Raw genomic sequence first — 72089 nt, forward strand, 5'->3', positions numbered from 1 at the left:
ATAGCCCCACCGGTTAGATTGACCCCAGAGAACCACCAGACCCCCTAAGACATCCGTGGTGTTGAGCGTGGGGTGACTTGATTTACATACCCTATTGGGGTTAACTCTCAGGTCATGTGTTGGGGGTAGAGGCATAACACACTGGGCCTCTGTGTTGCCACTCGCACCCCCTCCTGACATTCACTTCACGTCTCTACATGACTTGAATACCTTCTCTACATCCTGCGTGGCTTGAAAGCTCGTTACAAACTATTTTTCGGGAAAACATCGTGAAGTTACGTATAAAGAAATGAAAAGTATAAAAACTTTGTAGAATGGCTTGTTACTTTTAATTTTTTTATGTGATTTATCTCTTATGGTTTGTTTTATATGGTGTATTGTTAGAATGGTAGAGTCAATGGCACTGATGGTAGTAAGGGCACAGGAGCGATCAACACAACGTAAGATAAAGCATGTCAAAGACTTACTGGGGATAATAATGATGATCATAATGTGTTTATCGAGTTTGTTTGTGGAGCCATAGATAGTACGCGTTCTCGTGTGTGTGTGTGTGTGTGTGTGTGTGTGTGTGCGTGTTCGCCTCTGTGATTATCGTTTGTATGTCTTGGGGGGAGAGTTTGACGAAGAAAATTAGAAAGATAAACAGACGCAGATACAGCATTGGATAAACAGTGAGACACGGTACGGATGCTAGTTCTTATCAGCTGATATACAGGCTTATTAACACCCAGATACACAGATACCGCTGCTGTGTGTGTGTGTGTGTGTGTGTGTGTGTGTGTGTGTGTGTGTGTAGTCTTAACGAGGGGCACAGAGGATAGGCCACGTAGATGGTAGCCAATGGTTGAAGCAAATCCCGTACAGGATTGCCGTGATGATGGCCCTCAAGTTACTTATGAAAGCGTGTGGAAGTGACAGTGGAAAAGATAAAGCATAACAATTTCCTCTTGTTGGGGGAGTCTTATCTGTTGTTAAGACGTTTACGTGGCATTTCTATCTCTCTCTCTCTCTCTCTCTCTCTCTCTCTCTCTCTCTCTCTCTCTCTCTCTCTCTCTCTCTCTCTCTCTCTCTCTCTCTCTCGGTATGAGTTATATCATAAAAAAATAATTTTCCTCTCATTATCTCTCGATGAGACTCGACACCGTCGTCCACCATCGCAGCCCTGACGATAGAGGGCTGTCCGACCCCAGATTAATGGACTTGTTCCCAAACCCCCGACGATCTAATAACCCAGAGAAAATGGGATGCCTTCTCACCGCCTGGAAGACTACGTTGTAAGCAACTGGTGATCATCCCGTAGCTCTTGCCTCCTACAAGACAGCGTGAAGCTTCACCGTACAAAACCTTTCGTTGTAACTTTGTCTGTGAAGAAAAACTGATCCACCTTGAGGAACCAGCGCCTCTGTGTGGTGAAATTTTCGGGGGCCCCGTATTTAACGTGTCGGCGCAAATGAGCAACTCCATCTCGTCGTGAATTTCACTGCGATGAAAATCAGTACTGTTATGAATGGTATCTCTGACGAAATCAAGATAACTGGCGCAAAAACAACAAAGTTAGATAACGAGTCCTTCCTTCCTGTGACACTTCCTTGATCACTGCGATATTATGAATGATATCTCTGACGAAATCAAGATAACTGGCGCCAAAAACAACAAAGTTAGATAACGAGTCCTTCCTTCCTGTGACACTTCCTTGATCACTGCGATATTATGAATGATATCTCTGACGAAATCAAGATAACTGGCGCCAAAAACAACAAAGTTAGATAACGAGTCATTCCCTCCAGTGACACTTCCTTGATCAGTGCGATATTATGAACCGTTCAGCTAATAGGGTCCTCTAGTGACCGATCAGGCGCGGAACGCTCAGGAGGCGAGCCAATATATAAAAAAAAAAAGCCAAACCTGTTTTACCATCTCATCGCCGACACCATCCGCGTCAGGGAAGGTGAAGGATTATTACAGATTAGTCAGGCGAGACTTAATCTTTTAAGGAAATTATAATTATAACCTTGAGCGTAGAGGCGACGAGGTAATCCACGTCGTGATTGCTCTCTCCGCATCTTGTTTTATCATCTCATTGACCTCTCACGTGAAGAGCTCGGGGTTATGATATGCTGGTATATATAGGACTTGGTAACACCTGCAGGAACATTGCTATAGCGGTTCGTACGCTCACCTTGCGGTAACTTACCAACGAACTCTCATCATTATTGTGTTGTTGTATGATATTTCGAAGCATCTGTGAAAAAAATGTCAGTGTTCAGAAGGAACAATGTATTTCATCCTCACAGAAAATTTGGGTTTCTTATTTTTTTTATCAAGAATTGTTCCTCTCCGTCCTTGGGCGGGCGCTTCGCCGCCTGCTCAGGGCTGCTCCTCCTCGTCCTCAAAGGATCCAGTCGCCGCCTGTGATCAGTCTTGCCATAATTCCTCAGGAGGTGAAAGAGTTATGACACGTTTCAGGCCGTCGCTTCCCCCTCTCCCCCTGTGCCAGAGTTTGAGACTAAAGCGCCAGCCATAAAGATCACCAGTCATCGCTTACTTTAGTCCTCAAATGAAAATAAAAAACTTGTATTTTCTCTTCCATATCTTCTGGTTACGTTTCTCTCGATACCTCGGAGGTTCTGTTGTCTTGGTTATTGTACGAGCTTCCAAGGCACAGGGGCCGCGTGACTGAGACATGAGTACATAAGATAAAGATGGTATGATTTAGCTCGGCTATTTTCCCATCCGTTGAAGAAGAGCTACTTCGGTCCAGTCACCACACATCAATAGCCAGAGTACAGTGTAATTTTCTCAGGAACGTGTGAAAATCAGTGCCATTATCGTCGGTATTTCATGATGGAAGCGTAGAAGATGCTGGACCTTTTTTTTGTTGGGTGGATTTTGAGTGCTCTCGCCGAAGGAAGAATACGAACGACAGTAATATAAGGGGAGGAACCCCAGGTGTCGTCTGCCTTAAGATCAGTGGGGTTAAGTGGCGCCACTTAGGACTGGGTTTCTTTGATCGTAATGCTCTTTTGTCTTCCGTCGTGTATGGGGAGCCGATGTTACGCTCCGTTATAAAGCTGTCTGTACCTAAGTCCGGCTTTGGGGTACTTCAGAATTCCTCTCTCTCTCTCTCTCTCTCTCTCTCTCTCTCTCTCTCTCTCTCTCTCTCTCTCTCTCTCTCTCTCTCTCTCTCTCTCTCTCTCTCTCTCAGCTTTACCGTATTCATTCGTATAGCTGCAAGATCAGTATAGAAGTATATATATATATATATATATATATATATATATATATATATATATATATATATATATATATATATATATATATATACATATATATCTTTTCATTATGTAAGCTGGTGGTGGTGGTGGTGTGGTGCGTGCACGACAGAGCAAGATATAGCGTCGTTAGCCATAACCAGCTGTTCGGCGGTGCTTTATAAGAAGCCGTAAGCTGGAGTTTGTTTACATTGCTCTGGTGTAGGAAAGTGAGACATTTGTTTTCCCAGAAGCACGCATGTAGGAGAGACCTCAAGGAATGGCCAATGGATTAACTCTTCCCCCTCGCTCTAGGTTTATCCCAGCATGCGTTTCGTCGTCGGGCCGGAAATGAGGAGCTGGTCTGATTATATTATTTCTTCCTGAACGAATGTAGAGTAGCGAGATGCCAGAGACAGACACACGGGGTCGCCCGTAACATCAGCTTTCCTGAAGCAATCCAGTCATATGTGTCACCATTTGGCCTCCTCCTCCTCCTCTCCCTCACTTACCGACCGTAAGTCAAGAGATCGGGACAAAATTGAAAAGTAAATTTCTTTATCCTACCGAACATCTGAATCATAAATCTTTAAAGAAAAGACCTTTTGGGAGAAGGATTATTTGCGCTGCTCTACGAAGCTCTGCGTTATAGGACGACGATGATTTACGTCAGGATACGAAGGTTTACGTTATATGACGAAGATTCTACCACATAGGACTATGGTTATACGTTAGAGTGCGGAGCTTTGCGCTAGAGAACGATGATTTACGCAAGACTGCGAACGTCTGCGTCGTTTTACGAAGCTTTCGTCTGCTGTATTATGAAGCTTTCGTTCGTTCCTCCCTTCAGTTGGTTTAATGGACGGCAGGAGGCAGTTCTCCTGGCGGGGGTCTAGTGTGTGCTTGGTTTTGTTCGCGCGACAGATGGAGACGGATCACCACGCCACTTAGTCTTGACCTTCACAACCCAGGGTGGTAAGAGTGCCAGGCACCAGGGTGGTAACAGTGCCAGGCACCAGGGTGGTAACAGTGCCAGGCACCAGGGTGGTAACAGTGCCAGGCACCAGGGTGGTAACAGTGCCAGGCACCAGGGTGGTAACAGTGCCAGGCACCAGGATGGTAACAGTGCCAGGCACCAGGGTGGTAACAGTGCCAGGCACCAGGATGGTAACAGTGCCAGGCACCGGGGTGGTAACAGTGCCAGGCACCAGGGTGGTAACAGTGCCAGGCACCAGGATGATTACAGTGTCAGGCACCAGGATGGTAACAGTGCCATGCACCAGGATGGTTACAGTGCCAGGCAGTAGGATGGGAACAGTGCCAACATCATTAATGCTGTTGCAGACTACCTTAGTCGCTCTGATGGAAGTTCGATTTCATCCCAGTTTCTATATACATGCACAGGAATACTCCAAAATTATGGTTTTCTTGTAAGAAAAAAAAAAGAAAAAGATTATCACATTTTCTAGAATATTCATTTACATTGATTACATTTGATTACATTTTGATTATTTTTCACTGCAAATATCATTCATTATTATTATCATTCCTTCCAGTACTCGCTCACGCTGGGTCATCTGGTTGCATTTTCAGTTCACTGCTCGTGAGTCGTACATAAAATGTGATTCCTAGGTGGTGGCTCAGGCCGCAAGAACTTTCGAGTTATTGTTTTATATCCATGTTTAGATCCATGTAGGACACACACACACACACACACACACACACACACACACACACACATAATGCTTGGTAACCTTATTGTTAGGGCTATTTCTATGCTGAATACGGATCTGGGGTTAAAATGGTTTTTAGGGGGTCATTAAGGGCTGTAATAAAGCATTTAATGATTATTGTGATAATTTACCTCGTATTTAATAGGTATCTCTTCGCTTGGGGAGATATTTTCATACGCTCGGTGAATCACTGGAGCCAGGTTCAGTAAGGGGGTTCGAAGTGGTTTCGGAAGGACTATGAGTCATAAGAGCCAGCTCGAGTCACTTGCGTCGAAGCAGTTTCGAAAGGTCTCTTGTCTGATAGGTCTGAGGTAATGCGTAAGTAACCTTAGGGTTGTATTTCCTAGGATCATTGATGGCCAGTGATTGACATGAAATGAAAGTTATCGCTTAAGAATATGTCCAACAGGTGTGCTGAGCAACGAACAGAGAAATAGAGGGTAATCAAGCAGAGAAGTAGGAGATAATCGACCCGTTTGCAACGCACGATAATCTATTCAACAAACGATTCCAGCACTTCACAAACAACATAACAATACACAAACAGTTCTGGTACATTACTAAATTGAAATACACTATTGCGCAAACAATTTTACATCTACAGAGACAACGCACTGTTGAACAAACAACACAAACATTTCGCAAACAACTTAGTGGCTACACAGACCCCACCATCATTACGAAACAACACCCACACTACACAAACAACCCCAGCATTACACACGCAACACCCACACTACACAAACAACACCCACATTATACAAACAACACCAGCATTACACAAACAACACCCACATTACACAAACAACACCAGCATTACACAAACAACACCCACATTACACAAACAACACCAGCATTACACAAACAACACCCACATTACACAAACAACACCAGCATTACACAAACAACACCATCGTTACACAGGCAACACTTATGTCGTACAAGGAACACTAGCAGTGTATAAGCAACATGGGCTTTACACAAGCAACAACAGCTTTGCACTTATAACAAGATCATCTCCATTTGAGGCAGAACAACTGCACGATGATGATCACAATTTTTCTAGTCGTCTTTCTGAAGGAGACCAAAACACTGTTTACCAGAAGGCTTGACCTCCTGTCGCATAGCTCTGTATCGTCGCTTCCTCTCTAACAGGAGATTTAGGGATGAGGGGGTGAGGATGAAGCCACGGGAGACGACAAAATGGAGAAGGATGTTTGATGGGGGTAAAGACCAAGGGATGGGTTGGCAGGCGTGGAGGGATCGAAACACAACATCCCCATCCACACCACCACCTCCCGTTCCCCAGCGGACCTCCCTCGACACCCTCCCCTCTCTCATGACACTCTCTTCCCACCCACCCTCCTGGCTGACCCCTTGGCCCGCGGCACCTCTCATATCATCTCCCGTTGCGCAGTATATCTTGGACACTGACACCCAAGGTGACACTACCCCCTCCCAGCTTTACTCCCTCCTACACCCAGCACGCACCAGTGGCATTATATGTGATGCTAGTAGCACTGAATGTGATTCTGGTGGCACTGATTGTGATTCTGGTGGCACTTGGGTACTGAGTGTGGTGTATGCACTGCAATGAGACCGCATGCGGGGGTGGCACCGACTCTGACAGCGGCACTGGGGCTTTCCCAGAGCCGTTGGCACTGCCCAAGTTCGTGACAGAGAGACTGACGACTGGCGGTGGCACTGGGACTCCAAGCGGCGTTGCCACCGCGCATGATCGTGATGCTGAGACTGCAAGTTGAGACGGCAATGACACTGCAAGTGGCGGTGGCACTGCGCATGATCGTGACATTGAGACCGCTGGTGGCGGTGGCACTGAGACACACGACCCTAATGAGCCGGACCAACCACACAGTCTCCCATCCCTGTAGCAACGTAACATAACTCCTACTTAAGTAGCTTCTAAGTGACGTGTTACTTCCGTAAGTCTTCAACAGCTACTACGAAAGAGAGAAAAGAATGGTCACATGTATTCTTTGTGTTTACGACACGTCTCAAAATGTGTTGCAAGAATGTGTAATATGAGATAACATACGCGTTCATTTCTGTTTTCCTTCGCCGTTTTGATAATGCACGACATGTCCCACGCAGTCCTGAAGGAATACGGACTGGTGCAGACCAATGAGTTAATTCGAGGCTGCTTTACGACAGAGGAAGAGATGAAGAATACAAAACATCATTGTGAGGAGAGAGAAGAGAAACATTATAAGAAGAAAGTCTTGCATACGTTACACCTGTTGCTAAGGTTCGACACCCTGCCAAAGAAAATAGAAGACATCTACACTTCAGGGAAAACGTTGTGTGCAGGTTAATAGATGAATTCTATGTAGGAAAGGTGATAATGGAGAAGGAGGCTTCTATTTGCGTTTGACTGACACAACCGTAAACTAAGAATGAGAGAGGTTTTGCTGATCAGGCATCCAGGGAGGTTAAAGAAGACAGTGAAACTTTAAAAAAGATAACTTTCATTCCGCTACAGGAGAGAGAGAGAGAGAGAGAGAGAGAGAGAGAGAGAGAGAGAGAGAGAGAGAGAGAGAGAGAGAGAGAGGTGAGTCTCATCGTAGATTTTAACAGATTGATATCATATATGCCACGATGAAGACTCTTGTAATACAAATGATTCATAAGGTGCCACAACCAAGTGTTCGGTTGTAAATTGTATACGCAAAAGAATCAGTAAACCGTTGACGTTGTACAGCAGATGAACTTTCTGATATCAGTTCGGTCTGTTCTTTGATTTACATATTCTGTTTACAAATTTAAACGTAAGAATATTTCTTACAATAAGATTATATATAACTGTGACCTTTAGATATTTTCACAGAGTCTGAACCAACACATATGAAGCTCCCAGACATCCTCCATATTTTTTAGTACGATTTCGTCCACGCCTTGAAATCCTATGCTTAGTTGTCTTAGAGAGAGAGAGAGAGTAAGTAGGTTTACTGGCGAGAATGATGTTGTGGACAAGAAGTTCTCTGAAAGACGTGGCAGCCATCAGGAGAAGTTTGCAGGAACCATGTGAGAATAATGTGTGTATTGAGGGAGGGCGTCGCCGCGCGTAGCATCCATGCCTCATACCAGCTGCTGGGTCGGGTTTGGTTGACTCTCTTAACACCACCAGCTTTTGTCCCGTTGCCCGCCAGGCGTGCTGCGTAAGACGTTTTTACACCGTCCTGGCCAGAGTAATGTCCTCCGTGCAACGTAAGGCTCCTCACAGGGCCCTAGGGAGATAAAGATCACCATGTTGGAACTCTAAATATGATGAGACAGCCTAGACAAGTCCTGTGGGATCGTGGTAAAAGTCCTGCTGTCTCCCAAGGGATAATGATGTTCAGGTTAAATCCTTCATGATTTCGAAGGAATCTACAGTATGAAAAAAAAAACCTCCCACATTAGGATCTATTGTCTCTCTCTCTTTTTCTTTCTCTCCCTGGCTGTCCTTCTTTGTCCCGGCTGCTGGCGGGACCGCTCAAGATTTCACGGGTGCCAGGACGCGTCAACATAAACACCCGTGGTACTGCTGAGTGTCACCCACACCCTGGGTAAGAAATGCTCCCCTGTTGTGTGCGTCAAAGGCACCCGGTCGTCTCCATTACTAACCCCTACCCAACCCCAGCGTCGTCCAAGGGAAAAAAAATGAGTCGTCTTCGAAACTCAGCTCTAAGTGGATGCTACCATTGGAATATTTTTTTTCCAAGTGTAGTCAGAAGAATACGAGAGACATTTAAGACTAAGAGCAAGGAGTTTCTGGTCTGATCTCCATATCCTTGACTGAGCCCCATGGGATGAAGTTCTGATCCCAATAAGGTGTGGAGATAGTTACCTGCGTCTCGCACAGGGCGAAATGATTCAGTGCAAGAAGAAGATCCGGGAGAAGAGGGTCAGTTCAACCCGAATATTCTTTGTACCGCAGACTTGACGTGCATGAAAACAATTTTGGAGACGACGCAAGAGACTCGTTGAAAGTCATGCTGATCAGCTCCATGGCTAGTCTACAGTCAGAGACAGGGAAATGATGGACTCCTTTGCAGCGAAGTTTTCCTCGACGAGACTGTACTCCCTTTCGCCCTCAGACGATGACTCGACGAAGGTGACCTTTTCCACTTGCGGTGAAACCACAAGCGGGAGGAGTCCCGTAAAGCCTACATGTACGTATAGACACGGATGCCAACTTCCTCCATTCTAATGTCATGTAAGAACCCCATACATATGGTTCCACTTAAAGGATCAGCAGACATCTTAATGTTGCTGTTGCCCGACTCAGGTTGAGCTATTGATACCCGTGGGAGTTCGCCCCTCCAGCTGATGATGAGGAGATAAGATGCAAACATTCCCTGCAAGAATACTCGCATCCTGCAACACAAGAGTTCTTGATTCTTGTAATACCTGTGGATTGAGAGATGATTTCTACCGCAATTTTCTAGATATGTGTAATTCATCCACGGACCATGTTTTACCCAAGACAATGGAGAAGTATCTATACTTTGCCTGTTGAAAATAGTTAACGTATCATGCTGTATAATTCAGTCACTAAAGCCTCGGCTCTGTATTGTGTGTGTGTGTGCGGACTCTATCCTCTTTTGAGCCGCCGCCCACACGATAGGTAGTAGGACACAATAGATTCGTCGCTTTAGCGGTAAAATATATATATATATATATATATATATATATATATATATATATATATATATATATATATATATATATATATATATATATATATATATATATTTTGAATGGATATGTTCCAAGCAGTCCAGAGGCGTAAACCACAAGCGGCTTCTCTAGGTCCTTGACTCTGGCGCCGGGAGCAGCACAAACCAGTCACTGTGTGGCATTCCTCCCCAGGCGAGACTTTCTCGCGTCCTGAGCACCGGTTGTGGTTCCTCCTGCGGCGTCTCGTCCCCGGTGAGACACCTTCACCCGGCCCAGGGCTATTCGTGAGCCACCTTCACCTGGGCCAGGGATTGCTCACGAGACACCTTCCCCCAGGGCTGGGCTTCGTAATGGGTCACCTCCACAAGGGTTAAGATTACCCATGACCACTTACTGGAATCAAGTCATGAGAGAAGGTGTCCTCACATGGACATCTGCTTCAGCTGTCTCAGAGTATTGTTTCAGAGAAGTGAATCATAAAGCTTCGAACATATTGCTTCAGCTGTGTTAGAGTATCATTTTACGGTGTATCAATCCATTATCCTTCGACCCGATTGCTTCAGGGGAGTCAGCGTATTGTTTTGCAGTGTACCTTTCACTTATCCCTCAAATCTATTTCTTAAACTGTGTCAGAGGAATGTTTTACGGAGTTTCAAATAAATATGCCTCGAACTTACTGCCTCAGCATTTCTGAACTATAGTTTCACGAAGACTGTCAATGTACTTCGAACGTATTGCTTCAATTGTGTCGAGCTCTTCTCTGTCTCCCCGAAACCTCCCTCTCCCTTACTTTCTAACATGGTAGATGATCTATTCACTGTTACCCCGTTCTTGTTTACATTTTACTATTACGCATCTCGTATCTCAGCCGCTTTGTCCCAGTCCCTGAACCTTTTGTGTGCTTTTACGACACCGCCCACAAGGTGGGTAGGCGCGCACGATGAACCTCGCTGTTCACGCCGTAAATATGAAAATCGGTGCCTTTCTCTTCCACCCTGTTATTCTAATGAACCACAACACCCATCAGCTTCTGCCACCATTTGTTCCTTTTTTTTTTTTTCCCTTCCCACCCATTATGCATGACGCATCCCCATAATCCCTCTGCACCCTCACCCAGGGATAACTAACCTCTCATAGGGGGAATGGGCTATAGGGGAAGGACCAGGAGGAGGAGCTGAGATAACAGTAATTTGAGCAAAGTGTTCTGGTAGGCAGGGCTCAGGGAGAGAGAGAGGCCACAGCTGGAGGTAATATCATGATATCTTACGACCCATCTGATGGGAGATGATCATTTTGGCCATATATATTTTCTTATGGAACGTTGATATCTTCTTTGGTCTATTGATATCTTTGCCGGCTATCAAAGCCTATTTTTTTGGCACGTCATGGGTTTGTGATGATAGATTTCCTTCAATATTAAGGATTCAAATTTCTTTCCAGTCCACTATTATCTTTACCTGGCAATGAAAAGCATTGTTTTATATACATTTTAAGCCTCTGATGTAAGGTGTACTAATCTTGGTCATACACTTATAAGTGCTAGCATTTACGTGTCTGTCAGGTATACCTTAGAGTCGCACTGACCCTCATTTAAACGCAAATTGCATTAACGTTCTGGTATTTGGCACTCACCTCACCCCCACACGACCATCATTCCGGCTGTGATGGGGCGTTGTGACATGAGGTGATAAGGAATAGCGAAAAAAACGCGAGTGAAATAAGTTGAGGGCTACCAGACGTGGCTGCTATCACGAGAGAGTTATTGCCATCTTGGGTTTCGGGTGTCATTCTCCTGTAAACATAGTGGCCTTCCAAGTGGTACTCCCGGAGGGCGAGGAGCTGCTCGCTCGGAGAGACCTCCCTATGTGGTCTTTGGATGGTGTCAGGGAACTGGGGTAAAGCAGCCACAGGTAACCAGACTTGTATTCAAACTAAGACAAAGAATATAAGTATATACCTTGAAGAGGAATGGGACTGCACGGGTAAAATAATTGCTTAGGAAACTTAAGGAATAAAGGAAAATCATAAAGACAAAAAAAAAAATGACCCCTAGAGATGAGCAGGGTCGTGAAAAGCAATAAAAAAATGGCCAAGAAATGCGTCCGAAATATGAAGTGGCTAAGTTTTCGTGAGTATCGTCACCTTTTCGCCACTTCCTACATACGAAATGCTCCCTAACTAGTTTACCTTTTCATTTCCATACTTTCATGATATATGGATAATTTATAACGTACTTAACCGTTTCAGTGGTTCGTTCCCCTCAAGGTGGGTGGGATGAGGTCTTGATGATAGCCAGGAAATGGAAGGGTTAGAAAACATAAACACGGCGCCGACACTGGAGATAGTAGACGTTCTGGCATTGGCTACCTGAAACCGAGGCTCTCTCATTGGTGGCGTTATAGGAGGGGAAAATACAATTGATTTTGCTCTTCATTTTGCAGCTTAGATATTATGTTCGCCACTAACACATTGAGTAAATCATATTGTTGAATGTTATATGTATCACAGAAATTAATCACCAAGTGATATGAGAATTTCTTTCTTACGTTTTCTTTTATATTCACCAACTTTCTGTGTCTCGATTGTGCCACTGTCTTTACTCCCAGGACTATAGTTAAAAGGGGACCTTCAGTAAGACAAGATAAAGGGATTTGACACAGTCAATTTAAAGCAATTTCTGTAGTACATGACAGTAACCATTTCGTTAAACATGATGTACGTCAGTGTTATTCAAACTTGGTATGAAGTACTGAAAATGTGAGATTTGATCAGTTATCCAGGTAAGTTTATGATGAATCTTTGTGTGTATACAATTGATCAAGCCATTGCTGGAAATGTTAAGGTTCAGCTATGTAAACTAAACCAGTGTGAACCAAGATTTAGTCATGGCGGCCCTTGATGGTGTTTTGGTATGTTGCTACAAAGATTTGCGAGTGAATTATGCTGACTCTATCCACCCATGGTGTGGGCGGTGGCGCTACAGAGGACTCGGGCTGCATTGTGTGTCCACCACCACCACCACCAGGCCGCGAGCCTGAGGAGGAGGGACCTCCTTGGCTGGTGGCGTAGGTGGTGATGGAGGTCATCTCGCAGCAGATCTGACGTCTGGCTGCTGGGTGTTGGCCCCCATACACCCTCTCCCCGCTCTGCTGCGCATCTGGTAACATAAAACAACACATACATCACTCCCGCAGAGAGCCTACCGAGATATGATAGGAACTTCAGCCGACGCACAGAGAAAAAAAAGAGAGGCATGTAAGAATCTTGTGGAATTCCCGAGTTACTTATAGACCATTAAAAAGATGATGATAATGAGCTTTTCTGGCTCATTAGGCCAAGTTAATTACTGTATGGTAGACGTCTTTTCACCAGGATTACTACGGGCATCATTAAAAGGCTAAAAAGAGAAAGAAAATTAGGATTGAGATTATCTCGAAAAGAATTATGGATTTAGTATGTTTCTCTGTTTCAGTTTCTCCTCTCAGTTTCCGAGGGTGAAGTTTCACAGTCAGTTGTTTGCTAGAATATAATTTCTACTTCTGATCTCCCGTCATCCAATTTCAGTCTTATGTTTCTATATGGGTATATGTAGACAAAGCACTTCCTTCTGTTTCTGAAATTAATGTCTTAATTAAACTCCTTTTTTAAGTTGTTAGACCTGGGATTAGCCGTGTGTGTGTGTGTGTGTGTCGTTATCTCTAACAGTCTTATGGTCATTTAGCAGTAAAGAGATAGCAGGGAACTTTATATCCCTATGTGGTTTATATCTGAATAGGGTGGCTAATTTTCAATGGACCACCGATGTTGTAACCTGACTCCAGCTGCGAGTGGCTACACCGCCAGCCATAAGTCCCCATCGACGACGCTGCATCATCGTCACTTGACGGAGGGGAGGGTAATGTCTCGTCCAGGGCCTTATCGTCCCAAAGAAACCCCATCATTTCGCTCCTCCTGCGTTGGAGTGCAGCCTCAATGCCGCTGCAGGAGACCCCATAAAAGGGGCCCATGGGTTGTACAAGAGCGAACCACCCGTGAGTGGAGGCCTGCACACACATCGTGGTGAGGGAGGACCCGCCAACACTGGGTGTCATCAGGTCCTCCCTCCCCCGACCTGCCTCACCCCCGTCCTGCGGTAGGAGTAAAGTGCCACTTGGGTTGCGAGGCTCCGCCGCCACCGTGTAAACAACCCCGGTTCAGGTTCCCCCGCACACTCAAACACCATTTGCGTCTACAGAGGGTTTTTTTGCTGTATTGTGTGACGGTTGGCTGTGACGGTGAGGTGTGACGCGCCGCTGCCCATGATGCCCCGCTGTTTATTTGCTCATGAGGGTTTTTCTTTCGTGTTTACGCTGTAAACTCGGGAGAGATTCAGTGCTTTGAATTAATACATTTCAAATAAGTAAGTATTATTCTTTGTTGATCATAGAAACACGGGTGTTTGCTGCCATGTTTATGTATCTTCTCGATATATATATATATATATATATATATATATATATATATATATATATATATATATATATATATATATATATATATATATATATATGAACTACTTACGATTCATTTTTGTATCAGTAAACATCGACTGTTTTACTCTCTCTCTCTCTCTCTCTCTCTCTCTCTCTCTCTCTCTCTCTCTCTCTCTCTCTCTCTCTCTCTCTCTCTCTCTCTCTCTCATTACTTCCATCTTTTTGAGTGTGTTTCTGGGTCAACACACATTCATCAAGCCTGACTGCTATTTACTAACAAACATTCTGATTTACAGGTGTGAGGGACGGTCCTCCTCCCAAGATCAAACGTCGCCATGTTTGTCGTGTACGAAACTCGAAGCAAAAGCTCTTTGACCGACTGGTAAGTGGCCTCATGATTTGTGGTGTATGTCACCATTAGTGTTTGCCTCACCATCACACGACTGGTGACTGGTAAATGACGTCTAGTGACTGGTTACTGGCGACTGGTGTCTGATAACTGGGTGACGGACGACCGGAAACTGATGACTGGTGACTGGGAATAATGAATGGGACAGTCTTGGTTTGTTTCCCACTATCTATCGACAAACAAGTTATAAAACTCTTCGTACTTGAATGAGTTCATGATTCATTTCGATTCCCTTTTTTCGCATCTAGATACATTATTATTATTATTATTATTGTTATTATTATTATTATTATCATTATTATTATTATTATTACTATCATCATATCTGTTTACATGTCAAACAGTGTTGGTATATTGGATGTTATAAATACCAGCTTTGCTGAAAGGATCTTTGAGAGCGAGATTCGAAGCTTCGCAGGTTCCATCTATGCCTCACGGACTGTGTCAGAAGGTTAACAGAAAAGCGAGCAGCAAAGCAGGACGCTGATCCCATGAACATTGAGAAGACCGGCTGTGCAAAAATCGCCACTGGCAGCGTTACGACAGATGGCGCGGCCATTCTGATCTGGGAAACGGACATGGGAGATTCCCACTGTGGAATAGCTTGCCCCGGGTCCACCAGGGCCCACCTGTCACCCTCTCATACGTCGATGTATTGCACTTACTGTGCGCTCTGTGCTTGCCCTCACCTACCCCTGGCCATGTACCCTTCGCCCTTTCTATGTATTAAAAAGCTCGCATGTTCACCTTCTCGATGAAGCTCACAGGAGAAGATACATTGATGAATGTGTACGATAATGGGTCACATCCGCTGTGTCTCTGTAATGGAGCTGTGATGAAAACTTAGTAGTGTCTGTTCTTACAAGCCACCATGGAGGCAGTCAGCGTCCCGGGCTGTGTTCTCTCTCACGCTTATGACAGGAGCCAGCGGTCGACCCCAGTGTGAGATCACATTGTGGATATCCGTGAGGCAGTGTGCGAAGCTAGCAACATGGCATGAACGTTATGTGAATTGCATAACCACTTTTTTTTATATATACCTGCTCCCCTTTTCCGCCTGAGCGAGGTCTGGTAGGGACGAGTGAACTACCGAGGGAAAATTCCTGTTTTAACGCCTTCTTTTATTCCCAGTTTTAAAGAGCGGGTGATACATGAGGACTACGATCATCATTCGCTTACTCTCACCTCTCTTAGTAACCTTCAGATGAAGAATCAATGCTCTAGATTCTGTAGGTGGAGTCCTCGAACTCTCGCCAACAAGCCCTTCCATCCATCACGCCTCAAGCTGTGTGGCAGGCACCACCTCCAACCTGCCGCCCAGTACGAGAGGAACCTAAGTATATACCTCCCTACCTGGAGCACGAGTACCTCTGGTTTCTCAACCCACATGATAATATACAATCCCCCCTCCAATAAAATAAATATGGAGGAAAGTCCTAGTTGGGAAGAACGCAAGGCGCTGGGAGTGGAGGAGTAGGACGGGAGGGGAAAGACACAAAGGAACCCTTGATACAATTGCCGTTAGAGACAGTCCAGCTCGAGGGGGAGGGGAGGAGGAGGTGGTTCAGATGCGAGAGGGTCAAGAGCCGGCCCCAGGAGAGCCGCTTCATGAAAGTAGCAAGACCTTTTTATACCTGGGCGATGGTGGGGAACCATAGCTATCGCTCCCTCAGGGGGAAGGTTCTCTCATTCCCTCGGGGGGGGGGGGGGGGAAGGTTCTCTCACTCCTTAAGGGGAGAAGGTTCTCTCACTCCTTAAGGGGAGAAGGTTCTCTCACTCCCTCAGGGGAGAAGGTTCTCTCACTCCGATCATCGCCGTGCACTGCTTCGTCCACTGCGTCCTCTCCTTCGGTGCATTGCGACGCTCATAGGCACAGAATAGGGACCTCTTCATAGCGGATCTCACGAGATGACATTGTCAAGGTCCATTTTGAGAGCGGAATGCGTGGCGTTACCTTGCGACACCATCAGAGGATGTTGTTGACCGGGGGTCTTCGTGGATGTCGACCATTAGATGTTAACGAGTGAAACCAACAATTTTACTGTATTACATCCATTGGAGGTATATACTGTTGGGGGAAGTAAGGTATCTGGTCTGAGAACCAGGTTACTAATGACATAATATTTGTGACTCCTCAACTCCGTTCTGTCATTACATATACTGCAGCCCGAGAGCTCTGGTCTGCCGTTCTTTTTCCCTCTTAGTCAAAACCGACGAACTTCCACGACAACAGTGACTGGGTAGGGATGCTCGATAACAAACGATTTCTACATTTTGTCTTTTGCGACGATGTATAAAGCAGTTGGAATCCAGTACTGATTTAGATTATTAATATCTATGAAAGTAGAGGCGGCGTCGTAGTCGGAAGTTGCGATGACGTGTTGCGAAAATGAGTGAATTCACGATTCCATAAGAAAAAGAAAAATGACAATCAACGTTGAAAGATTTCAGTGGGCAACGTGGTTTTAATCGAAGCCGTATGGTTGTAATTTCTGTTCTAGGTATGTAGTCCCTGAGAAAAGCAAGTGTGAAACCCACACCCCTCCACACCGCACCACCACCACCCGACACCCACCACCACCACCACACTACCACCTACCCCCACTTGAACACGACCGACGTGGCAATATCTCCACACACTTGTCGTAGAGTGCTGCAGGAGGTATCCATTTGTGTTTATTTGTAGCGACGCTGCCGAGGTATGTGCCTTCCCCAGTGCGACTCTTGAGGGAAATAACAGACCTCAGTCCACCCTGGCAGGAGGAGGATCAAAGTTTTCGTACCCCATGCCTTCTTCGGGTCTCCACTCTGATCCTACCCACTCACCTTAAGTCTTGCCTCTCATCAAACAAAAGATAGAAAAACAAGTTTGATATTGTCTTTCAAGACAATAAAGTCGATGTACCCTAAACTTTTCTTCGGCGACTCTTCCACTTTTCTCTTGGTCAGAGTGAAATTAAAAGACTCTCGGCTTATTACCTCGTCCGCCATCACCTCTTCATCCATCCTTCTCTAGTCGTTTGACAGGTATTTCTTTTTCCTTTTTTGTCTTTTAATGTCTAAACCACTCAAACCTGGACACCTAGCACGCGAGTGGGCGCTGCTTCCTATAGTTTCTGTGTTGAGATCATGAACATGAGGGTTGACCATCATGATACCTCCTCCTCTCCTCAAATAGCAAGGCGGAAGCATCATCTTCCTTGTGTCCTCTTTCATTCTTCCAGTAACTTCTCCGGCTTTGAGAGTCCCGTCAACTAATAACTGAGGAGCTCTGACTGTTACCCTGCATATTATTTTTCGACTGCATCTCATTTTTCCTATGGGTGTATGTTCTGTAAATATCTATACAGAAAGAGATAGAAAAAGAAAAGCATATATATATATATATGAATTGAGGAGCAAAGTTAAAACTTCCTTTACTTAAGCCGAACATGTTAGCCACTGTGCAAAACCCAAAAACACTTTATGTCAGAGATTTACCAGAAAGTGTAATACATGTTGTAATATTTCCTCCTAAACTTCCCACTGGACCTCTGAGAGGGGATGAGCCTCAACCCCTGGTAACCTGTAATATCAAATCCTCTTACAGGAGCGATGTGACGGTCTCTTGTAGTAATGCACGCACCAAGCTGGAACCTATGACACTTCCTCCGTGTATCTATACTGTGGAGACCTTTTAAACCGATGTCGAATGAAATTGCTCCTGTAAAGACTTTAACCCCTTTTAATCATAGCCAATCCTCTGGTCCAACAACAGAGGCACGGGAGTATCCCCTTGCAGTATTCCACACCTGATCCAACTATTAAATCCCACTATCAAAGAAGAGATTAGAATACTAAGGGTTTTGTGTAAAGTTATTGTGCCACCTGCGTACGATCTTGCCTCTGGGTGTTGGAGAGTCCTGAGGGACGATCCTTCTGTGGAGTGTTGAATTAGACATCCTCCGAGAATGACCCTGTTGTGGAGGGTTAAAGAGCTCTCCTCTGACTACCTGCATGTACTTTCTCCTGTGTCTGTGCAGGTCTTCAGTGACCCGACTGTGGAAACGGATATCTTTTTTGGGGGGGATACTTTTTGATGCCTTTTTGTAACATTATTATACTTTAGTAGAGACAACCTCATTTTTGACTGGGATCGTTTATATATATTTCTTTTTCTTTCAAACTATTCGCCATTTCCCGCGTTAGCGAGGTAGCGTTAAGAACAGAGCTGGGCCTTTGAGGGATCATCCTCACCTGGCCCCCTTCTCTGTTCCTTCTTTTGGAAAATTAAAAAAAAAAACGAGAGGGGAGGATTTCCAGCCACCCGCTCCCTCCCCTTTTAGTCGCCTTCAACGACACGCAGGGAATACGTGGGAAGTATTCTTTCTCCCCTATCCCCAGGGATAATATATGTATATATATATATATATATATATATATATATATATATATATATATATATATATATATATATATATATATATATACATCGAAAAAGAAATTGTTGAAAAGATTTTACGTAGGAAAAGCAGACAACCTTGGCAATATTTTACCGCCAAATCATAGAGCTGATAGTTTTTGCAGTGGGGATGGAGTGCGAGGGAGACGAATTTAAGTTAAAGAGAAGCGTCAGCTTCCCTCCTAATGCTCCTTCCTAATCCTATTAGGCGGCATAAACATCTGCTCAAGCCGGTGCTGGAGCCGGCACTCCTTAGAAACTTTAAAAATCAAATTTTTCTTATGGAATAAAATCATATGAGCAGTGTATGTCAACCGCCTTTATGGTTTTCTCTTTTGAAATTCAGAATATTTTTATTCATTCAATGTATGGAAAAGGAACAGCGTTTATGCCAAAGACGCAGTATCTACCAGTACTTATAACAACAAAAATTAAGGATATTTTGCTGATGAAAATGTAAATCCGAATTTTATCTTTTAACAAGATATCTGAATGGAGAAATATTGAGGAAAAATGCATGATGTTTGTGCAACGATACACAGACTATAATCTTTCCTTGGATGATTGTATATGTTTTGTGGTTTGTGGACTTTCATGTGTAAATCTGTGTGTATGTATGCACCTGTGTTTGAAAAAAAAATTCTGTATAATGACAATGATAATGATAATAATAATGATATGATAGTAATTGAAGAGTTTATTGCTTAAAACACACAGGCAGAGGATGAGAATATGTAGAGAAACTTATGTATGTATGTATGTGAATGAGTGTGTGTGTGTGTGTGTGTGTGTGTGTGTGTGTGTGTGTGTGTGTGTGTATGTGTGTGTGCCCGGAAAATACAGGTATATTATGTATTCACGATCCAGGCTGAAGAAAATAGAAGCTAAAATAGATATATCACAAGTCAGCACCTGGTATAGCCAACAACGTGGCCACGTCACCTCGTTGTTTCTCTTGTAACCTGGGTCGAATCACTGTCAGAGGTCACTGTCAAAGTCTTTTCACTGTCACGTGTCACTCTCAGGTTGTCAGTATTGCTTGCAACAGTTTAGGGCTTCGTAGAGCAGTGTCGTCAGGTATATCATCGGCCCCAAGAAGATTTAGATATGAAAAGACCTTTATCTGCTGAAGTATAAAAACAGATGAAACATTTCTGTGAGGGTGTGGGTTAAGGGTACGTGGCTAGAGGGATAGGCGGAGGCAAGCATAGAACGTACGTACGGGTACTTGGCTAGGGAGAGGTGGAGACCAGCATGGAGCGTGCGGTTGGTACAGTGCATCGACGTAGGAGAGGAACACGTGGTCCCTAATGGACTCAGGGACCCTGGGGGTTCCTCGTGCCCGTCGAAAAAGTGGCAGCAGCGTTGACGGCATGGATCATCAGTGTGCGCGTTGAGACGAGATTCACAATGTGCTGAAGATTCTGTGGTCGATACGAATGGAAGGGGAGGTCAGAATACATCACATGTAAGACGCACAGTTATAAGGAATTTACTCGGGGTTGAAAAATGATGCTGGTGATCATGTTATTGGAACATTGTGTTATAGTCTAGTCTTCCGAAAACCCCATCTGGGTAGTGACCATAAAACTGAAACTCCTCTTGAGAAAAATGGGTGAAACTAGATACCATGAAACCCAGAAAACCTAACCTTAGCAGTGGCCACGAAACTGAAACTCCTTTGAAAGATGACCTGTGAGAAACAGGATACCGCCACACATACGGTAATGAGTGAATCATTCCTTGGCGTCGGGACAGTTTTTAACAAGTGGGCTCCAGTTACGAAATATTTCCTGAGCTGTGAACCGAGACCACAGCAGTGTGTGCCTGGCTCAGACGATGGCCACCTTTACATATCTTCAAGATTATAGAACATAACAGAAAGAAAGATTGAGAAAGAGACAGAGAGAGTCACTCGTTTGAATGACATGTCTTATTCATCATCTGTGTCTGACAAAGTCGTACGTTCGTGTGAAGTTAGTTTATCATTCCTTTCTCCGTGTATACAGTCACGCATTCGTTTAATATCACTCATTCACGTACTCCGTCCATACATACATAACAGCCGTGAGTTCGTGGATTCAGTATCAGCGAGCTTGACAGCCATTGTATCAATCCGACTGTGTATTACGCGTTCACATAAACTGCAATCACAGGAAATATACAGATGTATACGTGTGTGTGTGTGTGTGTGTGTGTGTGTGTGTGTGTATGTGTGTTTAGTGGCAGTCGAGCTGCCCGTAATGGGAATATGGCTCTCTCTGTGGACCAGCTGGTGTAATATGAGACCGGCAAAATATTATTTTTGATAGGGGTAATGAAAGGACCGGCTGGAGGAGAGGCGTGCATTATGTGGGAGGATCTGGCACGGCTCTGAGAATAGGGGGCTATTATACAGGGGCTGCTACACTGAGGCTACTATATAGGTGCTGCTGTAGTACTCCCGCCTCTGACCTTACTACCAATAAACCTTTGCTGATTTCGAGACTCTCTCGACTAACTTTCTTTCAGATTTCGAGACTGCTTCGTTTACTCTGTCAGAATTTTGAGACTGTGTCGAGTACCTTGTTCAGATTTCAACACTGTTTCGAGTACCTTGCTTCGATCTAGAGACTCCTTCAATTGCTAGATTGAATTTTCGAGACTATTTCGATTACCTAGTTCGGATTTTGAGACAGTCTCGTGTACTGTGTTCAGATTTCGAAACACTCTTATAGACTGTTGAATTTTTTCGACTGTTCTAAATATTAGTAATCTAGTTATCTACTGGACATTTGACCGCCAGGGTTGTTTTCGAAGCAGAACCTCCCGTGGCTATAGAACGTATTTCAGTTATTCTGTCTAGCCAACAGAAGTGAAAGGAGAGTCGTGGGTTCGATACCCAGGGTAGTGTCTTCCTGTTGTCGTGTGTGTGTACAGAGCTAGCCATTCACCCAACCAGAAGTCGTGGAGATAAACTTCAGCCGCTCTCTGGACACAAGGCTGTCATCCAGCTCGTTGGGGAAATTGCAATGATTACATCTTTCCCCCCGTTCTAACCTCTGGTAAACGTGGCCCGTTTGTTAAACGCGCCATTTTCAACACATATTACTCTTGATATTATGAACAATGCCCTCTGTGATGTGATGAGAAGGGTTTATTTGACAGTGGGTTAAAATGATAGAATAATTAATCATAATTATAATTTTTCTTGCATACAAGATGGTTGAATAGATTACATACTGCGGCTCGGAAGGATAAGAATAAAAAAGTTATGAGGGAAGATTACAGGGTTAGGGAGGGTGGTGTGTGAGGAGGCACGTTATGGCCACACGTACGCTACTCATGGTGAGGATGTGTTGCCCTGGCCATCTCTCTCTCTCTCTCTCTCTCTCTCTCTCTCTCTCTCTCTCTCTCTCTCTCTCTCTCTCTCTCTCTCTCGTCCACCAGTCTGTTGTAGTCTGCAGTCCACACACACTTAGGTATTATCCTCTGCAGCTGGGCAGAGCGCGTCTAATTTGCGATCACTTGCGTTCACAAAGTGACCCCCAAGATGTACGCTAGATCGTTAGAAGCGGGTACACACACACACAGTCTGACGCCTCCTCTGTCCCTCTGCATACCAATGCTTCCTCTTCTGACTCCGGTTGGTGTGTGCATTTTGTAGCGGTGTATTATTCCTGTGGTACATGTTTGCATGTATTAACAGTATCTTGCCATGTGTCTTATCTCCATGTTTTCTTATACATTCATGTATGGAAAAAGATATCTGATGATGTATACTAAAGGATGTGTGGTCTGAGACACGTTGCCATATACGAAGAGAGAGTGTATGGGATGTCTAATATCACTGATAGATTAGACATAGTATAGAAAGATGAGTAGATATATACAAGACACATAAACTTTCCTTCATTGAAAGTTATCCTAGACACTGTATTGATCTTACCTGAAGTTAAGGTTTCTTATTCCTTTGCGCCTTTCTATTATTTTTCTGTAGTCTAAATCCTTCCCCATTTATATGTTGTTACAAGCGCATACAACCTTGTACACTTTTGTGGGGGAACTGCTACTGTGGAATTTAGGTCCCCTAACCCCAGGCGTTTAAACTGGCATAAATTATCTTATGACAAGTCGGGTCTACTCTCCTATATTTTCCTATATCATATACATCTAGGTCTTGCCCCTCTCGTCATCATAATTCATAAGCTTTAGGGAATCAATTCAAACCGTTAATCATTTCTCTGTTTTAATTATCAGAATAAGTGTCGTTACTAAGTATATATAATAGAGAAATATAGAAAAGAATTCTTCCTATGTACAGACTAGCAGTATTCTCTAATAAATTAAAATTATTTTACACATCACTAGGCGGTTTTGTACATTATGTACAATATGTACAACTTATGCCAACACTGTTTTCGTTCCATTCGAACGCGAAGCGTAAAGAGGAAGTTTAAGAAAATATATAATTTCCGTAGGAAAGACATTCAGTCACTAAGTTCAGGTAACTCAAGCCCCCCAAGTTCAGGCAACTTAAGTCTTCAAGTTCAGTCAGCTCCCGGCAACTCACTCTTAAAGTTCAGCACCTGTATAAACACACACGCGTACACACACACACACTCATGTGTCCCGGCGAGGCTCTGTAGATGGGTTCCTTAACACGCTTTGGCGAGGCACTGAAGACGGACACCACTGTTTGTACGCCCCATACACGAATCACACACTGCACGGCAAAGAGACACTCGAGGGAAAGTCTGGCTTCATTTTGTACATGCAGATCATTTCCCCCCTCCTTTCTGGCGTCCAACTGGTATACACTGACACCCGCGCACAACCACCATATGCACCACGAGACGGACGGGAACTAGGGTATCAACTTGTTCTGTGTACCCTGGTCGTTGTATATGGGGGTGTACTTCTCTTTCGGTGCGTATTTTTCTTGCATTTCTTGTAGCCCACGGCCTTTGGTCTCCGGCACCAGAGCCACCGTGAAGATCAGACCCACGAGTGAGATCCCCGCGTAGAGCCAGAAGGCTCCGTAGAGACCCAGAAGCAACTGGAAGTCCACGAAAGTTTTTACGCTCGCGAAGGAACACGCGTAACTGACCGAATTCGCGATGGCTCCCAGACCACGGTGTTTAAGCGGGAAGAGCTCGCCGATGTAGATCCAGGAGATGGGCGAGATTCCCAGCGCAAATGCAACCTGGAATATCAGTGCACAGGTGAGGGGTATCCAGTCCAGTCCCGGTCCTGCATCCACGCCGTTGCTGCCTGTGATGTAGAGGAAGGTCCCAAAGCCCGCCAGTGCCGTAGACATCAGCAGATTTGATACGATCAGTAGCGGAAGGCGGCCGACAGTGTCGATGAGGACGGATGACACCATTCCAGCAAGGATCTGCAAGAGGCCCACCACCACTGCGGCACTGTAAGGGTTGATACCGACGAAGGCCTCCGTCAGGATGGGCACTGCGTAGAAATTGAAGGCATTGGCCCCGCTGAACTTCTGGAAAACCATGAGGCCGCAGGTGATGAGGACGGGCTTGACCAGGTCACGGCGCCATTCCCGGTAGCAGGTGACTTGTGAGTCCTCCCGCATAGCTTCGATATTGGCCCGCATGGTGTCCAGTTCTTGCGTAACGTCGAGTCCTCCCCGCAGCCACGATAAGGACGTTGCGGCGTCGTCTTCACGCCCGCGGTACAATAGGTAGCTGGGTGTCTCGGGAATGAGCATGAGTGCCAGGAAGAGCAGCGCAGGGGCTATGGAGGCGACCATAGCGAGCTGACGCCAGTCTAAGTAAACTCCCAGCAGAAAGGAAAGCAACATTCCGACGTTGGCCGTCAACTTAGCCACGGAGCAGAGGCAGCCTCGGATCTCAGGGTGTGCGATCTCGCTGATGTACACGGGAGTGACGAGAGACACCACAGCTGACCAGATCCCACAGAGGAAGGACGAGGCGTACACCATGTACACGCTGGAAGCGAACACCGTCAACATCCACGAGAGGGCAAAGGGCAGCGCCACCACAGCCAACACACTCTTCCTGCCCAGCCTCATGGCCAGGCCCCCAGGGATCCCGCCAAAGAAGGCCCCAAGAAGAGACAAGGAAGCGATCCAAGAACCCTGTTCCGTCGTTATAGTGAAGTCATGAGGATGTGTGCTGTTGATGGGTGGCGGGAGCTGCATGGAGGCGAGGGCAGGAGAGAGTAGCCCTTGCCTAAACCCGTCGCTAGTGGCCCTAAGGCCACAATCATCGTCGCCACAACCTGAAGGAGACAAAAAAAAAAACCATACATTAGGGTTGTCATATCAGACCAAAAGTAAAAACATACTTTTTCTTTCCTAGCATATCATCTTATCATGATCGAACTGACACAAAGAACACCTTTTTTCTTCCTTACACATCATCGTATCCTGACCGAACAGACACAAACAACCTAGTGTAAACAGTCAGGGGTCTTGTGAAGTCTGTGAGGAACACGACGAACATTCATCATCAAATACTACTGAGGCGAGGCTGTCTCCTCTGACTGATACCAAACGCTGGCTCGGCCCCTGACGTTACCCAGCTGAGCAGCCAATGATACATGAGAATCGCCAACTCTGGGATGCAGTTGCAAGCGAGTAACTGAGCGGGTGTATGCAAGCACAATGTCTCAGGCCGGAGGAATAACAGGTGTGGTGATGTCATACGACGGAGTACATCAGAGATCAGGTCATTACGAAACTATGCGTACAGAGAAACAATCAGCATACGCAGGAATTCTGACAGTCTCGCCAATTGTTGCGGGACAGAGGTATTCATCAAGGCTACACGCAAGCATGAAGCTACTCAGACTGCACCAGCCTTTGTTGAGCCCTTGAACGAGACTATACCATACTGGATCACGACAGCACGAGCCTTGAGCACGACGGTATGATCCTTGAGCACGACGGTATGATCCTTGAGCACGACGGTATGATCCTTGAGCACGAAGGTATGATTCTTGAGCACGACGGTATGATCCTTGAACACGACGGTATGATCCTTGAGCACGACGGTATGATCCTTGAGCACGACAGTATGATCCTTGAGCACGACGATACGGCCCTTGAGTGAGACGGGCTGGGTTTGGAGTTGACCTTTAAGGGTCAAGTCAAAAGCAGTTCGTGCACAAAAATCGCGCCATCATGATAAAGACACTATACTTAGACTCGTTGTGTGACTTACTAAAGTTTTCTTGAGTCTCCATGTTCTGTACCAGTCAGACATCCTACTTATTATAAGTCAATCAAGAAAAACTATGATCTGGGCACACAGCACCTCAAGCATCACTGTTGATCGAGCACATATTCGTAGAATTGATCTAACTTGCTACTGATGACCCAGCTCCTCAGCATGTGTGGGATTTTGACACTTACTGATGGAGATTAAGAAGTATATAGCCCTTGCAGAAGGTTATAGTGAGAAATAGCTTAATTCTCTTCTTAGTAAAATGGCAGATGCTTTCTACAGGATATTTGAAAGTACACGAAAGATGTTATGACAATAAAAGATTGTGTGTGTGTGTGTGTGTGTGTGTGTGTGTGTGTGTGTGTGTGTGTGTGTGTGTGCGTGTGTGTTTATACAACAAAAGTTTATTTTGTATACCTGCGTTAATCTTTGCGGTCGGTTGCTGTAAATCAGACTTAACGTTGAACTCGCCATCCTGGGGTACGAGGATTCACTCTGGAACAAGAGGAGAAAAGGAACATTAGAATAAGATAAATAAATATAGCGTGTATGTGCCTAATGTCTACAAGCTATATCCGGGTATTCAAGAGCTGTGCAGTTCCTAGTATGATAGTTTCAAGGGTAGTTCTCAATGAGGAACCTTGGAGATTGCTTTTAAGATATCTCCAAGGCTGGTTTTCCATGTGATTTAAGAGCCTTGACATTCTGAAGATATTTCTAAGGTTGGTTCTCTACATGATCAAAGAGTCCTTGAGGTACTTTTAAGGTATTTCCAAGCCTGGATCTCTATAAGATTTGGGAGCTTTGGAATGTCTTTCATATGTCAACATGTTTGGTTCCCCGTATGAATTAAGGGCCTTAGAATATGATTCTCAGAGCTGAATATGATTCTCAGAGTAGAACAGGAGGGTTCAAAAGCCATTACAGAAACCTTGAGCCTGGCTGGCGGTAATGAGCATCAAAGGCTTAGGGAAAGGACTGGACATGGCTTCGTAGTGAAGGGTTCGAATTAGCGACATCCGGGTCCGCCTTGCCACCGTCATGAATCCCCGCGGGACAAGGGTTCGAGCAAGGTGTCGCTCATGAGGGAGTCGCACCCCCCCCCCCTCTCTCTCTCTCTCTCTCTCTCTCTCTCTCTCTCTCTCTCTCTCTCTCTCTCTCTCACTTCCCGTCTGTCCCTTCACTCATCTGTGTTCGAGTGAGGGAGCCTCCCCTAATGTGGCATGTTGATGCCTCATTGTTTCAGCCTTCCCAGTTGAGTACGTCGTCGGGTCACAAGAGACATCTAATTGCCACTAACTAAGCCACTTGCCTTCGGTAAAGTTGTTGTCATTGTTGTTCCCGTGTGAAGAGTAAATTGTTTACGTTAAGAAAATATGTGTTGTGTGTCTGATAAAAGCTGTTTGTGGAGGAGAAAAATTGCTTATGGAAGGAGACGTATTTTTTTTTTATAAGTTGTTTACGTACGAAAGGTTCTTATGTATGAACAGCTGTTTTTTACCTTGAAAAATGTGTGGAAGTCGAGAACATTATCCCGGAAAGCAAAAATGGGTATGTTTGAAGGAATAGTAGTTCCAACAATGTTGTATGGTTGCGAGGCGTGGGCTATGGATAGAGTTGTGCGCAGGAGGATGGATGTGCTGGAAATGAGATGTTTGAGGACAATGTGTGGTGTGAGGTGGTTTGATCGAGTAAGTAACGTAAGGGTAAGAGAGATGTGTGGAAATAAAAAGAGCGTGGTTGAGAGAGCAGAAGAGGGTGTTTTGAAATGGTTTGGGCACATGGAGAGAATGAGTGAGGAAAGATTGACCAAGAGGATATATGTGTCGGAGGTGGAGGGAACGAGGAGAAGAGGGAGACCAAATTGGAGGTGGAAAGATGGAGTGAAAAAGATTTTGTGTGATCGGGGCCTGAACATGCAGGAGGGTGAAAGGAGGGCAAGGAATAGAGTGAATTGGAGCGATGTGGTATACAGGGGTTGACGTGCTGTCAGTGGATTGAATCAAGGCATGTGAAGCGTCCGGGGTAAACCATGGAAAGCTGTGTAGGTATGTATATTTGTGTGTGTGGACGTGTGTATGTACATGTGTATGGGGGGGGTTGGGCCATTTCTTTCGTCTGTTTCCTTGCGCTACCTCGCAAACGCGGGAGACAGCGACAAAGTATAAAAAAAAAAAAAAAAAAATATATATATATATATATATATATATATATATATATATATATATATATATATATATATATATATATATATATATATATATATATATTGTTGCTTAAGAAAAAGTTACTGTCTATGGAAGACAATAACCATGAACAGAGTAGCGCAGGGTAGGAAACCTAGCAATAATGGGAGAGTCAGAGCTGTACCCTGGGTGGAAGTGATGTGTATCTGAACAGTTCCAGAGTCTGTTGGGCCTAGATGGATCCTTGGCGACATTTCTGTGGAAATTCCTCGTGGAGTCCTGAAGTTCTTGGCCAATCATTTTGAACTGCTGATTCAACATTCCTGTTGTGCGTTGGTCTTGTCATTCATTAAATTTATTGTAGAACATTCGAGGGTGTATAAGATTCGTAAGAGAGGAATAATAGTTTGATTATAAGAACATGAGACTGGTACGTAACCCTGTGGACGATCGAACTCTTGTTTTGCCTGACTACAGCAGTGTCTCAACCTTCTTCGTCCACTTTGTATCAGACTCGGCAACAGGAAGCCAGGCATTAGTGTCATTATGTTGATAAGACGTTCGCTCGGATATAATCGCCTCTCTAACACAGTTTTACGACTCAGTTATCGGGGCTGTGTTCAGAGGAAGTTTGGACACGTCAATAAGGGCTTTATGACATCCGGTGCAGAAATGGGAGATAATATTGACCCAACTTGCGTCCTCGGCAGTTGTCCAAATTTGCCCACTGTACACTTCCGGCAGTTGCGGGTGTAGATCACGATAGCAGCTGATTATGAAGATGGAGGGGTAGTGGGAAGTGTCAGTCTCCAGTCTGAGTCTGGAAGTCGCGGTAGGTGGCTTTCCTCACACCCAGGTACATGCGATTCATGGACGCTGGTTTTGCTGAATGTGTGTTAAATGACTGTGTTGTCACACACTCACGTAGATGCAGACAGGCAAACAAACAAGTCTACTCACCCACACGTACACGAACCTTCGCAGTATCGTGCTTTCCTCTCTTCCTACACGTACACATGCCTTACATCCTCGATAAAAACTTTTCACTGCTTCTAACAACTTTCCTCCCACACCATATATTCTTAATACCTTCCACAGAGCATCTCTATCAACTCTGTCATATGCCTTGTAAGCGTTGCGACCCACGAATCTCAAGGGCGCACGTTGCGTCGCAGCCAACACGCCTCTTCGTCATGCTACACAAGTCGTTTGGTCTCGAAGCCTTTTTTCGACCGAGATATAAACCCGTCTCTGTCTCATACGGTGTGAGACGTCCTCAAGTATCCTGACGCTGAAGGAGAGCAGGCGTGAGCGTACGTCGCAGGCTTCAGCGGGAGTCATGACGAGGAGGAGGAGGAGTGGCCTAACAGTCCTGCCGTTGTCGGAGGCGCTGTGGCACCAGAGCCCAGTACGTGCCAAAAGGGTAGCGGGCTGGGAAGAGCCTGACGGGTGCCACCTTGGCCAACTTCTACCGTTCATTGCTCAGAGTCAGAAATTCACCCGTTGTTGAGGCCTGGCTGAGCTTTTTCTCTCTTGGCTCAAAACGTTTAGTAATAGCTCACTGTTGTCTTATTCATAATCCAATTAAACCACTTGAGTTCGACGGTATGACCCTTGAGCACGACGGTTCGACGCCTGCGTCGAGTCAAAGGTCACGCCATCAAATCTAAGGTCGCAACTTTGGGCTCAAGGGTCGTAACGTCGTACTCAAGGATCGTATTGTTGTGCTTGTTGAGTTGACTGAACAGATGAGCAACACGATAGCCTGGTCTTGGACCAAGTTGTGGTGAAGGGGGTAAAAGACCTCCGAAACCATCATAAAGGTGTTAAGCCAGACCCAGCTGAATGAGAAGAGCACCTCCTAAGCCTTCATAAAGTATACAGAAAGTAAGGTAAGGTCTCAGGACCCAGCTGTAGAGAAGACTGGAATTAACGTAAGGTATACGTAAGGTAAGGTTAGACCTCAGACGCAGCTGCGGTGGGGTAGAAGACCTTCAAAACGATCGTAACGTATACGTAAGGTGATCCAAGAGGGTCCAGGCTAAAGAGGCAGAATCCTTTGCAATCTTGAGTTTTTTTTTTTTTCTTTACTTATAAGACCAAATAATTTGCTGTTCCACCATAATGATTAGAACTGAAAATAAACGTAGAATTGTTAAAAATCGTGAAGAGATGCGAATGTCTTTTGACAAGTAGTGAAGTGACTCGGTTGATTGTCTTTATGTTTCACTTCAGAAATTATAGGCGACGACCTTTGACCTGGTAAAATCTGAACGATGGTCTAGATTCATGTAAATTGGGCGAGGGGCGTGGGATGTGTGGTGTGGTGTCGGATCAGACAGAGCTCTGTTCCATCTGATGGGATGAAGTTTCGAGTCGATCAGATCAGGAATACAGAACGTGGCCGGGGGTTGTGACTGCTCGGAAGGAAGAAGAAAGACGAAAAGAAGAAGTCTGAGAAAGGAAAAATCAGATTTCTCTCTCCGCAGTTAAAGGGGGAGAAGGAGAGGGGGAAGGGACGATAATAGCTTGAGTGAGAAAGAACAGTTATGTCTCTCTCTCTCTCTCTCTCTCTCTCTCTCTCTCTCTCTCTCTCTCTCTCTCTCTCTCTCTCTCTCTCTCTCTCTCTCTCTTTCGGGTGGCCGCATGCAAAATAGGCATTGATCACCATTGTCGTCAGTCTGTTGTTAGAAGGTCAGCGGAAGAAAGAATATCCCTAACCTGATCACTGCAGGGAGGAGGCCTTGCCGGCACTGCCACCCCTGTGTTCCCTGTGGTTCTGCAGGTACACCATGCGGGTACAGGAGTTCCCTCTCCTCCCGGCACCACAAGTAAACCAAACCCGGTTTAGTACCGGACCAGCCACGGCGGTCACGCGATACCCCCTTCCACAAGACAACAAACAAGCCCACCCACTCCCAACGCTAAATCACCAGCGGCCTCGGGTCCCCAAAGCAAGCAGTCTCCTCCTCCTCCTCCTCCTCCTCCCCTGGCCTTGTGGACCCCGGGACCCCTGCCAGACCAGACCAGACCAGTCTGTTCTACCCCGACATAGAGATGCGTCACTGTGATACACAAACAGACCGCTGCGTGAGCTTTACAGACATTCATACAACTATCCAGCGATATGAGGAATGAGGGAAGCTTTGAGAACCTGTCACTGCAGACCTCCTTATTCCGCGGAGGAAGGTGTATGAGGATCGTGTCTTGATAAGAGATGGGGTGGGGTCGATACACACGGTCCCGGTGTGTGTGTGTGTGTGTGTGTGTGTGTGTGTGTGTTGAGGGCGAGGGAGGTGAGGAGCCCACGTGCTTGACATTGCCTGAGACGCGGCACTCGGGCCTCGTGCCAGCTGAGTGCCGGTCACACCAGCTGCCACGCGCTCGATGCCACCGCCGCCACCACTGCCACCTGTTAGTCCCCTCGCTGTCTTCTGAGCTTAAACCTTTCCCATTCGCGCCGCTACCCACGCCCGTGCCAACCACACCACCCTCGCTCTCCACACCCCTGCCACCTATACTACTCTCACTACCCACACCTCTCCCAACAACTCTCCTACACCCGTGCCACCTACAATACCTACAGTACCCACACGGATAAGGAATGTTGACACCATATACCAACGTGGAAATAGGATCCCACTGACTTTTTCTTTTCTGGGTAACGCTGAAATATCATCACCATCCGGGGCCGGCCAGAGGCTGTGTAACTCATGGACACTTGGACAGGTCGTGTGTCGGCTGGACAAGTTGCCTGCCAGCTTGATTGGGGTCTCCTGCCGGCTAGATAATTCGCCTGCCGGTTGGATACGTCGCCAGCCGGTCGGACAGGTCCTCGCCACTCACAACCTCATTATTCAGTAAGATGTCGTCTTGACAAGACCCTCCTAGAGCAGGGCGTTTTCTTCCCCCCCTTTGCCCAGTCGTGGCTCCGCCTCTCTGACGGTACCTCAGAGAACTTCTCGTGTTACAGGCGATACAGAAGGAACCTCCCCGGCCGGAAACTGAAGCGCCGCTTGTGACAGCATTGCAGATCTTGAACCACCGACCGACAGCAAGACCGGCGGTAACGGGGAAGATAGCAAGTACACGGACCGAGGGCGAGGAAAGGGATGGGGAGAGGGGGAAGGGAAGACTCACTAAGTATAATTTGCAACGTTAATGACGTTCTTCCCCTTTTTGACGGGAAGGGATTCTCTAGGTCCTTGGGCCCACTCGAGCCCACCTGCCACCCTCCGGCATCAATTTATAGTGCGTACTGTACACTTGCTATACTTGGTCTCCTCCCTCTCCCCCCAAGCCATATGCCCTTCTTCACCCGTGCTGTGACGGAAATGGTCTGTCTGTGTGTATGTAGACAGATTGAGACCTTAATATTATTCACCGTCAGAAAATAGAATCAACAGGAGTAACAAGAGAGATCATTCACCCTTGTCACTTGCATCACCATTCAGAACCCGTGAACTCTAAGTCACCAGCGCGGTCATCCACCGCCCTGGCGAAGAAACAATAAAAGAACACCGCCGCCGCCACACAGGCTCGTCTACCCTTCCCTCCATTGACCATATCAGGCCGAGGGCCCCAGGTGTCCTTACGGCAGTTCCCAGCAGTGCCAACAAATGTGGCATCTCTCGCGCGGCTGAGCGGAGGGGGGTATCGGATTAGAAGACCCCGAGACTGAACGACTCGGGGCACTCTCGAATTATGGCGACCCAAGGAATGCCTCCTTCATGTGTCTGTACTCTCCTCTTAGCACTTCCTCCATCGGTCCCTTATACGCCTCGACCACCATAACCCTCTCTTCCCGCATCCCTGGAGAACCAACAGTTGTCTCGTAAAAGTAACAGAACGTTCCTTCACAACGCAGACTTATGATGGAGATGTTTACAAGTCCATCTGAAAGCGTGAGATTTGACACGGATCTTATCACCGACAACCACAGTTTCGTTCCAAAGAGCCATAAATTGTCAGTCAAGAGCCATGCACATCACCTGCCTCTCTTGTAGCCACGAGAGTGGTTCCTCCACCTCACACCAGGTTCTAGGGGTTAGTTTTGTGAGCTTTTTCGCTCGAGGGATCTCGTTGGGCGTTCTAAAGATCTGTTAAGTCACATGAATAAGACTTTGAGTAACATCAAACAGATATTTCAGTTTTAGGGCTTTTTTTTTTCAGAGAGAGAGATTGTAAAGTGTATTTTGATGGCAACATAATTTTAGCATTGCAGGTTTAAGGGCCGTAAGTGTATTGTCATCAGCATAGGTTGTTACGGTGTATACTTGGTAAAATGAAATGGATCTGTCAGAAAATGAACTTACATTCATACATACATAAAAACTACATATAGACAGACAGATAGAAGAAAATGATAGAAAATCAGAAAGACAGAGAAAAGGAAACACAGACAGACGTAAGAGACAGGCACAGACAGAGAGGGACGGAACCCTGCCAGCCACCCAGGCAACAGCCTCCTCACCAGGGAGGATATGAACAAACAGAAGCCAGCTGACCGGGGCGACCCACAGCTCCTAGTCACTGCGGGGGTATGTACGTACGTATATACACCCTGCTGGGGCAGACGTCTCTCCCGCTCATAATAGGGATAAAAGCCAGGCTGTCGCTTCATAGCCTCCAACACACACACACACACACACACACACACACACACACACAGAGAGAGAGAGAGAGAGAGAGAGAGAGAGAGAGAGAGAGAGAGAGAGAGAGAGAGAGAGAGAGAGAGACAAAGTCAAACATCTCCCTCATCTGGTTATCCTCAACCACAGCATAAAGAAGTCTTGAAGTTAATAGGCAATATGATGACATGATAGATGACCTTACATTCGTATGTACCATTATGCACGATCCCTGAATATAACCGAGTGACTGTATTAGATCAGTCATAATTTCTACTCTTTTATTTATGCAGAAATACGACTGCAAATAGAGCTTGGCACAGCTTCAGCCCACGAACGCAAGAACAGCTTTCTTGTTACGTGAACGGCGACACACATTGACGCTTGTGTTTAAGAACCTGGACGAATGTTTTCCCCTCAACAGCCTCACACTTCGTGATTAATTTACATAGTTTCTTGTGGGGATAATCGGAGGGCGTACTGCCCGGCACCAGCTCTGGCGTCACGAGGAGGCTGGCTCCCCCTGTGGGAGCGCGTCATGCGATGGAATGTGTAGATTACATCTCGCAAGACGTCCGATATTATTATACTCCCTCCAACCGAAAGTGGGAAGGGGGGATAACCTTTACTTAGAGAGAGAGAGAGAGAGAGAGAGAGAGAGAGAGAGAGAGAGAGAGAGAGAGAGAGAGAGAGAGAGAGAGAGGACATCCATCCCCCTCTCTCCATCACACTGAGCACTTATCTCCATTTAGGATTTTCCACTTGTCATCCGAGCTGACCCATGTAATGTCTGTGCACCTAAAAAGAAGGTTCCCTGGTAATCAAGGGGACTTAAGGATCAAAAGAGAAGGTCACAAGAGTGTCATCATACGCCAGACAGTGCCGTTGCTGGCTGGCAGGCGTGGCACACGCCTGCTGCCCCCCATCTGGTTAAAACTGTTGTACTGTGATGGTGCGAAGGGTCTTCTGTGTGGTCCTAATACACCGTTTTTTCGTACCTTGGTTCCGTCCACCACATTTCTTGTTCTGTCAATCTTCGCCTGTATATATATATATATATATATATATATATATATATATATATATATATATATATATATATATATATATATATATATGGTAATCTGTCCCAAAATCATCATCGTTTTCCTGTAGCTGGACCTCTCGGCAAACATCCGGGTAGTCCGATTCATCGCAACCCGTATGTGAAGGCAAAATTGAATACACAGAACAACTAGTATGTTGAAAGGGCAGGGATCTGTGTTAATTGCGCGAAGAGTCATATTAGCCTAGCGATCGTTCTCTCTCTCTCTCTCTCTCTCTCTCTCTCTCTCTCTCTCTCTCTCTCTCTCTCTCTCTCTCTCTCTCTCTCTCTCTCTCTCTCTCTCTCAATTGGAGGAAGAATGAAACTGTAAAGTGTGAAGCTTCATGGTTTATATTAATTGCAGTGTGTGTGTGTGTGTGTGTGTGTGTGTGTGTGTGTGTGTGTGTGTGTGTGTGAAAGTATGTTTGTTTGTGTGTGTGTGTGTGTGTGTGTGTGTGTGTGTGTGTGTGTGTGTGTGTGTGTGTGTGAGTGGTATATTGGCACATACGTACTTTCCGTGATGTATGTGTTTGTGGTGTTGCTGTGTTGAGTTTAGAAAGAGCAGTGGCAGTTCTACGCTTCAAGCTGTTCATTGTGCATATCGGTGTATGGCTAAAGCATTTCTTGGGGCTTCGAGTCACCATGAGGACTAAGAGTGTCCGACCATGATCATGTCGCTGTCGAGATCATGTTTGTAGTCTGCCTGTCTCTCCGTTTTCTCAGCCGAGATGTTGCTCTTACCCCACATGTCTCGCCCGGACTGGCGAGGAACCACGCCCCTGATTTGCGAGATCCCTCTCCACTCAGAGAAGAACTCCACTACTCTTATAGGCAAAACTCGAGGGTCATGTACACGCCACTACAGCAGCCACGAGACAATCCCAACCACACTCGCGACTTTACTCCTAACAGATGTCGGCTTGACACCACATAGCTCCGTATTGCCCCGAGATGCACAAGAACTCCGAGCAGTTCATAAGCAGACAGTCCTATCCTTGAGCACGACGGGAGGACGCACCCATGGGTCAGATGGTGTGGCCCTTGACCTGACCCTTGAGCGTCGTAGTCATACGTTGTCCTGTCGTGCTCGAGGGCCGTATTATCACGCCCAAGGGGCGAACCATCATGCACAGAGGGTTGACAAAAGCAAAGTAGCCCTTTGAAATTCAAACCCTTGATTACTTCTTCGCCCTTACGTACACCGCGGGGCGTGACGGGCAGACGTGACAAGCGGGTGACTAACAGGGAGAACGCGTGACACCGAGGCGTCACGCTTTTCCCCGTCATCGTCACGCGCTTCACACGGCCCACGCTTCATTACGAGGCTTCCCGCTCATCACGCTAGATGTCACTAGCGTCAGTGGCGTCTCTCAAGTCTTCAGCCAAATGAAAAAAGAAAAAAAAAACCACGACAAAAACGAGAGATTCCACCATCCCCTGGCGGTATGTCTCCCTCCGTATTCGCTGTAAATAATTATCTTTGTGCCAAGACTCATCAAGGTCAATTACAGGGTGGCTCTCACGAACTTACTCTCATTCACGACGATTGAAAGAAATGGTGGGAGAAAAAAAAAAAAGCGGACCAGAAAATATATATATCTTAAGTTCTGGTAATCTTCGATTTCACCCAACGCCAAAACTCTGTCATTGGTCGTGTAGGAAAGATGTTTATACGTCAAATTTCTTGAATATAAGCTTGAATGTGGCAATTACGCAGCGGACAAAAAAAAAAAAAGAAAATAGATGGCCTATGGGCCTTTGATGTAAAGAAATATAAGAATAAGAAGAAACAGCAAAACAATATGTCTCCCTCTTGTCGAAGAAAACGTAAAAATCTGAAACCAACTGAAAATAGCCACCGACGAGCTAAAAGAAAAAAGAAATAATATGATTAAGCCAGATTTATTGCAAAAAAATTTTTTTTTCCATCGTTCAACCTGTGAGTTGAACTAGAAAATTAACAAATCCAAGAGCTGAGCTAAAATTACATTGATAGCTAGAAAAAAAAAATCTGAACCAACTTTAGTAAAAAAAGATATCAATTTCAAACCTGTAAGCTGAATCATCCCTCTCCCCCAAAACAGAAAAAAAAAATCCTACTTTTGCTCAAGATTCGTAACATCCTGAGCTAAAGTTGCGAAGGATAAGCTGAGCCTTCAGGGTAAGCCCCACACGCGTCTGCAGTAGACAACATTCTTCCTCCCCGACGCTCCACAAAGTGTCACGAGGAAGAGAGAAAGAGAGAGAGAGAGGAAAAAATAGACAAGTGTTACGTTGTTAGTTCTAAGAATAAGCCGTTGTTAGCAAGCGTCTTGGAATGCTTGGGGCTGGGGCCGGGGGGAGGGGAGAGACGGGGGGTTAAGTGGGGAGGAGATGATAGGATAAGGGAGAGATAGAGAGAGACAGAGACAGTGTGAGATAAATTGTGGGTCAGAGAGATAGAGAGAGAGGAAGAAAAGGTTGTGGGGAAATTGATCCCAGGATCCTCTTTCAGTACCACCCCTCCCGGGGTTCTCTAAGCTCCCCTGTTAACACCCAGGAGCCCCAGACATCGATCCCGGGTTCTGTAGGCTCCCCTGTCAGCACCCCGGAGCCTCGACACCGATCTCAGGTTCCTCGGACGGGGCGCCCCCATTCATGTGCGATCTGTCGCGCGCGGGATTATGCACAGTGCAACACGCCTTACGTCACGGGGCAAACCAGACACTTGTTACCAAAACAAACCCACGTGGATCGTCGGCTTCTCTTTGTCTTTCATGAATAATTATCCAAACAGCTTCTCGCATCACCATCAGCTGCAGACAGGGACAGCCACGTGTATCTACGAGTTTGTTTGTATAGATTTCTAGAGATAGAAAAGAACCCACGCCTACACAACAGCTGATCAGCCAGCTGCCTACCAGCCAAGTACAGTTGTACCAATGCTGTGTGTGTGTGTGTGTGTGTGTGTGTGTGTGTGTGTGTGTATGTGTGTAAACTCGTGTCAAAAGATTAATGCCCACCTAGGGACATCCGTCTGAGCGCCACAACTTATTACCTGTCGTTGGGCTTTGAACGTAGTCTAATTACCTTTCCCCGCACACACGTGAAGGGTGGGTGGCTCACGCCACAAAAAAAAAGTAAAAGAGAATGAAAGGAGAATGGTTCATACGTGGCACTTCACTCACACCAGGCGTCTGTGAACCAGGTGTGGCTACGTAAAGATCGTTGGGACACGGAGGGATCAAAGGCGTCTCTGTTTACAGTTAAGTGAATGGATTAGTTCCAGAGCACTTACGCGATTTTCTAAACGTCAGTTATCTTTCTATTTCCACCATAATCTATCTCATTTTTATTGTTATTTATTTTGCTATGTCACTTTTCCTTTTCGTCTTCGTTCGTTTTTTTCCTCACATATACTTTTTCCCATTTTCCCATCACCCAGTACGACATTTCCCTCCCCTTCTAATCTCCCGTATCTCTCTACGCCCGCTTCCCGTCAAACAGTTTTACGCCAGTATTTTTTACTTTTTATGGCCGGTGGGTTAAGCCCTTTGGAACAGTGGGATTTTATGTAGGTGGATTTTCCTTTTAAAGCCTTTAATTCTTTTGTTTTTCGTACACCTTTTCTGTTGTTTCATCCACCTCTTTATGTCTGTATGTTTATGTATTTTTTTCCCTTCTTTTTTTTTGACGAGACTCCTAATTAATGCAGATATTAGATTTCTGTTTGTTTCCACAGGCAGCAGATGTTATGTAAACGCTTCATCAGATACGCATCACACTAGGTCACGATTCCTGCTCGTATTTTCTTATTTACATTTACGGCAAGATCGGCGAATGTATTATGTGTAGGTTCCTCCTTACCCATGCTGTGTGGGGGGGGCGGCGGCGGTGATGGGGAATACACAAGCGCACGAAAGGTCTTGGGGAACTGGGCCTCTGTAACTGTATTATATCATCTCTTTTAGACCTTCGTCTCTATGTGTACAATACAGCCTTGAGCCAGTGCACGTTGTAACTAGACCCCGTCCACGGTGTACTGTACATCGGTAGCTACCAGGAGTGCAGTGGTCGTACTTTGGGTTGTGCCTGTAGGGTACCATGGATTACCAGTTTTAGTGTCAGTCTCTCCCTTAACATGCAGATGATAAGGATAAAGAATTCATTACGGTCCTGCTAAATTCCCTGACGCCTTAGTGTTCACAGGAAACCTAATTCTTTTAACACATTCAAATGAGGTGATTTGTAGGTGGAATGTCAATCAACAAATTGAAAAGTTTTGTCAATAAACTCTTTAAGGTGGATCAGAGTTATGGAAAGATAAAGAAAAGTGATAAATAATGTCTTCCTGAAACAGTGAAATATGTTCGGAATTTTCAAAGGGTAAGATTGTTTGTATTTACAACGTCACTGTTCCATTCTGGTCGATGGGTCACCCAGTTCAACCCAGCAGACCCAACTTTGCTCTGCATCTCGAGAGGAGAACCTATTTAATCATCATAGATGAATAAGGCACCAGAGTTTATTCCACGAACTGTATATGTGGTATTATTATAAGTCACGATGATATTTTCCAACGAAAAAAAAAATATATATGAAGAGTTGCTCAAGACTCGACAATGCACGAAGATTCAGAAAATAGACCACTCAAATAAAACGGGAGAGAATTCATTTAGCTTCAGGGCGTGTTCGTATTTTCAGAGAAAATAAATAAAACAACAGCTGCCCTTACCAGCTTTCTCTCCCCCATACCACCAAGATGGGGAGGGAGTACAAGGAGCTCATCACCCCACCTCCAGCACAGATGGGTCGTCCACGACGTTCCTTCCCTCCCCAGCGCCCTTTCCCCCTCGCCACCTGTATCTACGAAAACTCAATTTACTACAACAACAAATACCAGTACTTTTAGTCCCCTCCCTCACCTCAGGTTTCCTAAGGTACTTGGAAAGTATGAGACGCTAGACATATCAAGTGCAGAATTATTCGCCTTGGTGGGTCAGGAATTCCTCCATTATTTCATTAAAAACTTGAGGAAATGTTAAAATGATTTTAAACGAAAATTAGAAGTTCGACGTGGTCATAGGAACCTGATCTTCGCAGTTCCCAAGAACGAGGGTGAAGGACCCGGAGCTGGTAACGCTGGACCTCACAGTGTTTTGACATGTGGTGGTTGGCCGAGTTGTCAGGAGGTTGGAGACACTGTCAAGGGTTGCCAGGGGCTTGTCAATATCACAGAACTTGCCAGCAGATTTTGGGTGCAGATCTAGGGTGGCTTGATCAACGCCTTATGCCTGTCTCTCCGCTGCATTGCCCATCAAGTTTGTGTTGACAGAGGATGGTATGGGGTGTGGGGACGCCACTTGTAATCATGAATGATAAAGAGATGTTTTCGTGTATCTCAGCAAGCAACACACATGCAGCGAGGATTGTGCCGGGATGCTAACCGCTGAGTCAATAAATGACTCATTTTCTCTGTACACTTGACTGGTAAAAATCGAGGTTTATCTCTCATTTCTGGGAAAATTGGATATGATCCCTTACTTTTGAATTAAGCATATCTAGATTTTGAGGAAAGTCCGTTGGAAATGTCCACAGGATCTTGTGGCGCGGAAGGGAGACGTCCTTCCTGAAGCAGGCGATGACGAGGGGCGTGACGGGGCTGTCGCATCCACCTACTTCAAGAGCGTCCTCCCCTCCCCCCTACACACACACACACACTTAGTGATGCCTGGCGCTGTCGACGACAGAGGCATGACAGAGCCACGGGCCCCAAGAGACGACGCAGTGCCCACGTCACGGGTGCCATTGAGGTATATCAGACAGTGGCTACGTCCTGAGTGCCACTGAGCTATATCCGACGGTGCACATTTTACGAAAGCCACTGAGCCACCATCGATGAGTGCCGCCAGCCCATGACCCACACATGAGTATATGCGTACATGTGACGTAGACAAGGCCCAGAGGGAGACGTGCAGGCATGACTTCCCATCTGAGGGACGAGGTATGCGAACATTTTTCGCTACGATGGTAATCATATTAGGTACCTGAGTGTGAGCAGGATCCAAATCAGCTGCTGTGGCGGTTAGTGAGGTCATACCGTCATCTGAGACGAGGGGCCTCGCCTCATTGACGACGACCGGGAACAAGGAAGCAGCTGTACGCTGATGGGAATCAGAAATTGATGGTGGTTGTTGTGGCCCCACTGGGAACCACAGAGGTAAAGGTGATTCGCCACAGTCATGTTTATACGAGTGCTCTTGTAGGTACAGTTTACACACACACACACACACACACACACACACACACACACATACACACACACACACACACACACACATATATATATATATATATATATATATATATATATATATATATATATATATATATATATATATATATATATATATATATATATATATTGTTGCAGTGGTTCATTGAAATTATAATGAAAATATACAGTGGCTAACTATTACCTTTTTTTTTTTTGTTACATCAATACAACTATCGTACAGTTCTTGGTCAGATTCATGGAAAGATCTGTTTGTAGTCGTGACATGTTGGCTTCCTCCTCTGGGTACATCATCCCCCCCACCCCAAACCCTTCTTCTCCTGCAGCCCAGGGTTGTATCCTCCCGAAGGCTGATCACTCCCAGGAACCCCTCAACAGACGAGTCCCTCAACGTTGCCTTCAGTGCTGTGTGGATAGCGTAGGGCCGGCGTGAAGGACTGGCCCCACGGGAGTCCCCGGTATCAGACGAATGTAGCGAAGGATGCAGGGGAGGAGCGGCAGGATATAAGGGAGTTGAAGGGGTTGCAGGATGGGTAGGATGGCATGTGAGGCGGGAAATGGATTAGAGTGATAAGGGAAGGACTGAGTAATGGTGGGAGATATATGGTCATACTGGTGGCTGCTGGGAGCTGTGTGTGTGTGTGTGTGTGTGTGTGTGTGTGTGTGTGTGTGTGTGTGTGCGTGTGTCAGTGTGTGTGTCCCCTGACCCCATCATCCACGATGGTCTTTGGAGTACGTGATGTAAACCACGACGACGCAGAGGAGGAGGAAGGGGGGGGGTCGGTGGTCTTCATGTATACCATAATAATATTGGCACGTTACGTGTACCATAACAGCTGGGGATGTACCACAAGGTTGGAGATACTTTATATTTTTTTTCTGTACCACAGTTCAGTAGCTGAGCAGCGTGGCACAGCTGTGGTACAGCCGAACCGTTGACACTTCCTTCTTTTTATTTCATGCGTGTTGAACGCTAGATGAGTCGTGTGTGGCGAGACGACTTCATGAGAGAGAGAGAGAGAGAGAGAGAGAGAGAGAGAGAGAGAGAGAGAGAGAGAGAGAGAGAGAGAGAGAGAGAGAGAGAGGTGGGGAGTAAGAGAGAGAAGCAGACAGACGAGCACTCCCGAGCAAAAACCAGACTGAGAGCGTAACGGTACACAGCAATAATCCTGGACGAAAGGTGGGCAGAGTGAGAGAGAGAGAGAGAGAGAGAGAGAGAGAGAGAGAGAGAGAGAGAGAGAGAGAGAGAGAGAGAGAGAGAGAGAGAGAGAGAGAGAGAGAGAGAGAGAGAGAGAGAGAGAGAGAGAGAGAGAGAGAGAGAGAGAAATACGAGCCAGCCATCCTCAGAACAAAATGTGTTCGGACTCAGAAAAGAAACATATCATCCAAACAAAGAGTGTCGAAGCACAAAGCTCATGTACTGCGCGGGGGGGGACACACACACACACACACACACACACCTCACCCCCGCAACATTCTCAGAGACTCGCCCTCTGACACCCGGGCCCTTGGGCTATGTCTTCCCCCCAGCTGTGCCAACCCAGGACTCAAGCTGTGATTCACGTTCCCCGCACGCCCACGCAGCTGGGCTTAATACCTCTCAAGCTATGGCTACGCTCGCCCCGCGAGACGCAAACTACCCCATGCCTCTCATGCTACACGGCTACGCTGCGTAAGTTGCTTCTGCGCAGCCTCTCACGCTGTGGTCACGCTTGCCTCAAGCTCCCCAAGCTGTGGCCAAACCTGCCCCTCCCATCCCACAAGCGACCCCCGTGCCTATCAAGCTGTGGCTCAAGCTGCGTGGCTCGCACCACAGTCCCGTGTCCACTCAGGTGCTTCCACGCCCGCCTCCCGCGCCCCAGCCAGCAGCACCACAAGCATCGCTCAGACGAGTATCATGACTGACCTTGTGCTCGGCCGATCGCCTTTGAGCTAAACAACAGGCTCAGTCTCCTGTTACGTCACAATGAACAGAGCAGAGGGACTCTGTTGACACACACACACACACACACACACACACACACACACTCATAACAAAAAGCAAGAAAGGACACGCAGGATCACGTTCAGTCCCCCCTCACAGCACCTATCATGAGGCGTTCGACCCACTTGATCCTCCGTACTTACTACTCAGACCATGACCAGGACCCCACCAGAGAGCTTGGAGAGAGGTGGCAGCACCACACTACTCACCTGAGGCACCACAGCGGCATCGAACCCATCCAAACTTAGAGAAGCCGCTGCTAGAGCGTTGCCACCCGAGCCATCGTAAATGTAGAAAGGAATATGGACTACAGTGCCACTGTTTACATTGTGTGTATTTTCTCTACATATTTTCTTTAGCATTTTGTATAACACACTCTACCCTCATACTACCCTTTAGCCTCGCAAAACGTCATAACACACTCAGCCTTCATAGTATACTCGACCCTTCATCATAACACAGCCCTAACATACTCATATGGAATCAACTCACGACTCTTAATTTCCTTCCACGACGCAAGACACTCGAAGTAAACAGTTTTGAGTCTCGCTTGATATTGCCGTCTGGTTTTAATAGTCAGGATTCTCGGTAATGATCGAGTTAATCACCTGATGGCCATTAGCCCACGAGATCCGGCTGTTGTTGTCCATGAGAGTTAAGATGTCGGTGTGTGTGTGTGTGTGTGTGTGTGTGTGTGTGTGTGTGTCGGGTTACGTGCTACCCTGGCCGGACTGTGGACGGACGATGCTTCGCGAGTCCGCAGTGACCTCTTGAATGTGTGGACTGAGGAGACCTCACGAGGTCAGCGAGACCTCCGCCGTGACGGGCGAGGTCGCAGCCAGAGATGTACGCATTTCGCATCAGGTGAACACAGGCCAAGCTGTGCTCCCGCTGGGTGAGCTCAGGTTGGGCGTAGTGAAGCCGCGAGTGCTCAGGTGCCGGGTGTGGGAGGCAATTTACACTGGTCATTACCACCGGTGGAAGCCAGATGCTCCGGTAGCCGTCGGGCCCGGCAAACCAGGCCGACGAATGCAGGTAGCATACCTACCGCCAGAACCCCTAGAATCATCATCTCTTAATGGTGATATTTAAGGGTGGGGAACCACGGGACACGCCCTTAATGCTGTTCCTGTGGGGACCACATTGATTGAGAGAGAGAGAGAGAGAGAGAGAGAGAGAGAGAGAGAGAGAGAGAGAGAGAGAGAGAGAGAGAGAGGCCGAAGGGTGAGCTGTAGCCTGGGGTGAAGTGTAAGGAGGGAGGATTAGGTCTACGATTGGTTGTCTGTGTTGTCTAATCGCTGGGCCTGGGGACTTAACGGGCAGCCTGAGCTATGTTATCAAGTAGGAACTGCATGGTAGAGCAGGTTAGCTCCTCATAATGTGGGTGATAGATAGGTGGTACGGCAGGTTGCCTCCCCACAATGTGGGTGGTAGATGGTGGAGTTGGTTGCCTCCCCACAATGTGCGTGGCAGACGGTGGAGGAGGTTAGCTCCCCACTATGTGGTTGGTATATGGTAGGGCAGGTTACCTCTCCATAGTGTGGGGGATGGTGAGGGGGGGAGGGAAAGGGAGTATCGGTGGAGAGAGGGGAAGGAGGAGGTATGAGGCGTGGTCATGCAGTGTTGAGGAGAGAGGGGAGGGAGGGAGTGAGGATGGAAGATAATACCCAAGCCGCCAGGAGCAGAGAGAGAGAGAGGAGTGAGGGATCCCTTACTGTGGGGTTCAGGAGTGCAACTTGATCTGGGGAAGAGAATCCTCACAATAACGAGAGAGAAAAAGAGAGAGAGAGAGAGAGTCTGTAGCTCTCTCTCTCTCTCTCTCTCTCTCTCTCTCTCTCTCTCTCTCTCTCTCTCTCTCTCTCTCTCTCTCTCTCTCGTACTCGCCAGTGGGAGCAAATCTATCACAAGCTGTCTCGTATGACGCAGATAATACAGCAGTCAAGTCGGTTTCTTTCCACGACTCCCACAGGTAGCAGGGTGGTCTCCACACGGCCAGGGGTGTGGACGCTTCTCCTCCCCTTCCGACCCACGAGGTTGGTCAAGGGTCTGGGGAACACAGACCTGGTAGATTAACGGCTACATGCGCTCTCGATCCTTCCAAATGAAGGACGAATTAGTAATGCAAATGACGTTATCATGTAACATTCATACTGCAGATCTCTTCATTTTCCATTTCAAGGAATTGTTCCGTCATGTGTGCGGCGTATCCAATCGCCCTTCAAGGACTCTGAACCTCTCCTACCCACCATCACGAACGTCGATCCTTTAGCATTAGTCGTCTGCGGATTCATGGAATTAACCGAACCCAAGCAAACCAGCCGCGCTTTTCGGTAGATCATAAGCACGCGCATGCGCACCCGCCCTCTGTTTAAGCCAAGAGAAAAGGATAAATCTTAAAGACTTTGTCGTGCTAGAAAAAAAAAAGGAGGTCGTCGGCAGCGCGCTAAACAACAAGGCTCGAAACATCTACCAATAAAAAAGAGAAATTCATCTCTACGCATCGCAAGTTAACAAGTAGCTTTACATGCCACAAGCCGTTGATTACAAGCTACAAGTCGTTAATTAAAGGTCGGGGACGAGGTAATGACACGTTAAAGGGAGGGCGTGTCAAGCAGGAGGGTTAGGAAAAAAATTGGTGCTGTCCCCGTGCCTTTGGTCTCCGCGTCAGGAGTAGATGTGGGAAGCGGGTCATAGATTTCATGCAACTCCCGCCGACCACACACGCCACCCGACGCACGTCATCTGTTGACTTTTCTCACTACGCTGGCTGTACTTTCTCGTAGAGAGAGAGAGAGAGAGAGAGAGAGAGAGAGAGAGAGAGAGAGAGAGAGAGAATTTGATGGTCACTTGTTAATGAAAATCAAGGAATTAACAGACAGGAAAAAATATTGTATGGTGGAACATTTGCGATAAGTCATCTTGATCGGCTGAGTTTTGCCAAATAAAATGTCCCGAAAAAAAAAAGAGGAAAAAGAAAAGTTATTTCTCGATCCAAGTGTAAACCCCTCCTCAACTTCCAGAGATCAGAAAGCAGTTGACCCCATCGAGGTGACCTTTAACATCTTACTAAGGAAGTAACTGACGTCCTAATCCTCTCTGTATCATCACCTGCAGAGAAAACCGTCTGGTCCAGATTCCAGGAGAGCGTGCAGGAAGGTATTGCACAGTCTCCTTTTGACCTAGTCCCTGTGCGATAGTGTGGGACGACTCGTCGCTGGCACCAGTCGACCCGTGCGTCGGCCTTTCGGCCCGCATGGCGGCTGACCGGCGCATCCAGACGTACGATCACATACGCCTTGTCCGGTAGGACGGACGAACAGACGCCCAAACAGATACAGACACTATATACGAAAACCTCTCCAAACATGACCTAGCACAAGTCACAGCGAGGTCAAAGCAAGAAGAGATAAGTAGGTAAAACGAGGTGAAACACGATGAGAAATACATTTGTATTAAGACAACAGAGAGATAACTTAGCAAGGCTGCTAATTTGCGTTTCCTGAGCTGGATTTTATGTGAAGTGCATCTGGTGGCTGTTGTCAAATGCTGATCTTGTATTCCTGAAATCTATCGTATGCATCTATGCCTGATGCCAAATGTTGTTTTCTTTTTTCTTTCTTTAGCCAAAGATATGCAGGATTTCCTTCCCGTTACTGCGAGATTATCTGTGCCTGGCGCTCTGTGCTTCGTCAAGTCTCTGGAGTCGACTGGGTGGCCTGTGCTTGTGTTCATCTTGGCTTGTTATTGTCTGTCTCTTGGCTAGTTAATGTATATATTTTTGTAGTGATGTTGCATGTACTGTCGCATGTGTTGTTGTGTGGGGTTGGGGTGGGGTGGTGGGGGTATAGGATGTTGCTTGTTAATGTCTGGACTGCTGCTTGTTGTTGCGTATTTGTTGCTTGCTGATGCACGGGTTATTGCTTGTTGATGTGTAGAGCTGCTGCATATCTTGGTGTACCTTGTAGCATGTCATACTTTACTGCCTCTTGTCGCGTTTAATGTCGCTACGCATATATTTTTGGTGCTTTTTCGGACGTCTCTTTTTTTCCACACTTTTCCACCCAGTGTCTTCTGTGGTGCAGCGTCCTACCTTGCAACTAACGTACACAACTTCAGGCCCCACCAGGGACGTCACCACGTCTCCACAGACTACATTACTGGATTAGTTTCGCATCTGTATATGTCAGTTGCACACAGACAGACAACATCAGTGGATAGCATAGGTGAAGGATACATGGCTGAAGGAGAGGTGGAGGCAAATATATGGAATGTACAGACGGTATATGCACTGCCCTGTGGCAGTACATTACAGGGTCTTCCTTCTGCTGAGCCACCCAGCGAGAGACGTGTAAGGCAAGCACACTGAGGTTCACTAAGCACATACATGAGGGGTCAGGATGGTGTTATCACTGCCTCCTTGGGTTACTGGTCCTCTTGTTTAACTTCTACTGAGGGGCGTCTACAAACGACCATAAACACATACACACACACACACACACACACACACACACACATACACACACACACACACACACACACACACACACACACACACACACACACACACACACACACACACCTACATACTTACACATACACTCTCTCTCTCTCTCTCTCTCTCTCTCTCTCTCTCTCTCTCTCTCTCTCTCTCTCTCTCTCTCTCTCTCTCTCTCTCTCTAAGCGAACATACAAGCTCTCCTTCGCTTTTTAAATTTTCCTCTTTATCTCCCTCTATCATCCCAGGTGTGTACATATCCTTCGATATATATATATATATATATATATATATATATATATATATATATATATATATATATATATATATATATATATATCCCATTTATTCATAATGACAACAAACGAGAGACCAAATAGAGAAGAGAACCTCGCCAGTACGCGTGGCTCCAAGACCAAAATAGATTACTTGAAAAAGAAAGAAGAAATAAAAACAGGAGACAATGACAGAAGACAAGAGCAGTTGGCTCAACGGCTGTTGTCCTTACCCGAGGAGTGAGGGAGGGCCTCACTGGCCCTGAGGTGCCTGTGCAGTGCGGGTCATTAGGAACCTCGGTGTACCGCCGGTATGGTACCTTTTGTGGTGTATTGGTGCTGCTGTGGTGTACTGGCACTGTGGTGTGCCAGTGACCAAGTGCAGCCACTTATTAGCGGGCTATAATACCGGTACTACACGCCTGAGTTTAAGGGAGGGGGGGTTAGTGACGGCACATCAGTGGCTGTCTGGTGTCATTCCATTGGCCTAGGTAGTTATCTTTTCTTTATCATGACTTTCAGACCACAAACTTACGGTCCCTTTCTGTTACATGAGATCTCTTGACAACACGTAACTCACAGGATTCGTTCGGTCTGCGTCACTCTATATTGCCTGTGACGCAGGAACAGAGGGGGGCCAGGTGAGGTTATTCCACAAAGGCCCAGTCCTCTGTTCTTAACGCTACCTCGCTAACGCGGGAAATGGCGAATAGTTAAAAAAAAAGAAATATATATATATATATATATATATATATATATATATATATATATATATATATATATATATATATATATCGGAAAGGATCAGAATTTTGCGCGTGATCAAGTATATTCCTATGAGTCCACGGGGAAAATGAAACACGATAAGTTCCCAAGTGCACTTTCGTGTAATAATCACATCATCAGGGGAGACACAAGAGGGAAATATGACGGTCAGTTGATATACAACGAAGAGACGTAGCTAGGACGCCATTTGGTAAACATGTGATTGTCGTAACCTAGCTGTTATTATTTTTTTCACCTCCTATTGAAATTTATCTCATCGGTTGTGAACAATATCATCTAGAAATAAGAGAAAGTCCATAAATCCATGATCAGACAGTATTTCCGTACGACCCGAGACATGACGATCGAGAATGATAAGACCACGATATAAAACTCTGATTCATACAGACAACATCGGACGAGCGATGCAGTTCCTCACCTCTTGACAACAGCTCGTCTAGCAAGGTGGAAATTTCGATCCAGGTTGATCCAGGTTTCCTCATAGACATAATGATCGTCACTGATGCTGTCAATGCTGTCACCTCTCACTCGTTGTTGTTTTGCGCCAAGTGATGTTAGCTAGGCTTAGCATCAAGTGATGTAAGTTAAGCTTGGCGTCAGCTGATCTAAGCTAGTCTAAGATGTAAGAGGAAGGGCAACTATGGACATGACTTAGAAAATGAACAGACATCCAATTGGGTTAAACATTTATCAGATATCTGCATGCCGTATAAAGTTAATTCTGTGTGTGTGTGTGTTTCTCTGAAGGCTATATACCCAGTCAGGTGATTCAACACTGCCTTGAACAGCAACGACAAAAACAACAACGTACTTCACTTCTTTCTAATGCCCAGAGGATGTAGAAGCCTGGTATGCAAAGCTTGCAACAAGACTCGACCTATGCAAGAAACTCTCTCTTTTTACCTGACTCTGAAACAAAAAAGTGTACGACCCACCGTAATCTGTGTGCCTCCCAGCTAAGAATGATTCTCCTGTGTTGAATGCTCCATCAGTCGGTAGCAGTCCACTTGTAGCGGTATAGAAAGAACAGGTCACAAGTGCAGAGCGACAGTGTTGGTCTCCCAGTCATCAGCAAACCTGACCACTTGGGAAGGGGAAGGGAGGGGAGGGGTGGTGGCTGGAGCAAGAGGGAGAGGGAGAGAGAGAGAGAGAGAGAGAGAGGATGGGGTAGAGAGGGAGGGGGGACATAAACATCTTCGCAACTGACCTCTTTTAAATGCAAATCCAAATTGGTCGTGTTCCCAGCGCGACGCTGCAGTTCTCTCCTCACTAGCGAGCCGTGCATATCACTGGCACGCACCCAGTGTCTCTGTAAACATCCATCATTCACAACAGTTTTAGTTTAAAAGATAAATACTTATTTCTTTTTATCTTGCAGTTCGTTCGTCACTTCATTATCGAGATATCGATGAGGTTGATCGCGAAATTCAGAATATTACCAAGATCATGATCAGCGAGGCTGAGGGAAAAAAAAGTTCTTGTGGAGGGTTTAACTCAAACCAGCCAGACACTCCGTCTACCGAACCTCCTCCTTCCACTGTCCGAGGGCAACTAACCGCGAGACCTGCCGCCGCCCCACGTTTATACCTTGGCCGCAGTGCATTATGGGAGGTCCTCGCACTTGAAAGCGAGGGAAGAGATTCCACCGATACCTCCAATGGGTTTGGAGGAGGAAATACTACGATAAGGCGAAAGATATGATTTACTTGGCTTCCGGAGAACGAGGAGAGGAGGGACTTTCGATTGAATGCAATACACACAGAACCAAATCGTTCAGTCTTCGGTCCCGAGCGTTTAGTTTGACCTTTAATGTTTTCAGCTAAAGAATTACTTGTTCTCTTCGTATATACACTGTAAGAATTACTTGTTCTCTTCGTATATACACTGTATGATTGTTCACATAATTGCAGGGAACAAATTGGGCATCAAAAATATGGTTTATGCAGTTTTAATGAGATAATTTTCGATCATTTACATGTTTTATCATTTTAACATCACATATTGATGTATATGTTAAATTTAATGTTAACTCAAGCTCTGTAAAAAGCTGTTTGCTTTTATTATATCTTTGTTTCTAGATACACACAAACTCCTTCTAGTATGTGTGTATAGGACCACACATTCGTACAAACAGTTATGTGCACGCACATGAATACACACTTACACGTGTCCATAGATGAACAACCACATTTAAGTACATTCGTACAAACTTATGCATAGAAATAAATGCGTGTACCCCTTACAGAGGCGTGCACTCAGTCACAAACCTTTTCACACACACACACACACACACACACACACACACACACACACACACACACACACACGTAAGATGGAGTCACAGCTCAGGTGTGGTGTGATCGAGCAAGGGTGCACGAACCAAGCTGATAAGGTGGGGTAGGGTGAGGCGGTGGTTAGGGAGGGGGGAAGGGTTGGTGGAGAGAGACAGCGCGACAGAGGGGGTGGTGGGGAGAAGGACGCTGGGAGGGCAAGGACCATCTCCCGCTTGGATGTGGTGCTGAACGCAGAGTGCTGACTGGCTGGAGGGTGGGGGAGGAGAAAATAGATAAACAAAGGACTCACGAAGCCTTAGGAGGGCAGGCGTGGGCATCATGACGGACAGTCTGCCCGATCTGAGGGACTAATAAAGGAACAGGTGTAATGGCGCTGGTCCGTCGCAACGGGGTGGTCGAGACAGATCTGTGGGGAAAGAAAAATGAATGGAGATGTGGTGGTCTGGGTGAGCCAGAGGTATGCTGGAGGAAAGTTAAAGAAGACTAATTGCGAGGACAAAACGATTGAATGAACGAATGGGTAAGAAATCAGAGAAATGAGAGAAAAGGGAGAGATTGAAACGGATGGTGAGGCAAAGAAAGACTGCCTGGGACTGGAGGCTGGTGGTGCGCTAATGGGAGTTAAATAAGAAGAGGGAGGAGCAGGAGAGGACAGATAATGGAGACAGACGGGGACTTGAGTTATCTTATGGGGGAAATTAATGGTGACACTCCGTGAGGTTATATTTACGTTTGGATTCTGGTTTATCAGCACGGGCTTTGGACTGAGCTGGCGTCTGTCTGTGGACTGTGCTGTGTAACTCCCTACATATATATGGTCGTGTGTGTGTGTGTGTGTGTGTGTGTGTGTGTGTGTGTGTGTTTACGGTGTACTCTTGTTTACGGGTGACAAACAGTCTATGTGCCACGATTCATTGTAGGTTTCGTTGCGTCATGGTATGAACTGTGTTCTGTCTGCGGTCTAAGCATCAGCCTCCATACGTACCGATCCCAAAAGGTCTCGAGCCACGACCGCAGTGGAGACGGTTATTGCCAAACGACAGAATGTACGTACTCCGTTGTGGTCAGCCTGTGACGGCTTCTTCTCTTAGCGGGGACACGTCAGGAGCTTCGAGCACTGGACCCAGTCTTACATCACGAGTCGATCTTGGATCTAGTGGCCCAAGGTTGGGTACATGTACGTCATTATAGACGTTGATACACACACACACACACACACACGCACACACACTACACATCGAGTGAACAGTTCTTCGACCGATGTAAAGGTACAACAGCCACAAACCATAACAAGACGTTAAGCAAGAAACATTTTGGAAAACATGTAAGAAAGTATTTTCATAGTATCAAAGTAGTGGATGAATGGAAGAAGCTGTGATGAGACTGTAAGTACTAACAGGATACAAAAGTTTAAAAATCTGTAACACTCTCAAAATCCCTCCTCGTCTCGTACAGTAAGAATAGGTGATTATTGATTGGAACCCCTCCCTCTACTGTATAGGCAGGTAATCACCAAAAGGTTAAGATAAATAGAAAGCACAAAGAGTAACTGCTTCATCAACATAATATCAGTAGTTGATAGAGTTAGCACTGAAAGCCGCAAATACACAGTGAAAATACATGAAATATGGACAGTGAGAAGCGAAGGGGTGTTAAACAGAGTCATAACACAAATATTAATACTTAATGATGCTCTCAGAGGTTGGGATGAGGCTGATCCTGTAGGAGTCTGTATGAGCTCCACTGGCCTCAACTAGCTAATGGTATGTCGAGCTGCTACTCAGGGATGAAGGATCTCTGGAGGCAGAAGGTGGTATGGGTGCCATAGCTTCTTCCCAGACTGTCGGATGAGATTCAGGTGGTGGTTGAAGAGAGCAGAGAGGGTTAACATTGTTGGTCGCCTCATAGCGTTGTGTGGGATGGATTAAGAATGATCCTTCAAGCCCTTTTCATCACCTTTTCTTATGATGTGATGTGGATAAAGACGAAGATTAGACGGGACAGACATTTTTGAGTCTAAGAAGACAGAAAATTGTGTAGATGTGTTTTAAGCACAGGTGCAAGGAGTCCAAGTGTCTTCGGTCGACAAAAATGCATAAACGTTAACTGGAAGATCTGAATTTCCCCTGTCATCCAGAAATGACATCGAGAAATCTGGTGGACTACACAGCCTTGAGGAGGCTTGGGCCTAGCGAAACAACAGAAGGTACAACATAAATGAAACCAAGGCTGATGTGCGTGACTTCGTTCTTGGTTTGGTAACTGGTGACGTGGTTGGCCCCAGTCCAGCTCTGGAGGTCAGGCGTGTCACTAAGGGCGTCTTGCCCATGGGGGCTGGTGTCCGCGATGACGCCAATGGCAGAGTCATCGACATATTTCCATCGTACGGGTGTCTCCATCAAGGAATCACTCCATTTTGTATGAGTGAGAAGACGCAAGTATCCCATCACTGTGTCCTAGGAGACACCCTAAGTGAGGCGCTGGATGGTTGAGGTGGAAGCGTATTAGATCCTCGCTACGACAATGCACAAGCCATGAACTTCGAATTCATGCACCGAACCAAGGGCTTTGAGGCCAAGAAGGTAAGCTGTAAGGTATGCAGGGAGTGGGCTCTTCACCCATGAGGAACCATGTCTTGAATATTCTCTACCACAAGTAGCTTTTTAAACATTTGTATATTGCCAGCATTTACGGTTTCATTACGTTACTTATCCCAGCCATCCATCATCCTTAGGTTAGAGCAGTGCTTCTTCAACGTCCTGTCTTAAAAAGCTTCTTCGCTTTTTCTTGCTTATGTCCCACGAAGAAACGTTTGCTGTCGACGTTGTACTGATGTGAGAACTCTTAGGTTGTGGTCAGGTCACCCATAACTCTTCTCTCCTCCTTAATGGGCGAATTTGTGTGTTGTATAGTACCCTTGGGTGGCGGGATCGTGAGGGTAGGAGGACGGGTGTGGTGAATTCCTCGGAAAACGAGCCCAAACGACGCCGGGGTTAAGGATGGATGGCCGGGGTGTGGCGGCGCTTCAAACGGTCAAGAAAAGTTTTCAGAAAAAAAAGTTGTATATATACAAGATATTACTGGGAGAAGTTTCATTACAGATGATGTGTGCCTCACTTTACCATCACATGTGCCGCCGACAGGGTCATTCCTCATTTTATATGTCGTATCAACAACTGAGTTGAGGTAATTACAACAATGGTTCCCCCTCACAACGGGAGCTCAGGGTACTTTCCTCTCGAAACCAGAGCCTTAGGAAGTCTTGGATCTCAACCGTAAACTTCTTTGATCCTCTTTAATGGACACCACGAACGCCAACTCCCTACACCGGTGTAAAGCGCAGTTATGAATAAAAAACGAAATAATTGATTCATAGAACTTAGTTGATAATGACTGATCGTGTTTAAGCTCAGAGAAGAAAAAAAAAAAAGCGAAGGTAAATCAACAGTAAGAGATCCAGAATTCATCAGAGAGGAAGGAGATAGAAGGAGTCAGCGACGATCTACTGAAATGATATGACTCGTATGAACCTCATTGAAGGCAGGGTCGTGAGTGCATCTGCACCTCACTTAAAGCTGCAGCAGTAGTAGAAGCTGCTCTTCCTGGCGAGGCTGGTGACACTCGAGTCCGTAGCTAGGAAGGAGAAACGTGGTGGGGTTGAGTGGTAGGAAGTGACGTGGGTGAGGCAACACCGCTTTTGTGCTACGATGCACATGGCATGTAAAAAGTGAGTAAGAGCACAGGGAGGAATATTACTGTTCGATACTTAAGATGTGAATCTCAGAAGCGCATTGCGACCAAAAGTAAGAATCTGCAGAGAAGGGAAGTGGAAGAACACGCCAGTCTCATGAAGATCCGCTGATGAACTGTTTCGAATTTTGAAGATGGTGAGTTTTTGGAAAAGGGATCTGATATGTAGTGATAGGCTAGGTAGGAGGGAATGTGCAACAGTTCACATGGGTAAAGATCTCTCAGCACCATCAGGAAAGCATATGTGCAGTAGGCCCGCCTCATACCATAGCTGGTACCAAAACAATAGGTCTGTTAGTTTATGTGAAGATACAAATGGTACGTGGGGCGTTGGGGTGTTAGGGAGATACGTGGAATGGACCATTATGAACAAATGGTGATGATAGGAATGGGTGGACGTTGGTGATGGAAGTGTGACGGCAAGGTGGAGTGTGGTAAATGAGGAGGGTGTGGAGAATGGAGGACAGTGTGATGGTAGGGTGTGGTGAAGACGGCCTGAGGGGAGTGGACCGTGGTAGATGGAAAGTGGAAGACGGAATCTGGTGACTGACTACTGAGAATGGAGGATGCGAGGCTGTTGGGTGGCCATGGAAGGTAAGAAGAGCCACGCAGGAGCCCTCCTGAAGGCTTACATCACCTCGAGTATCTCCTGAGTGGCCATCCGAGCGGCCATCTTCCCTCCCACACACACTCATCTCTGCACCTCAACTCACTCTCTTCACGCCCACTATCCCTCCCGTGTTTTCAGACTGCCTAGCACCTTGAGCTGTTACCCTGCTCACAGCGAAGCCCAGGCTTTCTTAAGAGCCAGTATCTACACCCACAAAACCCCGCCCATATCACGCGCTGCTATGCCACCCACACCATCCATTGTATTGTTAATAAACATATAGATACTTCATATGTGTCTGTGCAGTTTGTGAAAGGTGTCAGAAATACGTCAAGGAACTGCTGAGATCATGAGAGAGATGGGTATTGATTCGGAAGGTCTAGTGATGGTAGAATGTGAACCAAATATGAAAGGAAACGTGATGAAAGGCAGGGAGTGAGAGGAACAGAAGTATGACCAACAAAATCCAAAGCAGGTGTTGTGGATGAGGATGTGAGTGGAATGGTAAAGAGTGGTGAGAAGTTATTGTATGGTTATAACACTATATGCCAGCATGGAAAGATGGATGTATTTCAGATGACAGGACAAAGTTGATTTCCCTTCACTTGCACAGAGAAAATAAAAAGGAAAAAGTGTTATCTTAACAAATATTATCATTTACGAAACAGGATTATTGCTCACTTATGGAGAAAAATCGTTGGTGTCTTTCTAAGGAAAGGGATAAGTAGCAGGATCTAGGAACGGAAGAGGGAGTGTAAACTACATTCTTTTACTTCAAGTAGATCGTGAAGAAAACACGAGAGAAAAAGATGATGCGTGCCAAGTGTATGTAAATAGAAACATTGTATGGGTAAAGTGAGTAGATGAGAAAATAAGGGTGTTTGCATCCTCTGCGACATGCATGGAAGGCTACTAAATGCTCTTAAGAGCTTTTGTAATGGAAGTAATGCGTATGTGAGAGGTAACGGTGATACGAGTGAGTGGTTTGAAATAAATGTGGGAGTGCGTCAGGGCTGTGTACTGTCACCATCGCAGTTTAAGGATAGGACTGCAAGAGATAAGGGTAAGAGGGGTGACTCTGCACGGTACCACTATGGAACAAAATGGGAACTACCACTTACAGCTGTACACGGTTGGTACGTCTCAGCTGGCAGAGTCAGTGGGGGAGGTGGCCAGGAAGGGAAAGAAGTTTTTGCGATGCGTGTAAAAGGATCGGTAACATTCAGTGAATCAGCTGAAGCGGCTGTGGGGGAAAGATATTCCTTGCCATCAAGCCTGTAGGAAGTGGCGCAGGTGAATGTCTCTTGTGAAGGAGCCACCGTTTGGAAAGTATAACATGATAGAGTACGAGGGAAGAGAAAGACCAAGAAAGAAATGGATAGATTCAATGAGTGAACTGCTGAAATGAAGAGATGCTCCAGATGAGGGTGTTGCACATTGGCTGTCGGTCGTGTACACGTCTTACATGAATATTTAGGAGACTGACATGGGACTGTGTCGCCGGTAGCCGCACTTTATTACATATGTTAAAAAAACCATAGGGTACAGGAGAAGACGCGTTTACTTCGTTACTCAGGATATATATTGAGGATACACCCGAGCCAACTTTGACACTATTAGTATATGATGGACACACACACACACACACACACACACACACACACACACACACGTGTGTGTGTGTGTGTGTGTGTCTGTCATCATTATCATCGCACTAAACATAAGCATGTCATCACTCATGCTTCCACTCTTCCCAAAGCGGCCGCCGAGCCATCACCTTCTGATAACTGATACTCTCGCATCTCGCGTCATTTGCTTCAATTTATGACCATTTAGTAACTGATTAAACCCGTGTTTGATGCGAGACCACGACAGGAACAAGCCTCCCGAGGGTGACCTGCCTCGAGTTTTAGGCCGAGGAGATAGTCGCTGAGGAGGAGGAGGAGGAGGAGGAGGAGGTCTCCTCTTCTGCCTCACCCCAAGTAGGTGGTATCAGTACCCGAGGCCACTGCTCTCTCCAGGCCCACCATACAACCACTCCCCACACACCAACCATATCACCACACACCACAGACCCCAAGGTACGTCAAGTACTGGAGTTATGGCCAGTTATTTCCGACAGAGGGAGAAAGAAAGAATTAATTTCTCGTGGGGCGGAAGGTACTTGTCTCTCTGTAAACTTTGCGCCGTTTTCCTTTCTTATTTATAGACTTGGGTACAGTTTCTTCGTTTACATTTACTTCTGTTGTCTGGATCTACACAATTTAGATAGAGTTGAAAAATGTCGGTGTAAAAGTCACGTGTGATAAAAAAAAGACTTGCTTGCTTACTTTATTTTCTAGATGTGAATACACTAAAGGAAAATGAAACTTCTGAGGTTGATATTAAAGTTATGTAGAGCACTGGCAACTTCGAGGAGTAGCCTGAAAGTTCCTGAATGGAATACATTCCTGAAATTAATGAGACTTCAGCATTTTTGTTTGTCTTTCTAGGTCAGTTTTTTCTGACCATATTCCCATATTTCCTTTCTATGTCTCTCAGTCTTTGAAGTATTTTTCTTTATTTCTGTTTATTGATATTGTTATGTTTATTACATTTGTATGAAGCAACATTGAGTCAGATATTCGCGAAGGACTCTGTGTAAGTTCTCAAGTCTCTACGTTAGTAAAGGTACACCATAAACACCACTGTGGCCTCGGTTTCTGTGGCCATGTTAACAGCACAGGTTAGAACGAATTGGAGCGATGTGGTATACAGGGGGCGACGTGCTGTCATTGAAATGAACCACGACATATGAAGCAGTCAGGATACTCTACAGAAGAAGTTCCAACTTGGGATAATGTTTCCCCAACATATTGATCTTCTCTAAGCAACAGCTGTCTAGCAAAGAAATAGCTGCAGTATACACAGAGTTAACAGCAGAAGATACAGATACTCGTGAGAGACGCAGTAATACCAGATTTTTTTTGTTTCAAAAATATTTATTGTCTAGATATACAGAGGCAAAGCGTTGCAGTGAGATTTCCATAATTAGGCTCAGTAATTTAAGAGATAAATCTGCAATGTTGCACTGTCTCAGACACATGAAAAAAAGAAAAACATTAAAGTCCTTAAAATAGGAAACGTGGCGGCGATGACGCCGCCAGCAGGTCCTGATACCGCTGACCTCCAACCTTCAGGACAGTGAGTCAGAGATGAGAGTCTTGGGGCAACTAGTCGTAAACAAAGGTAAGGATCCCTAACGTCAGAGATTGTGTGGGCGCTTGACTCCCTGGCACCAGTGGTCATTTCCTTAGGTCTGCGTAGCTCTGTGGCACCAGTGGTCATCTCCTTAGGTCTGTGTAGTAGGCATTTCCCGGGCACGAGTGGTGGACGAAGTGGTAAAAAAAAAGATAAAAGTAAGAAAGTACAATACGGTGCTTCAACTGGCTGAGTCTGCAAAGAGGAGTCATTTTAAGGATTTTTCCCCTAGTCTCTTCACACGTATTATCCAATTACTGGCCTGTACTGAGGACTATCAGACGAAAAGAAGAATAAAACTGGAGGACAAGTTTGTTGGCGAAGAGGATCAAACACCCAGTACTCCAGACTTTGAGGTTAGGCTGTCATAGGCAGTCATGACGAGTAGAGGAGTTCTGATCCTGTACAATGTGGTGGAGGGAAGACTACCCTGCGGGGGCTTGTTAGCTGCCCCCTGGAGGAGGGAGGAGAAGGTCGAGGGGCTTTATCTAGATACCGGATGTGACTGTTCGTCTTGCTGAAGGAGCTGGAGGAGAGTTTCTAGTGGTCGCGTCGTCTACTTTCTCTTTGCACTCCCCGACTCTCTCTCTCTCTCTCTCTCTCTCTCTCTCTCTCTCTCTCTCTCTCTCTCTCTCTCTCTCTCTCTCTCTCTCTCTCTCTCTCTCTCTCTCTCTCTCCACCGAACTCATCACATCCGTCAGCCTTTCCTTCTCTTTGTCTGCGCTCGTTGAACATCCAGACACGCTTCGTGGCGTAAACACTCTCCTCCTCTACTCACTGTGGAGATCATCAACGCGGTGCTTGACCAACAGAACACTATGCTTCGTCTGTTTACACTTTGCCACTCCCTCCACTTTTCTTAACCGGAGTCGAGAGCTCATCTCGTGGCCTTAGTGCGTTACTGAGAATTTCGCGCTCATAATTGGTTGAACACACACACACGCACACACTTGTAATGAACTCAAGGATTATGATCAAGCATGATTTTATTAACATTTTGCGTGATTGTTTACTTCCACTTTTTTAATTCACACTTGAAGACAAAGAAACTGGATATTATACAACCTTCAGGTCGTATCGTATCTCGCTGGGTCTGTTGTCAAGATACCAAGTGCTGTATCATCTTCTGTTGAAATTCATACATGTGGACCACTTGACGTTATGTGAACCTTTGATTCATCCAGATGTTCACCCTCCGTTCAAGTTCTTACGCTACCAAAGTGTTGGTCGTGTTCAAATATAATCTGTCTCGGGCAGGCTGAATTTAAACCACGAAATTTCACTCAATTTACTCTTTACCGTGAGGGAATCCGCGCGCAAGGCACGTACACCAGTCAAAAACATGCTTACGGATTAAAGAAAAAAAAACCTATAGCGTTGTTTTATGTGACTGTTATTTAAAAGTTGGAATATATAGCGAATTGTTTCAATCTCCTGTGCGTAGCGCTGGTTCCTGTGTGGGAACAGAACTTACCATCACTCTCTTTGTGAAGTGATTACTTCTCCTCTTTACGTTCAGAGGAAATTGTACCGTGCCTCTCTTTTTTCTTTTTACGAATGTTCCGCTTCAACTGACGGGCGTGTGCGGTTTTTTCCCCCCGCTGTGTAAATGGACCGATTTACATATTTAATGAGACGGTGACCGCGAGGGTAAATGTGGACAGTTACTCGGTGTCGACTGTGTTTTGATAATGCTAAATTTATGTACGTGAATGAATAGAGACATTCACACACACACACACACACACACACACACACACACACACACACACACACACACACACACATAAATACTCCCACGCAGATTTTCTATACACGTCCACATACCTACAGCGATATCGCGACACATGTACACGCAAAAACTCACCCTTAACACGCCTCCACTCCTGTTAGACCTCCTACCCGTGTTTGCTCCCCAGCAGACACAGACCTTCCCCATGTCGTAACACTCATATAATCTCCCCTAATAACTCCCCTGGCTAGAAAAAGAAGAAGACGTCATTGCGACCCCCCCTCAGTCCTCTCGAGATGGCCGTCCACCTTAACTGGCCAACCATCCCACCAGCCTCCGCCCCAGAACGAACCATAGTGGACTCGAACCAGTGACAAAAGACCGACCCATGCCACCAGCCGAGGTAATTACAGTGAGAAGGACTGTTTCAATGACAGGGTTGCGGTCAGCTGTTCTGTCTCTGTCCTCAGGTTTCCAATGGTTATGATATCTTGGGGAATGGAACTTTGTGTGATGTAGGAGGCCTTAGGGCGGAGGCCAAAGATGGAACCAGAGTTTCATGATCCGCGTTTATAGTTTAGGAGATAATTGGTAATGTCATGTTCATATCTAGACTGGTATCTTTTTCATACATAGTCGCCTTATCCCGCGTGAGCGAGGTAGCGTTAAGAACAGACTGTGTCTTAGAGGGTATATCCTCACTTGGCCCACCTCTCCGTTCCCTCTTTTGAAAAATTATAAACGGGGTATATATATATATATATATATATATATATATATATATATATATATATATATATATATATATATATACTCTTTCCAGTGGTGATTGTGCATACATTAGAGAAATTACCAGTAGCCACCCACTTAGCTTTCTTCTTTATATTCGCTAGACGACATGTACACAAACTTCCCCTTCATGTTTCGTATTATTTGCCGAGAGAACAGCGACGCACAGATGATCCCAGACGGACGTACGTGTGCAAGAAGCGTAAGAATAGCCTTTCCCCAGGCATGAGGTGCTGGCGGGATCACCCAAGGAGCGGCCAAAAGATAAAGGACATGGCTGGCGTCGAGACTCATAACACTTAAGCTAAAAACGCACGTTACACGACCATGATTCACTCACCTTCAGTTTGTCTGAGTAGTTCTCCGCTGAACATGGGCATCATCCCGTTGATGTGTGCATCACATTGTCTTTATCAGTTATCTCTCTATTTTCCCCTGTATTGTTCCAGATGGGGATCGTGTTGGTAAGGACGTATTATGTCATGGGAATTCGGTTTCTTTTGATCAATGGTATTTTTAGTATAATTCATTATTAGTTATCATTATTATCTTTATTGTTGTCATCACTCTTATCTTTTCATTCTTGTCACTGTTGTATATTGTGTTATATCTAACATTGTTGTTATTACCATCATGACTGTTTTATTATTATTGTTATTATTATTATTAGTATTATTATTATTATTATTATCATTATTATTATTATCATTATTATTATTATTATTATTATTATTATTATTATTATTATTATTATTATTATTATTATCATTATGGTTAGAATTATCATAAGAATTTCCTCCAAGTACGATTGAAATCTCTTGATTACTCTCGTCAGCCACGCTTACCCTAGTTCCCACACACACACACACACACACACACACACACACACACACACACACACACACATATACTAACCTCTGAGCGGATCACTGGAGCACAGTTAGCTTCACAGCTGCTGCTAATAAAGAGGCCAACAAGAGAAAAATCTTCTGTAAGTAGCTTACCACCTCAGATAAGTTAGCAGCGTGTAAGTGGATCAGCTGTGGATAATCTCTCGTGAAGTGTGCAGAGCTGGGCAGCCTGATGGGTCCTGCTTGTCACTCAGGAGGCGGGGAGGGGCGTCCTGTACACAGACAGGAGGGAGGCGCGGGTGGGGTGAGTGAAAGGTTACTGCACTCGCTCGGTTTTTTTTATGAGAGAGAGAGAGAGAGAGAGAGAGAGAGAGAGAGAGAGAGAGAGAGAGAGAGAGAGAGAGAGAGAGAGAGAGAGAGAGAGAGGACCATCGTCTTAAAGAGAAAGCTAACCTCCTCTCCCTGCCTATAATGAGGGAGGTGGAGAGAGAGAGAGAGAGAGAGAGAGAGAGAGAGAGAGAGAGAGAGAGAGAGAGAGAGAGAGAGAGAGAGAGAGAGAGAGAGACCTTGAGGCCAACACCACGCACTTCTCACGTCCTTCAGAACGTGGTATAATCCCCCGCCCCCCACACACACACACACACACACACACACACACCGATAATAAACCTATAAAGCAATTATTAAGCGAGGAGCTACACAGGCGAAGCAGCTGTGTTCCCCAGGCAGGCCTCCGTCAGTGGCCGTCCTTTGCACTAATTTCCAAGTATTGACCCTAATTCCTTACTACAGCCCCTAATTCCTTCCTGCCGTCACTAATTATACAGTTATTAGGTTCCTAATTCCATATTAATACCACAAATATCCTTCCACTTGGGCTAACTACTGTTTCTAATCCCTTCATATTGTCCTCATTTCCATAGTGCTGTTCTGGGACCCGTACCAACGCACTCAGGTCCATTGCTCTTTATTTGAAAATTGGTATCAAGTGCATAACAACATATCATTTCTTGGATGCAAGAAGGTGTTCTGCAATATATTGGACGAATATTTCACTGAACCCACAAGGCTTATCGCTCACATAGCTCTGAATATTGACTTCATTTGAACCGCAAATGATGGACAAAATACATCGAAGATTCGCAAAGAAAAATCTTCCCCTTGGTGTACCGTCCCCTGAAAATATGATGCCTTTTCTCCTCCTGGCTTACATATCGTAACGAGAACTGCCACCTCTTCCATCTTGAGGGACCAGCTTCACCACATGCATGTGTCTTCCTCTCCCAAGTCTATAATCCAATCCGCTGAGAGAGAATTTGCCAATAACAGGGAGATTAATTATTGAGGGCTCGGCCACTCCTCCGCTATTCGCCCGTGACGGGAAGGGGATCGCGATAATCGCTTGTTATTGCCCGCTGAACAAATGTTATTTATGGCAGGATGAAGCGACACCCTGGCTGATGTAGGAAGGAGGAGGCAGCCTTGTGTTTCCCCAGGACCTGGGGGGCTTCCCCTGTGGTGGGGAGAGAGAGGGAGAGAGGGATTGTGGGGTGCAGTGTGGTGTGGAGAGGTGTATGAATGACCGTTGTTGGAGATAAGATGAAATGGGAACTGTTGGAGAGGTGAGAGGTGGAGGACTTGGTGGTGGTGGAGGTAGAATACATTATATTTCGTGAATATTCTTTTTGATTGATCTAGTATGCATGTAGATTAACACATGTTCGTTAAATATTCAGTTTAACAGGAATTCGTTAAGTAATCAAGTTTACATGTTTTTACTGAACAGCGCAAAATAACATGATCTCGTTGCATCCTCGCACATAGGTTAAACCGTATTCAGTGCACATGATGGTATGTTCCTTGACGCACGTTGCCATACAAATGAACCAGGGATTTTAAAGTCACTAACTTTCTTACGCAGAAAAGAATTTGTATTACTAACCTGAAAGTCCAAGAATCAAGAAGCTTCGTCATGCAGTTCACAGGTTTGACTCACAGCATACCAGAATCTGACTCGTTAGTAAGACGAGAAAGACCTTTAGGATGCTAATCATAGGATTTAAATGCAACACACACACACACACACACACACACACACACACACACACACACACACACACACACACACACACACACACACACACACATACACACACAAACTGACTTCATGAATGAGCCCACATACAGAACACATAAATACATATTCAAATCTATCGCCAGGTTTCTTATGTGAGTTTCTCAATCCACAGGTTTCACGTCCCTGTGACTACATCTTACGGAGGGGCCACCTGCCGGAGCACCACAGAGAAGGGCTGTGTACACACCTGCCTATGATTATGAATAGACCACGAGAGCAAGCAACGCGGCTCATCCGTTTGCACGTAGACCCCGGCCAACGAGGTACATGGATGGTCAGATCACCCATCGGAAGGCTTTGAAGTCCAAAGGTAAGCTTCTCTAAGGATTAGACCGGGAGGCCCCGCCCCTCTTTGGCCCACTACTGTCAAGATGTTGTGTCTGGATGACGTTCGACCGTCGCTGTCAGACTCGCCAAGGTAGCGCGAGGCACGCGACGAAGAAATGTGAGAGCCATGTTCAGGACCTTGATATGGCGGCGGATTGAGGGGTGCGTGGCGATAGACGAAACACCACCGTGCGTTATGCGATTTCCGATCGAGTGTGAAGCGACAACGTGGTAGGGAGGGACCTGTGGACTTGCTCAGGTGGTGGTGTAGGCGGGGGATGAAGGACCGGTGGGGAGCACCTCCGCTGAGTAACTATACCTTCAAGATCTTGAAGGTTAGGGTGTTATGTTGCCAGCACGCATCATCTGCAGGTGTTCACGGGGTGATTGATCGAAGCCTTTCTTAGCTTCATAAGTGCGCGAAGAAAGATGAGTTCCAAGGAGGAGAGAGGGGGTGGGCGTGGGGGAGAGAGTCACCCCTTCCTATCACGCAGGTGATAGGAGAACCTGAAATGGAGGAGTGATAACATATCAGATAAGGCTTCCGCCGGGAGTGTGTAGACCGTCACAGACGTGTACAGTATGATGAATGTTATTTACATAGCAAGAGCTTCACAGGCGTGCAGGCACATGGAACTTTGACCTGTGGAGCATGATACAATATAGGTAGGAAGTATAATCAAGTTTAAGTGTAGGGGCGCATGTAGGCATATATATATATATATATATATATATATATATATATATATATATATATATATATATATATATATATATATATAGAGAGAGAGAGAGAGAGAGAGAGAGAGAGAGAGAGAGAGAGAGAGAATGAGGAAAACGTCAGGTGGGTGATGTATGAGCACAGATCCTCCCGGGTTTTCTTACTGACCACGGGTCGCCTGAGAGAGGAAGCTCATCAGGAGCTGATAACCATCACGAAGGTGAGACCTTCCACAGGTTCAGTGTGCCCTTAGTTCAACACGTCCATATTATCTGTTGTCATGATTGCCATAATTCTCGTAATTAGTATCATCACCATTACTGTTGTTACTACCCCCTCGTTATTGTGGGAAGAAATGCAGACAACAGAGACGTGAAACATAGAGTAAATGTAACGAGTAAATGAGTAACTGTAATTGTCATCATTGCAAATATATCACATAAGTTATGTATGTTCAAAGGTCATCGCCTATTTTGTCCGTGACACATGAGGTGTCGCGACGTTAATAACCCTCAAAATGTCGAGACTAGTATGCACTGTGATTCTGCGTCTGTGTTCTGACTGGTACTGATCGTACCAGTGATTCGACGTGGTCAGTCAGACTTGCTTGCTTGTCTGAGGGTGGTATTGGATAAAAACCACTATGTAAGTATACTTCTGGGAGTCTGGTTCTTATTTGCATAGGTAGATATACAAGAGAGAGAGAGAGAGAGAGAGAGAGAGAGAGAGAGAGAGAGAGAGAGAGAGAGAGAGAGAGAGAGAGAGCACTATTGCTCAGTATCTGCAACACTCAGACGTCCACTTTCCTCCCTCCAAAGGAAAATAACTAGCGTGGGGGAGGCGGCAGTCATCACTCAGACCAGCAAGTACACCTAGGGTAAACACAGCCGCCTGGGGCCTCCTCCTCCTCCTCCTCCTCCTCCTCCTCCTCCTCCTCCTCCTCCTCCTGACAACGGTGGCAACGTTCCCGGGAGGACCTGACCTCACCTCACCTGACTACTCCTGTTCCTTGTTGGCCGTTACTGCGAATACCTAGTTCCCTGCTGGTTCCCGTAACTAGCCGTTGCTTAAGAAGACCAAGCTCATGCTGCGAAGACCTGGCCTCACCTGACCTGATTTCTGTTCGCTGCAGAACGTTACTGCCAAGACCGAGTTACGGGTAATACCTGTTGCTAGATACACTTGGTTCCAGTTGCCTGGCACTATCGCCGGAAGGGCGTAGTTCCATCCACTGCAGAAACGGTGTCACAAATAAACACACCTATACACGTATACAAGACTGAGGACATTATACACGTATACAAGGCTGAGTACATTATACACGTATACAAGATTGAGTGCATAATACTCGTATACAAGATTGAGTACATAGTACACGTATACAAGACTGAGTACATTATACACGTATACAAGACTGAGTACATTATACACGTATACAAGGCTGAGTACATAATACACGTATACAAGATTGAGTACATTATATACGTATACAAGACTGAGTACATTATACACATATACAAGACTGAGTACATTATATACGTATACAAGACTGAGTAAATTATACACATATACAAGACTGAGTACATTATACACGTATACAAGACTGAGTACATTAAACACGTATACAAGACTGAGTACATTATGCACGTATACAAGACTGAGTACATTATACACGTATACAAGGCTGAGTACATAGTACACGTATACAAGACTGAGTACATTATATACGTATACAAGACTGAGTAAATTATACACGAATACAAGACTGAGTACATTATACACATATACAAGACTGAGTACATTATGCACGTATACAAGACTGAGTACATTATGCACGTATACAAGACTAGTACATTATACATGTATACAAGACTGAGTACATAATACACGTATAGAAGACTGAGTACATTATACACGTATACAAGACTTGAGTACATTATACATGTATACAAGACTGAGTACATAATACACGTATACAAGACTAAGTATATTATACACGTATACAAGACTGAGTACATTACACACGTATACAAGACTGAGTACGTTATACACGTATACAAGACTGAGTACATTATACACGTATACAAGACTGAGTACGTACAAGTTTACTTTGCACTGTACTCATGATCCCCAGTTTACGAAAATGTATGATTTCTGTACGTATGCATCTGCTCGTGCAGAGTCTATCGTGAGGAACATAAATTCACAGACAGAATCAGCTGCTCATTACATTGATCCAAAATCATTATAACATTGATGAGTGACAGGTAGTTCACATTTCTTTAAAGCGCATTTAAGTCGTGATATTTGTAGGATCATACGTTAGCCAGACCCAAACTGCATAATTTTCTAGACGGCCAAATAGCTCGTCGGAGTCTTGAACCAGTGGGAGCGCGTGGTTGAGTGGTTAGCAAACTGGGAGTGTCAAGAACAGGGTAGGTCAGGTCATGACCTTCTCTAGATAGATCCAGGTGAGGTCGGAAGAGGTCGTGCTGCCCATGCAGGTGAGGTCAGGGTAGGCAGGTCCAGACCTTTCTCCGTCCTGGTGTGGAAGCCCAGGAAGTATAGAACAAAGAGATACTTCTGCAGAGAGCTCAGTGAGCCGCCAGCCCCGTGGGACTCAGTGAGCCACCAGCCCCGTGGGGCTTCCTGGTTAAGTGGCGATAATGCCTACGTCTTACTGCTCCCCACCCCCTCAGTCCACGAGGTTGGACACTGTTGGTTTGACAGGTCAAAGGTCAGTAGGGAAGACTTCTTACTGTTTCTGTCTAGACCAAGATTGTGGCTGTGTGTGTGTGTGTGTGTGTGTGTAGAAAGGAACAGAAATGTTTTAGAATTTTCTTCATTTCACAACTCAATTGAATGTTACAAAGACGACTAAACGATGTTTTAACACCATATTTGTATTCAGGATGAAAAGGACTTATGATGAGTTTTTGAAGGAAATCTATTTTTCCGAGAAAATTCCCAAAAATTGAAGGTGTTTTTTTCAGGGAGTTTTTATAGCTCAAAAAACTTTTTGTTTCAAAATTGAAACGTGACATATTCAAACACTTCTATACTTGAAATCATCGTAAAAAATATATCATAATGCTCTCACTTACCGATACATACCCAGTAAATACGATGCAAAGGAATAGAAAATGTCTTAAAATTGACTTCATTTAACAACTTAAGTGAATGTCATAAAGACAACTAAACGATATTTTAACACCAGATTTGGATTAAGCATGAAAAATACTTCTATTGATGAGTTTTTAAAGGAAATCTATTTTTCTGAGAAAATTCCCAAAAATTGAAGGCAATACTTCAGGGTGTTTTTTTAGCTCAAAAAACCTCCTGTTTCAAAATTGAAACATGACATATTCAAACACTTCTATACTTGAAATGATCCTAAAAAATAATATCATAATGCTCTCAGTTACCGATACATACATAGTAAATACGATGCAAAGGAACAGAAAATGTCTTAAAATTGACTTCATTTAACAGCTTAAGTGAATGTCATAAAGACATCTAAACGATATTGTAACACCATATTTCTATTCAGCATAAAAAATACTTCTATTGATGAGTTTTTAAAGGAAATCTATTTTTCTGAGAAAATTCCCAAAAATTTAAGGTGTTTTTTAGCTCAAAAAACTTATTGTTTCAAAATTGAAAGATTACATATTCAAACACTTCTATACTGGAAATCATCATAAAAGATTTATAATAATGCTCTCAGTTACCGATAAGTACCCAGTAAAATGTCTTAAAATTGACTTTAATTAACAGCTTAAGTGAATGTCATAAAGACAACTAAACGATATTTTAACGACAGATTTGCATTCAGCATGAAAAATACTTCTATTGATGAGTTTTTAAAGGAAATCTATTTTTCTGAGAAAATTCCCAAAAATTGAAGGTTCAGGGTGTTTTTTAGCTCAAAACACGTTTTGTTTTAAAATTGAAACATTACATATTTAAACACTTCTATACTTGAAATGATCATAGAATATATATCATAATGCTCTCAGTTCAATTTTTGGGAATTTTCTCCGAAAAATGGATTTCCTTTAAAAACTCATCAATAGAAATATTTTTCATGCTGAATCCAAATCTGGTGTTAAAATGTCGTTTAATTGTTTGTATGACATTAATCTAAGCTGTTATATGAAGTAAATTTTAAGACATTTTCTCTTCCTTTGCATCTTATTTACTGGGTATGTATCGGTAACTGAGAGCATTATGATATATTTTTTATGATCATTTAAAGTATAGAAGTGTTTGAATATGTGATGTTTCAATTTTGAAACAAAAAGTTTTTTGAGCTAAAAAAAAAACCCTGAACTATTACCTACAATTTTTGGGACTTTTCTCCGAAAAATAGATTTCCTTTAAAAACTCATCAATAGAAGTATTTTTCATGCTGAATACAAATCTGGTGTTAAAATATTGTATGGTTTGTCTGTATGACATTAATCTAAGCTATTAAATGAAGTCAATTTTAAGACATTTTCTGTTCCTTTCCATCGTATTTACTCGGTATGTATCGGTAACTGAGAGCATTATGATAAATTTTTTATGATGCTTTTAAGTCTAGAAGTGTTTGAATATGTCATGTCTCAATTTTGAAACAAAGAGTTTTTTGAGCTAAAAAACACCTTGAACTATTACCTTAAATTTTTGGGAATTTTCTCCGAAAAATAGATTTCCTTTAAAAACTCATCAATAGAAGTATTTTTCATTCTGAATACAAATCTGGTGTTAAAATATCGTGGAGTTGTCATTATTACATTCACTTAAGCTTTTAAATGACGTCAATTTTAAGACATTTTCTGTTCCTTTGCATCGTATTTACTGGGTATGTATCGGTAACTGAGAGCATTATGATATGTTTTTTTTATGATGATTTCAAGTATAGAAGTGTTTGAATATGTCATGTTTCAATTTTGAAACAAAAAGTTTTTTGAGCTAAAAAACACCCTGAACTTTTGGGAATTTTCTCCGAAAAATAGATTTCCTTTAAAAACTCATCAATAGAAGTATTTTTCATGCTGAATCCAAATCTGGTGTTAAGATATGATTTAGTTGTCTTTATGCCATTCACTGAAGCTGTTAAATGACGTCAATTTTAAGACATTTTCTGTTCCTTTGCATCGTATTTACTAGGTATGTATCGGTAACTGAGAGCATTATGATATATTTCTTATGATCATTTCAGGTATAGAAGTGGTTGAATATGTCATGTTTCAATTTTGAAACAAAAAGTTTTTTGAGCTAAAAGACACCCTGAACTATTACCTGCAATTTTTGGGAATTTTCTCCGAAAAATTGATTTCCTTTAAAAACTCATCAATAGAAGTATTTTTCATGCTGAATCCAAATCTGGTGTTAAGATATCATTTAGTTGTCTTTATGCCATAATCTAAGCTTTTAAATGAAGTCATTTTCTGTTCCTTTGCATCGTATTTACTGGGTATGTATCGGTAACTGAGAGAATTATGATATGTTTTTTATGATGATTTCAAGTATAGAAGTGTTTGAATATGTCATGTTTCAATTTTGAAACAAAAAGTTTTTTGAGCTAAAAAACACCCTGAACTATTACCTGCAATTTTTGGGAATTTTCTCCGAAAAATAGATTTCCTTTAAAAACTCATCAATAGAAGTATTTTTCATGCTGAATCCAAATCTGGTGTTAAGATATCATTTAGTTGTCTTTATGACATTCACTGAAGCTGTTAAATGACGTCAATTTTAAGACATTTTCTGTTCCTTTGCATCGTATTTACTAGGTATGTATCGGTAACTGAGAGCATTATGATATATTTCTTATGATCATTTCAAGTATAGAAGTGGTTGAATATGTCATGTTTCAATTTTGAAACAAAAAGTTTTTTGAGCTAAAAAACACCCTGAACTATTACCTGCAATTTTTGGGAATTTTCTCCGAAAAATAGATTTCCTTTAAAAACTCATCAATAGAAGTATTTTTTATGCTGAATACAAATATGGTGTTACAATATCGTTTAGTTGTCTTTATGACATTCATTTAAGCTGTTAAATGAAGTCAATTTTAAGACATTTTCTGTTCCTTTGCATCGTATTTACTAGGTATGTATCGGTAACTGAGAGCATTATGATATATTTTTTATGATGATTTCAAGTATAGAAGTGTTTGAATATGTCATGTTTCAATTTTGAAACAAAAAGTTTTTTGAGCTAAAAAACACCCTGAACTATTACCTTCAATTTTTGGGAATTTTCTCCGAAAATAGATTTCCTTTAAAAACTCATCAATAGAAGTATTTTTCATGCTGAATACAAATCTGGTGTTAAAATATTGTTTAGTTGTCTGTATGACATTAATCTAAGCTGTTAAATGAAGTCAATTTTAAGACATTTTCTGTTCCTTTGCATCGTATTTACTGGGTATGTATCGGTAACTGAGAGCATTATGATATATTTCTTATGATCATTTCAAGTATAGAAGTGGTTGAATATGTCATGTTTCAATTTTGAAACAAAAAGTTTTTTGAGCTAAAAAACACCCTGAACTATTACCTTCAATTTTTGGGAATTTTCTCCGAAAAATAGATTTCCTTTAAAAACTCATCAATAGAAGTATTTTTTATGCTGAATACAAATATGGTGTTACAATATCGTTTAGTTGTCTTTATGACATTCACTGAAGCTGTTAAATGACGTCAATTTTAAGACATTTTCTGTTCCTTTGCATCGTATTTACTGGTATGTATCG

At 44.8% G+C, this 72089-nt stretch overlaps 1 protein-coding gene across 1 annotated transcript; it reads right to left on the reverse strand.

Annotated features, from left to right (window-relative positions):
* Positions 1 to 23201: 23201 nt before the first annotated feature.
* LOC139753490 (trehalose transporter 1-like protein) lies at positions 23202 to 50319 on the reverse strand. The gene is given in 4 exon segments (XM_071670080.1): positions 23202 to 25172; positions 25175 to 25232; positions 26597 to 26674; positions 50101 to 50319. Coding segments are annotated over 4 exon segments (1554 nt in total). The 5' UTR covers positions 50179 to 50319; the 3' UTR covers positions 23202 to 23832.
* Positions 50320 to 72089: the final 21770 nt, after the last annotated feature.

The sequence above is a fragment of the Panulirus ornatus genome, chromosome 14 (assembly GCF_036320965.1).
Source record: "Panulirus ornatus isolate Po-2019 chromosome 14, ASM3632096v1, whole genome shotgun sequence".
Lineage (NCBI taxonomy): Eukaryota > Metazoa > Arthropoda > Malacostraca > Decapoda > Palinuridae > Panulirus > Panulirus ornatus.